The 71,505-nt window shown below is 46.2% G+C and overlaps 1 protein-coding gene, 1 long non-coding RNA gene and 1 gene segment (V, D, J or C); all 3 read right to left on the bottom strand.

Moving 5' to 3' along the window:
* Nucleotides 1-21,771: 21,771 nt before the first annotated feature.
* Nucleotides 21,772-24,726, bottom strand: LOC149916216 (T cell receptor delta constant-like). The segment is given in 4 exon segments: nucleotides 21,772-22,471; nucleotides 22,879-22,991; nucleotides 23,472-23,534; nucleotides 24,199-24,726. Coding segments are annotated over 4 exon segments (516 nt in total).
* Nucleotides 24,727-37,146: 12,420 nt separating this feature from the next.
* Nucleotides 37,147-48,844, bottom strand: LOC116232967 (uncharacterized). The gene is made up of 2 exons (XM_090148559.1): nucleotides 48,548-48,844; nucleotides 37,147-39,592 (listed from the first exon to the last, which is right to left on the bottom strand). The coding sequence occupies exons 1-2, from the start codon at nucleotides 48,618-48,620 to the stop codon at nucleotides 38,550-38,552; spliced, it is 1,116 nt and encodes a 371-aa protein (XP_090004685.1). The 5' UTR covers nucleotides 48,621-48,844; the 3' UTR covers nucleotides 37,147-38,549.
* A 6,971-nt stretch (nucleotides 48,845-55,815) lies between these two features.
* LOC149916215 (uncharacterized) lies at nucleotides 55,816-70,576 on the bottom strand. Of its 2 annotated transcripts, XR_016470227.1 has the most exons (7): nucleotides 69,436-70,574; nucleotides 68,898-69,040; nucleotides 67,343-67,467; nucleotides 63,978-64,020; nucleotides 61,469-61,688; nucleotides 56,854-56,983; nucleotides 55,819-56,357 (listed from the first exon to the last, which is right to left on the bottom strand). It is a non-coding gene; the product is annotated as an uncharacterized LOC149916215 (long non-coding RNA). The 2 variants fall into 2 exon arrangements; XR_016470228.1 differs by lacking the exon at nucleotides 56,854-56,983 and having other exon boundaries at nucleotides 55,816-56,357; nucleotides 69,436-70,576.
* Nucleotides 70,577-71,505: the final 929 nt, after the last annotated feature.

Here is a 71,505-nt window from a genome sequence, read left to right as displayed (position 1 = left end):
GTTCACCTCTGAAATGCCCTGCGTGCAGGCAATATGGAAGTAGCGCTATGAGACTTTTCTCCTTATGGGCAATCAGAGACATGCAGGAGCTTGTGGGATAAGTTCAGGCAGAACACCAAGACTGTACACTCCCCAAATGACACAGTAGACCCATATCTCCATGTTTGTTTTCAAACTCAGTGGCATGGAATGAGTGCTTTTAACTCAAGGGAAGTGTCCTGTAAGCAGCACTGAAGGCTTCGAGTGTTTCCAACACATGCTAATGACTTTTATGCCCAAAGAGATGGTAATGAAAACAAGGAAGAGTATTTTCTACAGTTAGGCACTTCTCTCTCAATTGGTTCCTGACTGGAATGTTCGCAGCCATCCTCCTCAGTGTCTTGAATGTGTTGTCCTGCTTCTTCTAACCAGGTAACAGAGCTCAGATTGTGAAGTGGAGAAGCTCCTGGCAATCACCAAATCTTGCTGTGGAAATGTGATCAAAGTAATGCTGGCATCCTACTCTGAACCTGAACCACACTAACACTGACCTGCTTTGCTCAGCACATTCACCTCATTGACCAAAGTCCTGCATGGCCTCCTTTTGAGGAGAGGCTCAGAGCAGGAGACAGTGCCGGAAGGCTCTTCTTAGAGGGCTTAGCATAGACCAGCCCACTCCATGCATTTCCAAGTTCAAAGTGACATAGCATCAGCCTCCCAGAGCACCTGTCTGTCATCACAGTGTGGAAGAGTTGGGAAAAACCCTGAACTGCAGGCACACATGAGTCACACAGCTGTGGAAACTGTGGAAACCACTGAGCAGTGTGCCCTCACTTTGGACTATCCATGCTTGTAACTCTTTCTTAAACTAGCAATGGACCTCCTGAGGTGCCTTGCACTCAGCCTCCCTCCATGAAGCTGCAGTTCTCACAAACAGTACCTTTTGAGACCCGCCTCTGCAGCATGGGCTGCACACACGGCTCTTGCCCACTGCCACTGGAGCTCAGTCACTCCACAGCACTCGGATGCATCTCTAGCCATTCCCCCTTCAACTCTCCAGACTCTTCAGGACAGGCACAGCCTTCCAACAGAGGACATTTCTCCCTGTGCATCATCAGAGATGTGCTGTAGACGGTGGTGTAAGTTCCTTCAAAACATCAGGATGGCATGATTGCAGATGGGAAAAGAGGCCCAGATGAACAGGGATGCGGCAGAGGCAGTGAAGACCACAAAGATACTGCTTAAACTCAACATGCGCTTACGGAAACTGTCTGTTACTTTGCAATATGCTAAAGTAATGGCAGTGAAGGCAGATTCATAATAAGGGAGAGTAGAACTGGGAGCGAGACACTCTTCTCTGTAGAGGTTGCTGGCTGGGATGTCTATACCACTGCCACATGTTTCCTGTCAACTCTTTAGCATCATTCCTTGGGAGCTTGATGATGTCCTCATGCTTTTTCCAAGCAGATGTGCTCCGCCACCGGCCGCAGTGGGATTCAGTGATGACGTATGCGAGAATTCACCTCTGAAATGGTCTGCGTGCAGGCAATCTGAAAGTAAGGCTATGAGACTTTTCTCCTTGTGGGCAATCAGAGACATGCAGGAGGTGGTGCAATATGTTCAGACAGAACGTGGAGATCGTACAGTCCCAAAGGAGAAATAAGACCCACGTGCCCATGGATGTTTTCAAGCTCAACGGCATGGAAAAAATGTTTGGAGCTAGAGGAAATGCTAGCTAGAGTGGGTTGCAACTAGGATGTCTGTAGCCATCCATGTTCCGTGGTGTTCCAAAGGTTTCTTGCCTCTTGCAGGCAGAGGATAGGCAGAGTTTGTACACTCCTCATTCTTGTATCTCTTTGTAACGACGGTGGGCCATGTGGTCATATTCAGTGTGATGGCGAGTAGAGGGGAGAGTCATGCTCTTCTCTTTCATGGGGCTCTTGACAGGAAGAATGTCCACAGCCATCTTCCTTGGTGACTTGCCCATGTTGTCCCACTTACTCCAAGCAGGAACTGATCTCAGTCTGGGTAGTGGAAAAGCTGTTGGCACTCACCAAATCTGGCTGTGGGAGTGAGATCAATGTAATGCCGGCGTCCTTCCCTAAAACTGACCCATACTCAAATTAACCTGCCTTTGCTCTGCGACACATTACTCTCATTGACCACAGTCCTGCATGGCCTCCTTTTGAAGAGAGGCTCAGGGCTGGGAGTCCACTCCATGCATTTCCAAGTTCAAAGTGACATAGCATCAGCATCCCAGAGCACCTGCCTGTCATCATGATGGGGAAGAGTTGGGAAAAACCCTGAACCGCAGGCACACATGAGTCACGCGGCTGTGGAAAGCAGTGGAAGAGGTGTCCTGGCCTCAGGCATGCCAGGAATAGCAGGCCTCCCAAGTGCCACTTTCCTCATCATGGACATTACTGAAGGGCTTTGAAGCATTCCTGAAACAAGTGGAATGTCTGTTGCCGCTTCCTTCGAAAGCACTGCCTTGTTGTGACTGGTGCAGATCCTATGTCACTTGGCTTGGCTTGGAGAGGAGGACTTTTGGGTATGATGCACTCCAACCCAGTGTATGATGAAAGCTCAGCCGGGTGAGGTTTCTCTGCTGGATCACCGGGAACAGCTGCTTGGCACTGCCCGGTCCAGGCCTGTGTGCGTCCCCTCTTCCTGACAGCACTACTTGATGACTGTGGAGAAGTAAATGTGAGCCGGTGTCAGAAATGGGGAAGAAAGCCAAACTGGAGAAGCAAGGAAAGGTGAAGATCATGTGGAGTGTGTTTAGTGTGCGTTCCCTGGGATGATCAGAGGCCTGGTACTCTGGCCCTGTGCGCATAGTGTGACATCGTGACGCAGAGCCTGAGAGACTGGGGTTTTCTTAGCTGCAAGGCAAAACTTTCTATCAGTGGGGATGAAAGAGCAGTCTTCCAGTGCCTAAAAAAGAGGACGGAGTTGGCAGGAGGAGGTCATCTTGCCTCGCTTGCATCCTGAAGAGCTGGACAGGCCACGGCAGCTACTCCAGGTACATCAGACCAGACAGAGGAAGTGTTTACAGCCCAAAGGTAGAGCTCTTGTGATGCATCTTGGACGTTCATGACAATCCTTCATGGGAGCAACCAAAGGAGCTCTCAGCAAGTAAGGGCTCTGCACATGTCAGCATCTTGTGGGATGTGGGACTCAAGGTACATGTGTAATCTACCCCAGAATCCCTTCCATTGACTCCGGAGCCCGGGGGAAATGAAAAGACAAAACTTGGCCTGCAAGGGTGTCAGGTGGCCTGTTCACGGGGAACCAGAATGCTTCCTTCTGTGCCGCTTTGGGCCCAGCAGGCTGGCAAGTGAGGGGTTTGCATCACAAAAGGCTGTTGGAAGGCTGTGCGTGTCTTGAAGAGTCTGGAGAGTGAAGGGGGAATGGCTAGAGATGTATCCGAGTGCTGTGGAGTGACTGAGCTCCAGTGGCAGTGGGCAAGAGGCATGTTTCAGCATGAACAGGCTACTGAAGTTGCCAATTCCCACTTCCTGAGCATGCATCTACTCTTTTAGATTCTAAGTTTGTCCTCAGTTTCCTCTGTTGTCCTTTTCTTCAGAATAGCTTTTTTTCTCAGGTATCTTCTTCAAAGACACCAGCATTAGTCACAGTTTCTCCCAATTCTCAAGACAGATTAACTGGCCAAATTCCAAGGCTAGCAGTTTCCAGGCTGGGAACTGCTACTAGTGTTACTGTTCAGCAGCCATTTGATATCAGTTTGTTGGCATAGTCTGATAATATGCATAACCACTCCCATCACAGAAAAGGACGCTGATATATTGGTGGAATGGTGAGCACAGCTGCTGTCAAAGCAGTTAACATGGATTTGGTTCCTGACCAACACAGAAAATCTCTTCTGCCAGGGTCCCTTGCATCTCCTGCAAGTCATCTGTCCTTGCCTCCCTTCAACCTTGCTGCATGGCCAGGCTCCTGGCTTTAGCAAGGCTAGCCATGTTAAATGAAGACTTACAAGGATGCTCAGAGACTTTCTTAAAGAAAGCTGAAACACTGAGTAGGTGCCCAAAGAAGTCTGGGTAACTGGTTCTTGGACTAACAAGCCAACTTCCTGAGATTTCTTCTACTCAAGCTCCTTCCATGAAGCCACAAGTCTCAGAAGCAGCTGCGCTCTACTCTTTCCTCTGCAGCATGGTCTGCACATAAGCCTCTTCTCCACTGGCACTGGAGCTCAGTCATTCCTCAGCACTTGCCACGTCCTCTGTTATCTCTCCCTGGCTCCAGCCCTGTTCCCATGCACTGATTCCTTGAGAGGGGTACAGTCTCAAGGGTTCATGTGGCAGAGCTCTCACTGCCAGCATGCTGGACCACAGGGTGGAAAGAATCACTCTTGTTCCCTTAGAAATAAGCCACACAATAGCACTACAGGCCAAGTGTTTGTCTTTTCATTTCCTCTGTGCTGTGTAGAGAAAATAAGGGATTCAGAGGAACAGTAGGTTTATGCCTTTAACCCCTGCACACTGGCATGTGCAAAGCTATCACTTGCTGACAATTTGATTCCTTCCATGAAGTATACATGTTCCTTTGTGAGCTCTGCTCTGCAGCCTACACACCCCACTTAATTCCCGGGGAAAGAGTGGAAAAAGCTCAGCTCAGGAAATGCCCTCACTCAAGCCAAGAGGGACAAGGAAGGGCCAATGAAGTGATCCTGTGGCCAAACCACTGACACTTTTCATTCTTAAACTCACATTCTGCATTATTTGATATTGCTTTTGCAGCCAGCAAATGGCTTGCCTAAACTGATCCTCTTTTTTTAGACTCATCTGAATACTTCCCACAAAATCTCCTTCTCTTGGAGAAAAAGTACTGCAAATGGTGTTTTCAGGAAGAAGGGACAGACAGACATAGGCTGGGAAATGTTCAGATATCAGGGTGTCTTAAAAAGACTAGAGGAGAGATGACAAGGGGGCTCACGGGCTTCCAGTGTCTGATGCATGGTTTGGTGAGTGGTTACCAGTAGTTTCTGGTTGGAGACACTCAAAGGAAGATGAGACTGAAGGCATACAGTACCAGGAAACTAAAAATCTCAATGAGAGTATGCCCCGCTCCAATTTATAGGAGGGAGAGGAGGTTCTTTTAATATCTGTATACCCAGCGTGAGATTAAGAACTGTTCAAATTTTGGTCTGACCAATTTATTACAGATCTTAATTAGGGAGATGGGGAAGGGGAGGACAGGCGCTACTATGAATTAGTGTAAGGGGGAAGGGAAGGAGAGCAATAGAAAAGATAGGAAAGAAGAAGCAAGGAGTCTTTATAGGAAACAAGAGGGAGATAGTCACCACCATGGATTGGATCCAGCATGGATTGATCTTCAGTAGTGTTGGGTTGTCGGACATTGTTGTTCTGTTGAGGACGATGACGATGACAACGGTGACCATGGCAATGATGGCCCCTTTTCAATGGTTCCAAAGTGGTTGAGTCAGCTCTCTTTGGAGTGACAGCTCAAATCCAGAGTGGTTGAGTCAGCTCTCCTTGAAGTGGCAGCTTCTGGTTCTGGGATCTCAGCAAAAACTCCTTTGTTTCCAGGCCTTGCCAGCAAATATGAAGGAGCAGAGATGTCCACCTGCAGTCTGTTTTTCACAGGACACAATGGTATAATTCCCCAATTTTCCCATACCAAGCTGGAGCTATTTAGTCACAGGCCAGATCTTCCACTAGTAAACACTCCTGAGCACCCTCTTCTGGAGGCAAGCAGCTCTGGAGAAAGGGGCTTTCAAATGTCTACAAAGTGATGTCAGTTGTCACACAGTAGCACCCATCACTTGCCTCCTCAGCAAATCAATCAGAGTCTTATCACAAGAAAAACCTCAGGAAGCAAGCTTTGAGCCAAAAAATAAAGAAGGATTCTCACAGAGTGTTTTTTGTTTTGTTTTGGTTTGGTTTGGTTTGGTTTTTTTCCTCAGTGACACATGGATTCTCCATCTACAGCTTTGGTCATATGGGCAGAGCTCCAAGCAACCAACCCCTATCTTGGCAGTCAGCCCTGCTCTGTGCTGGAGGCTGAATTACATTCCTGCACTCTGCCTTCCAATCTCTGGTTTACTTTGTTGTGTTTTATGGTTTGGGTTTGTGAGATTTTTCTGTTTGCTTGTTTACTTGTTTGTGGGTTTTGTTTTGTTTTGCTTTGCAGTTATTACCGTTTTAAGTAAAAGCCTGTGATTTCCTGTGAAAATCAGAATTAGACTTTGAGATCAAATGTCCCTGTGTGTGTTTTTGGTTGGTGATGGTTATTCACTACAGACAAACCAGTTGTGTAAAGGTTTGCTGCTCATGAGACACTCCCACTCTGTTCCAGTGAAGACATGGAGTTCAGTATAGGATCATTTCAGAAATGCCTGTGCTCATGGCTTTTTTGTTAGACAGGATGGTTTGAATGCACACATCCCCATGGTCCATATGATGATACCCAAAGATATCCATTCTCCCATTCTGAGCTCTGTTGTTTCATCTAGGTGTGAAAACCCACACCTGGTTCTAAGTGTGATCTCCGTGAGCCAAAGGGTCTGACTGTGCTCCATGGCAACACAAAGAGCTGGATATGTGCACTGAACACCACTGGTTCTGCATTTCACTTGTGTGGCAGTGACTGGGAAGCTCTTCTGGGAAGAAATGATGGAATGAAGAGGAAAAGTCAGCTCCAACAGAACTTTCCCGGCCAGTCCTGGAGGGTGGCTTCATTCCGAATTCTGCTATTTAATTCCCTTCACACCCAAGACCTTACCCCATGCCCACAACCCTAGGAATTGCTCAACACTACTAGTTTCATCCTCACTGCCACTTCCTGGTGTCCAACTTGTGGCTCTAGGAAAGTCAGATGGGAGAGCCATTGCATGTTGCGGAGTCCAGCACAACATTCCATTCTCAAATTGAAGTGTTTCTATTTGGTGGATACATGCTTCTTACCTCACAAAAGAAGTCAATAGCTGAACTAGTCAGGTGGAAAAATAAAAGTAAAAAGTTAAGGGCAGGACTGATCTGAGAGCTCCTTGCGCTAGGCAAGATCTAGAATGGATGATGTGTGCCACACAGACACCTCATCTAAGTGAGCCTGCAACACACACACAGGGTTGAGTGGATCATCTGCAAAAGTCATTTCCAATCCAGCATGTGTAAGGTAGGCTTTGCACCAGCCACACAAAGACATTGCCTTGAAAGACAGCTGTTGTGATTTGGTGAATTTTGTTGTCAGTATTCCACATCAGAACATCGTGTAGACCATTGGGAGTTAACGAGTTAATGTTCTGGTTCCATTTACTGTCTTTTGTGGACTCTTTGAGTATCCTGATGGGAGGGGAGGGGGCGGCATCCCCGGAGGAGCTGGTGGGCAGAGGCAGTGGGGTGGAGCTCCAGACAGGACCGGTGCATCTGCCTCTCTCCCTCTGGCCCCGGCTCAGCTGTCTCAGCTCACCGCAGAGAAAAGCACGTGCTTTCCCTCGCATTATTGTGGTTTGACTGGCATTTTGGATCCTTTTGTCTCTCTCGTTTTCTTTAATTTACTTAAATTCAGTAAATTACTGTTCCTCCTCAGATCGTTGCCATTGTATTTTCTCTTGGTTAAAACTATCTATCTGCTAGCTCTCTGCCCTTCCCCCTCTCCAGGAGCGCATGCGGTCCGGGGCCGGCCGGCTCGCAGCAAACCATTCATTCCCCTTCCTTTTTTTCTTCTTCCCGGGGCCTGTGTCCCCTGTCAACCCCGTGACAACAGCAGAAAAAGAATGTGTAGAAGCACCAGGAAAGATGAAAAGCACTTTAGAAATGGCCTTGATGAGGAAAGGAGCACTTTGGGAGGAATGACACTAGGAGCCTGAGGCCAGGACACCTTTTCCACCGCTTTCCACAGCTGTGTGACTCATGTGTGCCTGCAGTTCAGGGTTTTTCCCAACTCTTCCACACTGTGATGACAGACAGGTGCTCTGGGAGGCTGATGCTATGTCACTTTGAACTTGGAAATGCATGGAGTGGGCTGGTCTATGCTAAGCCCTCTAAGAAGAGCCTTCCGGCACTGTCTCCTGCTCTGAGCCTCTCCTCAAAAGGAGGCCATGCAGGACTTTGGTCAATGAGGTGAATGTGCTGAGCAAAGCAGGTCAGTGTTAGTGTGGTTCAGGTTCAGAGTAGGATGCCAGCATTACTTTGATCACATTTCCACAGCAAGATTTGGTGATTGCCAGGAGCTTCTCCACTTCACAATCTGAGCTCTGTTACCTGGTTAGAAGAAGCAGGACAACACATTCAAGACACTGAGGAGGATGGCTGCGAACATTCCAGTCAGGAACCAATTGAGAGAGAAGTGCCTAACTGTAGAAAATACTCTTCCTTGTTTTCATTACCATCTCTTTGGGCATAAAAGTCATTAGCATGTGTTGGAAACACTCGAAGCCTTCAGTGCTGCTTACAGGACACTTCCCTTGAGTTAAAAGCACTCATTCCATGCCACTGAGTTTGAAAACAAACATGGAGATATGGGTCTACTGTGTCATTTGGGGAGTGTACAGTCTTGGTGTTCTGCCTGAACTTATCCCACAAGCTCCTGCATGTCTCTGATTGCCCATAAGGAGAAAAGTCTCATAGCGCTACTTCCATATTGCCTGCACGCAGGGCATTTCAGAGGTGAACACATCATCACAGAATTTTACTGAAACAGTTGGCCATGCACTTCTTGTTGGTAAAAGCATGAGGACATTCTCCAAGGAATGCTTCAGAAATGACAGGGAACATGTGACATGGCTATAGACATTCCCAGTCAGCAATCTTGTGAGAGAAGCATTTCACTCTCAGCTCTGCTCTTCCTTGTAATATATCTGCCTTTATTGCCTTCTCTTTTGTAAAAAAACAAGTGAAAAGACAATGCATTTTGTGTAAGTGCATTCTGAGTACAGGCAATGCCATCCTAGTCTTCACTGCAGCCTGCATCCCTGCCTCATCCCTGTTCATCTGGGCCTCTTTTCCCATCTGCAATCATGCCATCCTGATGTTTTGATGGAACTTACACCACCGTCTACAGCACATCTCTGATGACGCACAGGGAGAAATGTCTCACAGATTTAGCCTGAGAGCTGGCACTGGAAGCACTTGAGAGCTAACCACTGGTGTCCTTCATGGCTGACGTTCACTGTGACTGGTGGCCATGCTCACCAGGAACGGAGTAATGCTACAAATGACATTTCTATGATGGAAATCCAATTGAAACCCTGGAAACCTAAATGGAGAATTCCAACTCAAGTAATTGGCCTTCGGACACAGGAATACAGATGAACTATTCTGATGGTTTGTGCAGTATGAATCTGCAGCAAAACACTTTAGATGAAAGAAGCGAGGTATTAATTACTAGCAAGGTCTTTGCAGTCACCAACCGCTAGCTGTTTTGATGCTTCGTGACCATGGAATGTTTCTGTCCTCACGTACCTCAGGAACACAGCATAAAAGCCCATGCTGCAGCAGGCTCAGCATCGTCTTTGCTTCCCTCCTTTTTCCTCCAGAACGAGGTAAGCCTCCCTTCACTCAGACTCTCCCTGTGGGCTTGACTGCTGTCATGCTAGCTCCTCAGTTTGGTACTGGTATATGGCATGGCAATCCAAATGTTTCAGGACTGTGGACTCTTTTCCTGAGGAAGAGTGGCGGATGTGTAGAGGTGGGAAGAAGTGGGATCTTTCAATGAAGGTCACATTAAGGGGGCCAGTGCAAGGATGTATGAGTATTCCAGAGTCATTGCCTGCAGCAGGTGGCACTGAGCAAATAGCCAAGTGCATCCTGGGCTATCTTCGTTGCCTTGATTTTCATTTTTTTCAGAGGGGGTATGATCAGTCTTTCCTCTCTTGACTATCCTTTCCAAAAACTGGGTGAGACATCATGTGTGGTGTAACTTAGAGGACACAGTGAGGATGGCAGGAGGAGTGAGGGATATTGTGCATTTTTTTTTTAACTGGAGATCGCTGTGACATCTTTTCATCTCAGCCTCCTTGTACTGTAACAATCACAGCAATATTTTCTAGGCTACTGCACCACGAAACACAGCAGCTTGTCCTGGTGCAACAAGCACCCCAAGTAAATCACAGATTTGCTGCCAGTCTTTCCAATGGAGCCCGCACATGAAATGGCACAGCTATTATCTGTGTTAGCACAATCTGCTGCGCTCTCTTTCAGAGCATGGAACTGAAAAGAGAGCCGGAGTGAAGCAAGGGCTGTGGGTGAGAGAGCAGCAGAAAACAAAGACTGACTGATTTTTGGGGCCGTGTTCCCTCCCTGCTCTGTGTTTCAGCTTTGCCTCCCTCATCGAGAGATGTCGTGCTGCAGACCCTGCGTCCCGTCCCCCTGCGGTGCCTCTGGCCCAACCCCACTGGCAAGCAGCTGCAGTGAGCCATGTGTCGCCCGCTGCGCTGACTCGACTGTGGCCATCCAGGCCTCCCCCGTGGTGGTGACCCTGCCGGGCCCCATCCTCACCTCCTTCCCTCAGAGCACAGCCGTGGGATCCTCTCTGTCAGCTGCTGTTGGCAGCTCCCTCAGCTCCGCGGGCGTTCCCATCTCTTCTGGGGGCTCTCTTGGCCTGGGGGGCTCCGGGCTGTGTCTGCGTCGCCCGCCCAGCACTTTCATCTGCTGAAGCCAATGGATCATCCCATTTGGAGAACGCATCCCAGATACGGATGGATCGTTGCCTCTACCTCTCTGTAGACTGCAAACAATTTTCTTCCCATCTGTATTGTGACACTCTGTTTCCTTCTCATTAAAAGCTTTGTGTGGCATAGCTGGAGACTTGTCTGCTTTATTTTCTTCCGGCCTCCATTACCCATTCATGCAGCAAAGAAAAGCAGTGCCCATTGCCATCAGCTTACCTCTTATCTTTGGAAACTGAGGAGGGAGTCCCTGCCCTCTCCCATGGCAGCGAGTCCATCCCCAGGTAAGGAAAAGACACGGAACTGAAAGAAGGCACTGAGGAGCCTCCTCCTTCTTTACCGCACACCGGTAAGTACATTGGGCAGAATAAAAGAGTTGCCAGAATCCATCATCTCCACCACATGAAATTTTCGCCTTCCTCTTCTTCTCCAGAAGCGGAGAATACAGCATACACAACCCTCGTTGTCTCACACTGAGGGCAACTTTCGGATAGACCATCTCTCTGTGTGCAAGGGCTGGGAACAGCTCAGCCAGCAAAGCCCCAGCGCCTCAGGGAAGATCCGTGGGAACCCAGTGCTGTCAGATGCCCTCCTTTAAGCGTTAACGGTGAGGACCATCTGTTCACAAGTTGGTGCTTTCTGCAGCCCTCGCTGAAGCTACGCTAAAAATACACCCCAGGGTTGAGACAAAAACATGGAGGTCCATCACTGACGACTGTTATGAGGAGAACAGACTCAGATTAATGTAATCTGTTGCCTATTATTAAAAGCAGACTAACGTATCCAGAAATGAAAGGAAACAAAAAACAACATCCCTCTTCTCCCACCTGTCCTCTTCTTCATCATCCCACAATGCGCTGCAGAGGAACGGGGTATGTGGAGGTCACATCTGTCTATAATGCAATCTTCAGTCTGCAATTTTTCAAGAACTGCTCCAGGATGTGTCCATACAACAGGGTGCTCTCCTTTAGGAAATGAATGCAGCAGAAAGTGTGTCCCGTGGGTGGCAGCTCCTGCAGGGTCCAGTGCTCATCCACGAGCTTCTCTCTCCAAGGGCTGCAGTTCTGGCCCAGAGTCTGCTCCCGTGCAGGCTCTGCACGGCCTGCAGCCTCCTTCAGTCCAGATCCATCTGCTCCACCGTCATCTCCTCCCTGGCCATTACAGCGCTAAACAAAGACTTAATGGGCTGCTTGAGGACCACGAGAAATTCACAAAGACAGCACAAAGCAAGATTCCAAAGAAGTTTAGGAATCTGCATGCCTGCATTATCAAACTGCGGTTTCAACAAGGCCACACACTGAGCAGTGTGCCCTCACTTTGGACTAGCCATGCGTGTAACTCTTTCTTAAACTAGCAATGGACCTCCTGAGGTGCCTTGCACTCAGCCTCCCTCCATGAAGCTGCAGTTCTCACAAACAGTACCGTTTGTGACCCGCCTCTGCAGCGTGGGCTGCACACACGCCTCTTGCCCACTGCCACTGGAGCTCAGTCACTCCACAGCACTCGGATACATCTCTAGCCATTCCCCCTTCACTCTCCAGACTCTTCAAGACACGCACAGCCTTCCAACAGCCTTTTGTGATGCAAACCCCTCACTTGCCAGCCTGCTGGGCCCAAAGCGGCACAGAAGGAAGCATTCTGGTTCCCCGTGAACAGGCCACCTGACACCCATGCAGGCCAAGTTTTGTCTTTTCATTTCCCCCGGGCTCCGGAGTCAATGGAAGGGATTCCGGGGTAGATTACACGTGTACCTTGAGTCCCACATCCCACAAGATGCTGACATGTGCAGAGCCCTTACTTGCTGAGAGCTCCTTTGGTTGCTCCCATGAAGGATTGTCATGAACGTCCAAGATGCATCACAAGAGCTCTACCTTTTGGGCTGTAAACACTTCCTCTGTCTGGTCTGATGTTCCTGGAGTAGCTGCCGTGGCCTGTCCAGCTCTTCAGGATGCAAACGAGGCAAGATGACCTCCTCCTGCCAACTCCGTCCTCTTTTTTAGGCACTGGAAGACTGCTCTTTCATCCCCACAGATAGAAAGTTTTGCCTTGCAGCTAAGAAAACCCTGGTCTCTCAGGCTCTGCATCACGATGTCACACTATGCGCACAGGGCCAGAGTACCAGGCCTCTGATCATCCCAGGGAACGCACACTAAACACGCTCCACATGATCTTCACCTTTCCTTGCTTCTCCAGTTTGGCTTTCTTCCCCATTTCTGACACCGGCTCGCATTTACTTCTCCACAGTCATCAAGTAGTGCTGTCAGGAAGAGGGGACGCACACAGGCCTGGACCGGGCAGTGCCAAGCAGCTGTTCCCGGTGATCCAGCAGAGAAACCTCACCCGGGTGAGCTTTCATCATACACTGGGTTGGAGTGCATCATACCCAAAAGTCCTCCTCTCCAAGCCAAGCCAAGTGACATAGGATCTGCACTAGTCACAAAAAGGTAGTCTTTCAATGGAAGCAGTGCTGGACTTTCTAAAATACCTCTTGTTTCAGGAATGCTTCAAAGCCCTTCAGTAATGTCTTTAATGAGGAAAGCAACACTCTGGGAGGAATGACTTGTGGAGGTTCCTAGAAATTCCTGGCATGCTTGACACCAGGACATCATTTCCAATACCTTCTATAGCTGTGTGACTCATGTGTGCCTGCAGTTCAGGGGTGTTCCCATCTTTTCAACATCATGATGACAGACAGGTGCTCTGGGAGGCTGATGCTATGTTACTTTGTGCTTTGAAATGCAAGAGGTGGACTGTTCCATCCCTGCCTCTGCCCCTGATTTACCTTCCTGCCCTGAGACTCTTCTCAGAGAGAAGAGGGATGCAGGACTTTGGGGAGTGAGGTGGAAGTGCTGATCAAACCTGGTCAATTAGAGCACCTATCAATTTCATGGAAGGATGACAATTACACTGATCATTTTTGGCAGGCCCTTATCTGGGATCCAGAGGGTTGTTCAGTGATGTCTTGTAGTATCTAGAAGCACAGCTGGGGCATTTCTCACAGGTGTTTGCATTGGAGGACTGAGATGACTGCCAGAAGCTACATGGAGAGTGAAGGGAGGGCTGCTGCAGGCACTAGGAGGAGCAGGACACAGCTCTCTGTCTGTGAGCACAGCTTTGACACTGATGAGTAGAGTTGCTGGTCAAGCAGCTGCGTTATTCTTCCCTTCCTCCTAGAGAGCACAGCTCAAATCAGCAGTGCTTCCCCTTCAGTCTCTCCACTCCGATTTTACCAACTCTGTTGGGAGATGTCTCATGGGGTCTGGCCATAGATCAAGGCCATATATTAGGTGGAATGAGTGAGTGGCCTAATGCCCTAACGCAACTGGTGTTTGTGGGGGAAGCTGGGTGGATTTGGAGTAGGACATGCTGCGAAATGAAGATACAAGGCACTGCTTTGAGTTTGGTAGAAGAAATGTTAGGTTGTGATATTTGTAATCAAACCCCATCCAACTGCTTGGAAAGCAGCTATACTTACCACTATACTACCTATTGACCTGTGATTATAATCTCCTACTCATACAGGTTACCAACTCTGCAGCCTCCTCCTTATATTTCCTCAATACGTTTTTGCTGCTCAGCCTCTATCTGGCAATCACTTCCCACATTTGCTCCCATGTTGCATTAGGGGTACGAGTCTGATGGTGTGCCTAGTTGTGAAGAACACTCATTGAATAATAAAGTTCAGAAAGGATGCCTTTGCTTTCTAAACTCCTCAGAGAGGAGTCTTGTCTCTGTGTGTCGTTGAGGCCAATATTTAGTAGAGAGGTGAGGCTGCTTTTCCAGCTTTACTGAAGCATCCGGTTGTGAGGCATAGAAATTAGATATGAGGGGCATTTTTTACACCCACTCAGAAATTAAAATTCTGTTGTCAATGACAAGAAATTGCTCTGGACCAACAATTTCAACCAATACAAATTTTTTCCCTCCCTAGCAACCATATCTCCTTTTTTTTTTTTTTTTTTTTTTTTTTCTGCTTTTTTCATGGACAGTTAGCAATCTCAGGAAGAACAAGTTGAGATTTCTTTCTGTTCTGACAGGACAGTTGCATTTTTTTTTCTGCTGACCATCTAGAGGAACAGTTTCTCAGGGCATCCTCAGAGTCAACAGCCTAGGTAGAATAAACTGCAAGCTCCATGGATGCTCTCTTGCTGCCATCTTTTGGATAATTAGGGCATCCTCGTTTCAACCTCTGCCAACTGAGTGAGGAAACCCAAGTCAAATCAATTCTGCTGGCTTTTTGCTGTGGCACACCCTGAAAGGAAACATCCATCCATTTCATTGTTGAGTAAAAAGAAACACGGAAGAAAAGGGGAAAGAGTAGGCAAAATGGGCAGGGGATGGTTATTGTCCATCTGAAGGTTCATGCTTCCCATGTATGCCATTACTGGCATTCGATTACAGGGAAATCTTCTGTATCTGACTTCTGAGCTTGACTTGAATCTCTTAAGGGCCGTGAAAGGTTTCTACAAGTACATTGAGAGTGAAAGAAAAGAGATAACTAAAAAGAGTTATGACTAGCAATAAGAACAGAGATATCACAGACAAAACAGATTCAGTATAAGGGAGACTGAGATAAGTTATTACTAACTACTAACAGAATAGAAGAATGAAAAAATAAGGAAATTAAAAACACTGCCCACCATGCACTCCCTTCTAGCTCCTCCTCTCAAGTAGCATAGGTGAATGGTGGCTTGGGGTGGCAGTCAGTCAATAATGTTTTATCCGTGCTGTTTCTTCATTATCACTTTCTTTGTCTGTTCCATTGTGGGCCCACTCTCATAAAATATAGTCCTTTCCAAACTGATACACTGTAAGCTTCCTACAGACTGCAGTTCTTAAATATCTGCTCCAGTATGGGTCCACGCCACACCATTCTTCAGGAATGGACTATTCCAGCATGGGTTTCACACGAGTGGCAACTCCTAGCAGATCATCTACTCCACCAAGGTTTCCTCTTCATGGGTTGCAGTTCTGTCCCAGAATCTGCTTCTGCCTGCGATCTCCATGGGCTGCAGCCTCCTTGAATCCAGATGCATGTGCTCTACCATGGGGTCCTCCACGGCCTGCAGTACAGATATCTGTGATGGCACATCACGAACTGCAGGGACACAGTCTGCTCCACCAGGTCCTCTCCACAGGCTACAGGAACACCTCTTATCCAGCACTTGAAACACTTAGTCCTTTCTCCTTCTTCACTGACCTTGGTTTCTACAGCATTGTTTCACATTTTCTCACTCCTTTTTCCTAGCTGCTATTGCTATGCATTTTCTTCTATTTCTTAAGTATGGTATCATAGAAGACTAACTAGTATTTCTCATTAGCATAGATTTGGCCAGCAGCAGGTCCAGCAGGTCAATCCAGATGGAACTGGCTCTTACCTAACACAGGGCAGCTTCGGGACTCTTCTCATAGTGGGCACACATGCAATCCCCCTCCTACAGAAATCTTGCTAGGTATATTAGGTATAAACCTAATAAACTGCTGCAAGAGTGTTTACCAGTAGCAAAAAACAGTGTGTATTATCAGCATGGTTTTACTGCATTTGGCTGGGATCGGGCCAGTGATGGAGTTAATAATACACTGATGATTTGCCTGTTGCTGAATAGTGCCTGCACTGCATCACATCTTTTTCCAACAATGGCTTCCCCTCCCCACTAGCAGGTAGGTTGGGTGTGGGCAAGAAATTCAGAGGAATACAGCTGGGACAAATGACCAGTTTTGGCCAAGGGGATATTCAGTGCCAATGGAAGAGTATTAGAGATCATCCAAGACTGTCCCAATTGTGCAAGAAAGTTCAACTTGTGTTACCTCCAGCAAGCCACTTTGGGTCCTCCTGCTGGCTCTCACCTCTGCTGAACCTCATTCCTTGTCCTCTCTCCTGGTTTCTTCTTTTTGGAAGACTCTGGAGGAGTGATTCTCTCTCCTCTTTCACTCATGACACTACACTTTTCCTTCTGCAATATGGATTACATTTCCCACAGACATAAACACACATTACAGAGACCTATTCACCATTCTTCTTTTCTTCATCACCTTTGGCACAGGTCAACACAGCCCAAATCCTACATTTAAGAGCCACTTTTTGCCTGTTGCTCTACATCTTGCCTTGCCATTCTGCATGACTCAGAAGAGAATTCTCATAGGATTAAATTTTCCCAGCCACCAGTACATTTGTCATTCCCTAAGTTGTATCCCCATCCCGCAAAAGACCACATTATGCAGCAAGTTTGAACACTTCCTCACAGCCCTTGCTGGTGGAGGCTGAGATGTCCTCAGACACTATGCCGATCTTAGCCACACCTTTGGTTCTGAAGTGTTACCTTCCACATCTTCAGGTGTTCCAGGGAGAAAACTGTTGCACAGGAAAGCTGTAGCTCCACCCCCCTCTCTTCTTTATCTCTTCATTCCCAGAGACTAGGAGGGAAGCTGCTTTTTGCAGCTGTCCTCTTCCTCTTCAGCTGCATTTTCAACTACAGCCACAGGAAAGAAAGTGATGAAGCTAAGGAGGGCAGACAGCGTAGGCACAGCCTCCTGGTTCATTTCCAACAGGCAGTAAGCTGGTCTTCCTGTTATGTCCTTGTCCCAGATCTGCCTTGCTGCACCTAGAACACATCACCTTCTGTCCTACCCATTACCACTCTGGTACCTGCATTCTACTTCACCAAATATAAAAGAAGGGAGGCAGTGTCACAGAATGGTTGAGCTCAGAAGGGACCTCTGGAGATCGTCTTAGTCCAGCTGCTTTGCTCAATCAGGGTCCTCTAGAAGATATTACCCAGGATTGTGTCCAAATGGCTTTTTAAGATCTCCAGGCAAAGAAAGACATCAAATTCTTTGGATAACCTTTTTACAGTGTTCTGTTGCCCTCACAGTAATTTTTTTTTCTCATGGTCAGATGTAACTCCCTGAGTTACAGTTTGTTCCTGTTGCCTCTTGTCCTCTTGCCTGCCACCACTAAGGAGAGTTTGTCTATCCTCTAGGTATGCTCCCTTCAGATACTTATACTCATTAATCAGATCCCCCTAATCTTTCTCTTCTCCAAGCTGAACAGGCCCAACTCTTTCAGTCTTTCCTCATATGAGAGATGCTCCAGTGCAGCGTCTGATGCACGGACTCAGATGTGAACGATCAAAATCATTTATTACAAGTTCTCACATCACTTATATACCTTCACACGTTTTCTAGCTTTCCCACCCACCCCTACAACTTTCCCATCCACCTTTACATGCCAGCAGAGCATTCTACAAACACTCCTCAGCCATTCATGCAGGCGCTTCTCCAGTCAGAGCTGTCAGACGTCCTTTCTTTTTCTAGAGGTGTCCTTGCTTCTCATGCTGTTCATCTTTCTCTACATCTTAATGCTTCCTTGGCCACAAGCGCATAGTGCTGGTAGATGGCAAGTCATCCACCAGCACACCTGGATTGCTCTCCACGGAGCTACTTTCCAGCAGGTCTGCCCCAGAGCCTGTACCAACTTGTTGTGGTTTGGCAATTTTTTGTTGTCAGTATTCCACATCAGAACATCGTGTGGACCAGTGGGATTTAATGAGTTAATGTTCTGGTTCCATTTACTGCCTTTTGTGGACTCTTTGAGTATCCTGATGGGAGGGGAGTGGGCAGCATCCCTGGAGGGCAGAGGCAGTGGGGTGGAGCTCCGGAGGACCCCAGCCCTGGCTCAGCTGTCTTAGCTTGCCACAGTGAAAAGCATGTGCTTTCCCTCGTACTATCGTGATTTGACTTGCATTTTGGATACTTTTGTCTCTCCAGATGATTTAGGTAAATTACCGTTCCTCCTCAGATCATTGCCATTGTGTTTTCTCTTGGTTAAAACTATCTATCTGCTAGCTCTCTGCCCTTCCCCCTCTCCTGGAGCACTGCAAAACCTTTGTTTTGTTTTCTTTTCTTTTCTTTTTCCTGGGGCCTGTGTCCCCCTGTCATGGACTTATATCTAGGGATAAAGTACTCAGCACTGGTGAGGCCGCACCTTGAATACTGTGTTCAGTTTTGCGCCCCTCACTACAAGAAAGACATTGAGGCCCAGGAGCATGTCCAGAGAAGGGCAATGAAACTGGTGAGGGGTCTGGAGCACAAGTCTTATGAGGAGTGGCTGAAGGAGCTGGGATTGTTTAGTCTGGGGAAGAGAAGACCTTGTTGTACTCTACAACTTCCTAAAGGGAGGTTGTGATGATGAAGAAGGGTTTGGCCTCTTCTCCCATGCAACGAACAGGACCCGGGGAAATGGCCGCAAGTTGTACCAGAGGAGGTTTAGGTTAGACACAAGGAAGAACTTTTTATCTCAGAGAGTGGTCAGGCACTGGAATGGCTGCCCAGGGAGGTGGTGGAGTCCCTGGCAGTGTTCAAGAAGCATCTGGATGAGAAGATACAAGATATGGGTTAGTGCTTGTGGTAGCAATGGTAATGAGAAGACGGTTGGACCAGATGATCTTCCAGGTTGTTTCCAACCTTGTGATTCTATGATTCTATTGATAACCTTGTGACACAACTTACACTGGGAAGGGAATGTGGGAGAGGTGGGAGCAGAGCTCTTTCACCTTGGCAAGAGAGCTGCAGAGGATATCAGTGTAGTCTGAAGCTGTGACTGGAGAAGGGTGTTCCTAATATGCCCAGACCTTATAGGCCTGCAAAAGTCATGTCTGTGGTACCATGGCTATTGTGCTTCAAGCGTGGGATGGCATTGTTCCATTAGTTTGTTCCAAATGGAACACTGGAAAAGGCTGCCAAGAGAGATAGTGAAGATCTCTCTCCTTGGAGGTCTTCAAAAGATGCAGGGAAATGATCCAGGACAACCTGCTTTAGATATCCCTGTTTGAGCAGGTTACAGAACTACATCACTTCCAGAGATCCTTTCCAACTTTAACTATTCTGTGATTCTGTGATTCTGTGATTCTATGATTCTGTGAAATGTGGGCATTATCCAATGCCCTAACCCTTTTGCTGTGTTTTCCCTCCCTCCTGTTCTCACACTCAATTTTCCCTGGCACATTCTCCTTTTCCAGGCTGAACAGTCCCAGCTCTCTCAGCCTATCCTCGCAGGGAGCTGTTCCACCCCTGGAATCATTTTTGTGGCCTTCTTCTGGACGCTTTCCAACAGGTCTATGTCTCTCTTGTACTGAGGACTCCACATCTGGATGGAATAGTCCAGGTGAGGACTCACTAGTGGAGAGTAGAGGGGCAGGATCCCCTCCCCCACTCTTCTGATGCAGCCCAGGATATAGTTGGCTTCCTGTCCTGCAAAGGCACATTGCTGGCTCATATCCAGCTGCAGTCCACGAGGTTCTTTTAAGCAGGACTCTGTTCAATCCTTTTGTATTGATAGTGGAGGTTGCCACAACCAAAGTGTAGACCTTGTGCTTGGCTTTGCTGAACCTCATGGGGTTCACCTGGGCCCACTGTTCAGCCTGTCTAGGGCCCTCTGGTTGGCATCCCATCCTTCTGATGTGTCAAGTCTGCCACACAGGTTGGTGTCATCAGCAAACTTGCTAAGGGTGCAGTTGATCCCACTGTCAATGTCATTAATGAAGATATTAAAGATCAGTCCCAGTACAATGATATCTGTGTGTTTATAGCAAAAAGTTGGAAAGGTGACAGTAATTAATTGAGATGTATAGAAAAGTTTGAGACCTGAGCGTGATGCAAATGGTATGGACTGCTGTCTGACACTCTTAAAGGCAACTTTTCTGGGCAGGTGCTTCTAGCTGTATCATTCAGCCTGCAGCCTTATCAGTGAACAGGGTTGGGTGAGAATAGCCACAGAAGTAAAAAGGATCACTCCTCACAGGAATGTTGCAGGGCAGCTCACTGCTTCAGCAGGAGCTATGCCACATGGCTCATTCTGGTCCAGCAGCTATCCCACTAGTAGGTGGATGTTAAAGAACTGCTGAGGAAAGCACCTTGTCTGGGGAGAGAAGGAGACTGTGGTGCTGGGCTCTGCCTTAGTTGCTCACCAGCCAGAGAGGAAAGGAAGAAATGCAGTAGAAATTAAGTGCTGTAAAAGCAATCTAGTCTAATGCATGACTGAGTCACTAAGATTGCACAAGGGAGGCATGTCCTGCTTAAGTGGGCCAGGAGGGAGGTTGTTCTGAGGTACATTTGTGGTCTAGCTGGCTCCACGTGTCCTTCTGGTCCTTGAGATGCATAGGAAACAGAGTCATGACAACTGGTTCTCCACACTTCACTGCATGCTTCTGGGACCTAACCCATAGTTCTGCAGGACATGAAGACATTATAGAAAGGTCACATCCTGGGCAAGACTGAGAGTGTGAAGGACCACTCTTAGCAAGATTAATTACACAGATTTTGCCATCATTAATTTCTGGGGCTGTTTTGAAACCAGCAGTTTTGAAACCAGATACTCAGTTGTTATCTGAAAAACACTGCATATCCTTCCCCCTCAGGAAGTGGTTAAGATGTTTTTAAAAGAAAAAGGATTTTTTTTCTTGAATAGTGTGATTTAGTCATACATTTTAACCACAGTATCCTCCTTCAAGCAGGCAAAAACTTGAAGCTTGAAAGAAAAGTCAACAGAGGGATGTCTGTGTTGTGTTGTATTTTTACTTTTTTTTTGACTGTTAGTTTATCTGTCATACCAACCCACAGTATTTCCTATTGGCCCCTTCCCAGCATCGGTGAGTGGAAAATTGGTATCCTGTTTTTGTACATTCTGAAGTCTGTACTTTCATTGCTTATTGTCATATTGACTCCTGTCTTAACTATTTTCTCTTCAGATCCATTTCTCTTTTTTGTTACAATCCATAATTTTGAGCTGTGAAATTTGAAACAGGCATGAATAATTGAAATTAATTTAAACCCAGTAGAGTCAGATTTCTTACTCCTCCTGAAGTCTCTCAGATGTTGCAAGCAGTATCTATCTAACTGTGTGGGGAAACAAAAACAAAAACAAAAACAAAAACAAAAACAAAAACAAAGATGAATTTAATCTAAGGGAAGTGTATCTTATGATAGATGATTTTCTAATTCTCAGTGGTCGCAGGAAAAGACAGTTGAATATCAATTATATATCAATTAAATACTATCAACTAAATATCAATTTCCACCTGATTTAAAAAGTAAAAAAACTGTGGAAACACTTCAATGTAATAAAACTTTATTTTGACCTTTATTAAGGAAACCTAAAATGCAGGGTCTTCATATTTAACGAAGAGAAAAATGTTCTGAAGTAGAGAAAAAAATGAAAGTCCTACTATAAATCTGACTAGAGTGAGTTCTTTCACGTCCAGTAGAGATCAATAGAGTTTATGTACTCTAGAAAATTACCACTAGTTAAGTCTTTAAAAATTAGTCCATACAATATTTCCTCAATGCTTACGGATCCCTAAGCAGTATGGCATTGATTCTGTAGACAGTAATGCAATATGACTAGAGATATTATTTTTAAAGCATAGTAAGTAAGTAAGCTCAGTTTTAACACTTTCAAAACTAGGATATTTGGATACTTAAATGCAGTGGGCAAAGTAAGAGATGTGAGAAAATAAAGTATTCATGCTTAGCATAAGGATGAAGGAAAATTCATATGGGAATAAGAAATAACAAATTGTTGTTTTGACAATTAATGGAACCAAAAAAAAGCAAGAGTTCAGCAGTATTAACAGTCTAAGATAGCTTTCAGATGATGTTAACTGAAGAACACCTTGTTGAAGTGATGGGACTTAATCAAATCTACAGGAACTGGGAATGGGGGGTTGCTTCCTTGTTTCTTCAGATGGTTATTATCAGCAAAGTTGAACCATAGAGTTTAAGTTATACTTCAATCTATTATCTCCTTCTCTTCTTCAGCCCACTGCTGGCTCACTTATCGAGTACCTGAAAGAGAAATATTTGTGTAATGAGATTCGTTAATTTGGAATGGATGGGATAATCTTTTTGGTCATTTTGGATACCTGTTCTTCACAATTCTCCCTCCCTTGTTTTCCTTCCCATTTTTGTTGTGTTTGAGGATTACTCCCTTACAGTCCATGCTGATCTGGACTTTTCTCCAGAATTCGTGCTCTACCACTGATAGAATCTGAGATACTCGGGACTAGCTTGATCTATTAGCTGCTTGATAAGCAGCCAATTAATCAGTAACTGGAAACATCGAATAGTTCAGTGGAAGATGGAAAAGCAAATATAACTTGTTGTGGGTTTACAAAAGGATGCAAAGCCAACTGGTCTGCACTTTCTTTACCTGACTCCTATGCTCCCAAGGACAGAATGATCGTATTTCCTACCTCAGAATATGAACAGATACTCATGAGCATGTTGAAGGCGATGCATTTTGCCAGCAGGACCCTCAAACCCAAAACAACCATGAACAGCATGTTCATTTTCTCCATTTTGTCATCTTGAAAAAAAAAAAAAAAGAAAAAAAAAGAAAAAAAAAAAAAAAAGATGGAAGCAATTGCGGATTGAGGTCTTACATTACCCAAATAAATAAATAAATGAAAATTCACACATCATAGATGAAAGGGGGAAACATGAACACAGGGAAAGATGGCAAAGGAATGTATTCAGAGACAAGTGGAGGAGATGCCTGCCTGGTAAAGAGTTTAATCCCCATTGTTGATTTATCCCCATTGAAATTTGTCATCTATCAACCTGTTAACTTGAAATGGCATGTTATTCCTCAGTAAAGTAATCTGACATTTTTGCACCAGAAGAAGCATTTTTTTCATGTCTCTTTATGGAATCCACAACGAGTGAAACTTCTTGCTTAACCAGTATCTACAATTCAGACATTTCTGTACCATTTTCATATGTTACTACTGAATCCCCAGTAAAGTTGACACTCCCATTGACAATATTACTGTTTGAAGTAACTAACCTTTTTTAAAGGTGTCTGTAAAGTTGCAAGCATTCTCTGCTGCCAGTTCTTCATCTTTCCCTTCTGTTGAATGATTGAGAGACACTATAAACTGTTTCTAAACCAGATGAACAAGAATTACTCAAAGCACACCTATACCATTTCCCAGCAGTAGAATTAGAGTACCAGACGAAAGGCAGGTCATTAATTCTGAAATTAATATGAAGAGAAATACTAGCTGTTTACATGTGATTGCTAGAAAAATCTGCAAGATTGTTGAGAATTTTGTCTCCTTTTTGAAATGCACTTTACACACAAATGCACATAAGAAAAATAAAAAATAAAAATAAACTAAAGATTTAGAGCAAAAAATCAAACTTCTTACTTCTTTTTGTTTTCATAAGTTATTTCAGACTTTCTACTGTTATACATATACTCATGACTTGAACTATTTTGCCGTAGATAAAAGTAGACACCCAGATTTGGTTTTGGCTTCTGCTTGGTGTTTTTTGTTGTTGCTCTTGTTGTTTGGTTAGTTGTTTTTCCTCTGTGTTTTGAGACGAAAACTCTAGGTGCTTATAAAGCTGAATTAAGATAATTTACACTAGGTTCTTCTGAATATCTGATTTCCACCTAACTAAGCACCTAAACATCTTTCTGACTGTACTTAACTTGTTGCTGCTAAGTTCTCAAAGAACAAGAAAGTGTTTTGGAAGAGTCACCTAACAGAATCAGTTTGCGTTTGTACCTGTCAGGATTGTGCTCGCTACAGTCTTGTTCCCCTTGTGCACAGCTTTGCAGGTTCCTTCTGTGTCTGGTTTTATGCCAACTACTTTCAAGGTACTGTACATCCCCTCTGATGTGAGAATAGGTTCCTTCAGATCATAAGCAATGACACCCTTGGGCCCATCGAGATTGATGCTCTTGTACAACGTTCTTGCCAAACAAGCTACGTTCGATACATTGCCATATTGTTTGCATTCCTTTGATTTAAGTGCAATGACTTCTGGTGTAGAATCTTCTTGTCTTTCTGAAAAAGAAACATAATTCTGTGATAACTGTATCTTCTGCATATTCTCCTGAGAGCTAACTCATCTGCAGTTCAGACACAGTTCAGTTATGTTTGTCCCCTGACAGCTGAGTGTCTTCTGTGCTTATAGTTTTCTTCTATTTCCCAAGGAACAGATAAAAGACAGAAAAGGAGCTTAATTGTAGGATTTTGATTGATGGTTTTAATCACTTGAGCTGCAGAGAAATTACCAAGTTATGAGATCATTTCATGGCATAACGCGGAGCTATCCCAAAGAACAAAACTCCATCGCCTAATAGAGTAGTTTAGTGCCATTTCACGTAACCCATTTACTCTGTCTTCGCTCTGTCTGTTCCTTCAAAAGATACAAGTCTCCAGGAAATCCATAATGCATTCTTTCAGCTAAGCATATATGCTTTCAGTTAAGCCTATCTCAACCATTACTACGAAAATCTACCAGAAAAACAAGATTTCTCTGGAGTGCTTAAACCCACTCTGGAAAAGATTTCCTTACCTATTTACGTATATTGCCTATCCTGGAAGTTCAGCTGCTGTGACTTGGAGCTGATTCATGTCTCTTTCCTGCGTGAGCTGGTTTAAGCTGAGGTAATAAGTGCTTCGTTTGCACCTACGCTACAGCTCCTACAGTATCACAGCCTATATCTGGATATGGAATCTTTCGTAAGACCCCACCTAGAATATTGCATAAAACTCTGAGGCTCCCAACGTAAATAGGACCTATTGGAGCAAGTCCAGAGAAGGACCATAAGAATGATCGGGAGGCAGGAGCAATTCTCCTATGAAGAGAGGCTAAGACAGTTGAGGTTATTGTAGAAAAGAAGTCCCTGGGGAGATGTAATAGCAGCCTGCCAGCACCTAACGGAAAGCTGGAGAGGGACTCTAGGTCAGGTAGTGTAGCGATAGGTTAAGGAGTAATGGCTTAGAAGTAAAAAAAACTCTGCAGATTTAACTTAGATATTAGGAAGAATTTTTTCATGATAACAATGGTAAAGTACTGGAACAGGTTGCTCAGAGACATTGTGGATGCCCTATGCTGGAAGGTGTTCATGACCAGGTTGGATGGGGCCACTGAGCAACCTGATTCAGTGGGAGCTGACCATGCCCATGTCAGGGTTGTTGGAAATAGATAATCTTTAAAGTCTCTACCAACACAAGCAGTTCAGTGATTCTATGATCCTACATTTCTATGGACCCTGTTGATCTGGGCCTTGACTTAAGAACTGACCTGAATTCATATTCAGGTCACCCAAGCCTAACCTACTATTCAGTAGGGACAGTGGGACAAGTTCTGGCTGGAGGTCTTCTGGCTATACTATCATTCTTAGCTCTCATCTATTAGAGACCAGCTAACCCACGGTTCCCTGGCAGCTCAAATGTTTAAGCTCTGAGGGCTGCAGCATCTCTATGGAACCTGCTATGTAGATGGGCTGAGGAGCTGGGGGTATTAAGCTTGGGGAAGAGAAGGCTGCGAGGAGACCTCATTGTGGCCTTCCAGCACTTGAGGGGAGTTCACAAACAGGAGGAGGACCAACTTTTTACGCGGTCTGATAGTGATAGGATGAGGGGAAATGGCTTTAAACTAAAAGAGGGGAAATTTAGTTTAGATGTTAGAAATGTTTTACACAGAGGGTGGTGAAGCCCCGATCCTGGAGGTGCTAGAGACCAGACCTCCACAGGGTTATAAAATGCCATTGGGCAATTATTTCAGTATCTGGAAACCATGGGGAACATTGAAACAAGGTATGTGAATCAGGACAGGGCAGAGGGAAGTGGAGGGTGGTGGTACACAACTGAATGTTTTAGGACAATAGAAATTAACCCAATAAATTCATCTATTGTCCTAATTTTGACATTCCCACATAAAGGCTGGGGAAGAGGAATATCCTTACAAAGACTTCCTTTTGGAGAGTGGCATTCCAAATATGCAGTGTTTTCTCACATTTCAAGCAGCTATTGCTGTATGTCCTGCCTTTTCATAGGACCTTTTTTCTCCTGAGGGACTTTACATCTCCCTTATCCTTTCCATGCACCTTAGTTTTACACAAATGAAAGAAAACAACTTTTACCTCATACTAAATCTAGGACAGAATACCATCCCCGCTGGGTATAATTAATGCAGTGTTAAACTAAGTAGTGCAGCTACTGAAGGGCAAGGAGTGCTGGGGTCGGAGATCTGTGGAGCAATGCTGATGCACACAGGTAAGAAACCAATATTGTTGCTCCTAAAAAGATTTGTCAGATGAATTCAGGACCCAAATACCTTGGTTGGAAAGTACGTGTTCGAGAGATTCTGAGAAGCAGAAAACTCAAACCACAATATCTCATTATGTCTTTGTCCACCCCAAAATGAAGAATTAGTAGTAAAAACAAGCAGAACTTACTTGATTTAACTGAGAAAGTGATCCCATTTCCAAATACGAGCTTGTCTGTTGCCACGATGTTTCTTCAAAGTCAAAAAACCACCTTTCTCACCACATGTCTAAGGTGTATTAAATCAGAGAATGAAATTACAGCTACTCCAACGGATCTGTGAATGAAATGCCATGAAATCTCTACAAAACGGTGAGGGAAGAAAACAATGTTTTTGTAGTAGAGTGATTTCAAACAACTTGATGCATGCCAAATCTTTTAAAACCATTTTCTCTTCTCTTTTGCTTGCTCAAGAAGCTGTATACTTCCAAAATAAAAGCTCACAGGAACTGTGCAGTTTTCTCCTTCAGTACTTTCAATTCTTTCTTTCTTTGAGATGTTTGCTTCCTTTTCCAGCCTCAGGTTTTTGCATTAAGTCCTAGAGTGTTTGTACCACTGTGCTACACCAAGTTCTCCACACAGTGAAATAATTCATTACAAAAAGTGCCTCTTCCTTCCCTTTTACTTCACAGTAATTCAGATGAGACAGACAGTCATACACCATATCTGGTCCATGTATCACATATACCACACAAAGAAATAACAACCTGCAGCAGGGTCAAAAGGGGGGATTTGAACCTGATTGGGACCTGCAGGATGATGTGTCCCTGGGAACACTCACAGATTTCAGCCTAATGAAAAACCAAAAGGTGTGTAAGTATGATTCTACAATTAGCAAAACTATACGGGGTTTCAGAAGTGTTTGTTTGTATGCTCACCTTGGAGTATTTATTTATTTATTCACTTTATTTTTCACTTATTTCACTTTTATATTTGGTTTTGGCAACAAAGAAGAGGAATGTTCTCATTCTGGGCTTTTAGAATGGTTATCTTTCTCGATGGCCCAGGGCTAAGTGTGATTTAGTACCTTAGGAAGCCATGTATTTGCTAAGAGTTCTTTATTTGGCAGTTATATTGTGCTATGGGAGGAGATATTAAATAAGTATTTTGCTGTGGATGGTACGAAGCAAATTAATCAAATTGTGCATGATGGTCAGATTCTGCATCCTTCCAACCACCTGCCTCTGGAGAGTTGTGTGAAACATAATGTTCAGGGAAAAATAAACTTCATGTATATATATTCCTCAGTGTGTAGATGTGGTGAGATTCTCTCTTCCACAGGTACAGCTCAAAACAATAAAACAAAAGAATGCTAATGTAATAGGTAAACAAACTGTATTAAAAATAAATAAGTCTGTGATTTATTGTGTGGTGGCTTTTAAAGATATCAATGAACTGCTCACAAGTGGTCAACTGTGCTGACCCCCTCAGTTGCTTATGACTCTTACATTTGTGTGTGCTGCAAGGAAGGACTGGCATCCAGGCAGGGGTGCTGGGTGTACAGAGATGCCATAGTGTTCTTGAAGGATTTGTGCAGGAGTGCTGGTTGGACAGAGTTGGAAGGGACCTGCAAGGGTCATTAAGTCCAGCTCCAGGCTCTTTCTCTAATGGCTACAAATGGGGCACAATAACTAACTTAGATGGAAACCCTGCTGGCTGACTTGGAGCTAATAATTCAGTGTTCAAAATGAAATGAGCCCCAAATCCATATTTGAGTACAAAGAAAAAGAGACATGGCATGCAGTGATTGTCCCATAGCTTGAAACATTATCAGACTCAAATTTGTTCGTTGAGACTGTGAAGAAGTGAAATATGTTACACCGTCAGGCTCTCCAAGAAGTCAGTTTGTGTTTGGAGGTGCAGTTCCCTTCAATCACTATGATACCTAGACCACACAGTAATGAACAGTCATACAAAAACCTTTGTTTTCATTTCAGTACCAGCTGACATCCCTTCTTTGATGCCTTTTGAATGCTGCATTTTGTCTTTCTCTCTGTTCATTTGTTGCTGGATAGCCAAACAACAGAGGAATTGCCATAAATTAAAAATAACAATGTCAGTATCACTTTTATGGTAGATAAAATTATCACAGAATCACAGAATCACAGAATGGCCAGGGTTGGAAGGGACCTCAAGGATCATGAATCTCCAAACCCCCTGCCACATGCAGGGCCACCAACCTTCCCATTTAATGCTAGACCAGACTGCCCAGGGCCCCATCCAATCTGGCCTTGAACACTTCCAGAGACGGGGCATCCACAACCTCTCTGGGCAGCCTGTTCCAGCACCTCACCACTCTCTCTGTAAAGAATTTCCCCCTGACGTCCAACCTAAATCTCCGCTCCTTCATCTTAAAACCATTTCCCCTTGTCCTGCAGTTATCAACCCTTTCAAAGAGTTGATTCCCCTCCTGTTTGTAGGCTCCCTTTAGGTATTAAAAGGCTGCAATGAGGTCACCCCACAGCCTTCTTTCCTCCAGGCTGAACAAGCCCAGATCCCTCAGCCTGTCCTCACAGGGGAGGTGCTCCAGCCCCCTGATCATCTTCGTGGCCCTCCTCCGTCTCCAACAGCTCCCTGTCTTTTTTGTACTGGGGGCTCCACACTTGGACGCAGTATTCCAGATGGGGCCTCACAAGAGCAGAGTAGAGGGGAACAATCATCTCCCTGTCCCTGATGCCACCCCTCTTTTGATGGAGCCCAGGATACCATTTGCCTTCCGAGTCGCAAGGGCACACTGCTGGCTCATATTAAGTTTTTCATCTATCAAGACCCCCAGATTCTTCTCCACAGGGCTGCTCTCAAGGACCACTCCTTCCAGTCTGTAGGGATGCCTGGGATTCCTCCGGCCCAAGTGCAAAACTCTGCACTTTGCTGTGTTGAACCTCATCAGGTTTACCCGGACCCAACTTTCTAGTCTCTTTAGGACCCTCTGAATGGCATCCTTTCCTTCAACTGTGTCGACTGCACCACTCAGCTTGGTGTCGTCAGCAAACTTGCTGAGGGTGCACTTGATTCCGTCATCAATGACATTGATAAAGATGTTAAAGAGCACCGAAGACAGACCCCTGGGGGACGCCACTCGTTACCGGCCTCCACCTGGACATAGAGCCATTGATGACCACCCTCTGTCTGTGGCCTTTCAACCAGTTTCTTATCCATTGAGTGGTCCACCCATCTAATCCACATCCCTCCAATTTGGAGATAAGGATGTGGTGGGGGACTATGTCAAAGGCCTTGCTCAAGGTAAATGACATCGCTCGCCTTACCCTTGTCCACCAATGCCGTCACTCCATCATAAAAGGCCACCAGATTGGTAAAGCATGACCTTTGTCTGGTGAAGCTGTGCTGGCTGTCACGGATCACACGCCCATTCCTCATGTGATCAAGCATGTCATCCAGGAGCACCTGTTCCATGATCTTCCCAGGCACAGAGGTGAGACTCACCGGCCTGTATTTCCCGGGGTCCTCCTTGCTCCCTTTCTTATAAATGGCAGTGACGTGACCCTTCTCCAGTCATCCAGGACCTCACCTGACAGCCATGACTTTTCAAATATGATGGAGAGCGGCTTGGCAACCACCTCAGCCAGCTCCTTCAGAACCCTGGGATGCACGCCATCGGGTCCCATAGACTTGTACACATTCAGTCTCATGAGGCGCTCTCAGACCTGCTCTGTCCTCACAGCGGGGAGGATTTACCACACCAGTCCCCACCCAGAGGTTTAAGGATGCAGGGCTCATCGCTGTGAGAAGTACTGGAATCCTGGCCGCCAGTGAAGTTTGAGGCAAAGAACTCAGTACCTCAGCCTGCTCTTCGTCCGTTGAAGCCAGTTCTCCTTTTACATTTACCAAAGGAGGTAAACTCGCTTTGGCCTGTCTCTTCTGGCCAATGTACCTGTAGAAAGTCTTCCTGTTGTTTTTCACATCCCTCGCCAAGTTCAGTTCTGCTGGCGCCTTGGCTTTCCTGATCCCACATCTGCAAGTCCAGATGGCATCCCTGTATTCTTCCCAGGTGGTACGCCCTTGTTTCCAGAGCTTATATGCACCTTTCTTCACCCTCTGCATGCCCAGCAGGTCCTTATCGAGCCACGCCGGCTTCCTGCCTCCACTACCCTCTTTCTTGTTCAGAGGACGGAGAGTTCTTGCGCTCTCAGGAAGGCATCCTTGAAGAGTAACCAGCTCTCCTCAGCATTTTTGTTTTTAAAGACAGCATCCCAGGGGATCTCAGCCAACAGTCCATTGAACAGCTTAAAGTTCGCTCTTCCAAAGTTCAGGGTCCTGACGCCACTCTTCACCAGGCCCACATCCCTTGAGATCACATACTCAACCAGGGCACAGTCACTGCAGCCCAGGATGCCTCCAACCTTAACACCATTAATCATTTCCTCCACATTGGTGAGCAGCAGGTCCAGCAGTGCTTCACCTCTGGTCGGTCTGTCCAACACCTGGACCAGAAAATTATCATCTACACATTCCAGGAGCCTCCTAGACCTCTTGCAACTTGCCGTGTGGTCTTTCCAAGAGATATCCGGATGGTTGAAGTCCCCCATCAGGACAAGAGCTGCGAGCACGAAGCCTCCCATGTCTGAAGCAAGAAAGCCTCGTCAACAGTCTCCCCTTGATCAGGTGGCCTGTAGTATACTCCTATCACTAGCTGGCCTTTGTTAAACCCATCCCTAATTCTAACCCACAGACTCTCAACCTGATCATGACTGTTTCTCAGAGGAAGCTCCTTACAGTCTATCCACTCTTTGACATAGAGTTCAACTTCCCCACCCTTCCTACCTAGCCTATCTCTTCTAAAGAGCTGATAGCCCTCAATGGTGGTATTCCAGTTATGGGAATCATCCCACCACGTTTCCGTGATAGCAACAAGGTCATAACTTTCTAAGCACATCATGGTTTCCAACTCATCCTGCTTATTTCCCAGGCTGTGTGCATTGGTATAAAGGCACTTCAGCTGGGCTTTCCATCTCACCGCCTTTATAGAGGATCTAGGTTCCCCTAGAACAGCAGCATCCCCAACACCCCCCTGCCCCAGTCCATCCCTTTGTACTTCACTGTCATAGTCCATCAGGTTTGGTACGAGTCCTTGAATGACCTGCTCAACTCCAGCAGCCCTGATTTTGCCCCCTTCTCACTTCATACCTAGTTTAAATACCTGTCAGTGAGTCCTGCTAGTTCCTCAGCTAAGATCCTCTTCCCCCTCAGAGACAGGCCACTTCCGTTCAGCCAAGTAAGTTTCCCTGTGGTCAAAAAACCCAAAATTCCTGGATTTGCACCAACTTTTAAGCCATTTATTTTTGAGGTGGGTTTTTTGGTACCTCTCAGTATCCTGCCCTACCACTGAAGGTATAGAAGAAAACACCACCTGCATGCCCACTCCCTTGACTACCCGCCCCAGTCCCCTGAAGTCTTTCTCTGAGACTTTTCTCAGCAACTTTGTCATTGCCAGCCTGGACTATAACATTGTGGAATGGTTGGTGGCCCTGCGTGTGGCAGGGGGGTTGGAGATTCATGATCCTTGAGGTCCCTTCCAACCCTGGCAATTCTGTGTGATTCTGTGATTCTGTGACTATCAATAATGGGTAATAATCGGAAGGGTGAATCAGACCAGGAAGTCTCCTAGAAATGTCTCTGATCCGTGCCCCAGGGAGACAGCATGCCTCCCTATGGGTAGGGTCAGGCCGACATATAGGGCCTTTTGTTCCTCTCAGCTGGGAGTCTCCCACAGCAACCACCCTTCTGTCCTTCCAGGTGGAGGCAGTCTTGAGGCGCGGGGTTGACTGCTTTTCCTGAGGCAACCTCCCTCCACACCCCCACTCACCTCTCCTTCGAGTTCCAGGGCTTCAAACCTATTACGCAGAGGCACCTGGGGAGCCAAGGATGGTCAGGATAGGGGACGCCCACTTTGTCGAGCCAGTACGTGTTTCTACTCCTCCCCCTTTCTCGAATTTCACAAACAGGGAAGGTCTGGTGGGAGATGTGGAGATTGGAGGCTGTCTTGGACAGAGTGACCACAAAATGATAGATTTCTCGATTCATGGTGGAGCCTGGAGGGGGAATAGTAAAAATGCTACCTTGGACTTCAGGAAGGTGGACTTTGAATTGTTCAAGAGACTAATCGGGGGAGTCCCCTGGCATTCAGTCTTAGCGAGTAAAGGGGTCCAAGAGAGCTGGTTGCTCTTCAAGAAGGAAGTCTTAAGGGCGCAGGAGCAGGCAGTCCCCCTGAGCTGCAGAATGAGCCGGCGGGGAAGAAGACAAGCATGGATGAATAGGGAGCTATTCTTGAGGCTCCGGGAGAAAAAGAGAAATTACCACCTGTGGAAAGAGGGACAGTCAACTCAGAATGAATACAAGGAAGTCGTTAGGATGTGTAGAGGTGAAATCAGAAAGGCAAAAGCCCAGCTTGAATTTAACCTGGCTGCTGGGGTGAAAAGGAATAAGAAACTCTTTTATAAATACATTAACAGTAAGAAGGAGGACAAAGGAGAATATCCACTCTTTGCTGGATGAGGGTGGGAATGTGACCACTTAGGATAAGGAAAAAGCGGAGGTTCTGAATGTCTTCTTTACGTCTGTCTTTAAAAGTCAGACCAGATATCCTCAGGGCACTCCTCTCTCCGACCTGGTAGTCTCGGCTGGGGAGCACACTAACCCCCCTGTGATTCCAGAAGAAACAGTCAGAGACCTACTACTCCAACTGGACTGCCACAAGTCCATGGGGCCAGATGAGATCCACCCGAGAGTGCTGAGGGAACTGGCGGAGGTGAGAGCCAAGCCGGTTTCCATCATCTATCAGCACTCCTTGTTGACTGGTGAGGTCCCAGAAGACTGGAGGCTTGCCAGTGTGACTCCCATTTATGAGCAAGGTCGTAAGGAGGATCCAGGGAACTACAGGCCTGTTAGCCTGACCTCGGTGCCAGGGAAGGTTATGGAGCAGATTGTCTTGAGGGAGATCATGAGGCATGTGCGGGATGACCGGGGGACCAGGCCTAGCCAGCATGGATTCATGAAGGGCAGGTCCTGTTTGACCAACCTGATCTCCTTCTATGATCTAGTGACCCATCTGGTGGATGAGAGAAAGGCTGTTGATGTGGTCTACCTAGACGTCAGCAAAGCCTTTGACACTGTCTCCCACAGTATTCTCCTGCAGAAGCTGGCAGCCAAAGGCTTGGATGGGTACACTCTTGGCTGGGTAAGGAGCTGGCTGGAGGGCCGGGCTCAGAGAGTGGTAGTGAATGGAGTTAAATCCAGCTGGCGACTGGTCATGAGTGGTGTTCCCCAGGGGTCGGTGCTGGGGCCTGTCCTCTTCAATATCTTTATTGATGACCTGGATGAGGGCATCAAGTGCACCCTCAGTAAATTCACAGATGACACCAAGTTGGCTGGAAGTATGGATCTGCCTGGGAGTAGCAAGGCCATACAGAGGGATCTGGACAGGCTGGAGAGCTGGGCTGAAGCCAATGGGATGAGGTTTAACAAGACTAAATGCCGGGTCCTGCACTTCGGCTACAACAACCCCAGGCGGCGCTACAGGCTTGGGGTGGAGTGGCTGGAGGACTGGACCTGGGGGTATTGATTGATGCTCAGCTGAACATGAGTCAACAGTGTGCCCAGGTGGCCAAGAAGGCCAATGGCATCCTGGCTTGCATCAGAAACAGTGTCGCCAGCAGGAGCAGAGAGGTGATTTTTCCCCTGTACTCAGCACTAGTGAGGCCGCACCTCGAGTACTGTGTCCAGTTTTGAACCCCTCACTGCAAGAAAGACATTGAGGCCCTGGAACGTGTTCAGAGAAGGGCAACAAAGCTGGTGAGGGGTCTGGAACACAGGCCATATGAGGAAAGGCTGAAAGAATTGGGAATGTTCAGCCTGGAGAAGAGGAGGCTCAGGGGAGACCTCATTGCTCTCTATAACTTCCTGAAGGGAGGTTGTAGTGAGCTGGGGGTCAGCCTCTTCTCTCGTGTCATTAGTGATAGGACCAGAGAGAATGGTTTCAAGCTACGGCAGGGGAGATTCAAGCTGGACATTAGGAAGTATTACTTTTCAGAAAGACTGGTCAGGCACTGGAATGGACTGCCCAGGGACCCTGGGGGTGTTCAAGGAAAGACTGGATGTGGTGTTGAGGGACATGGTTTAGTGGGAACTATTGGTAATAGGTGAACAGTTGGACTGGATGATCTTTTAGGTCTTTTCCAAACTTGGTGATTCTATGATTCTATGATTCTATGAATTGTTCAAAAGAGAAGAAGAGGACAGGAGGCTCACTGCAACACTGTCAGCCCACCGGTTCCCCTCACCCATGTGCCGTTTCCCCTCTCCCACCTGTTTACGAGGCAGCGGGGGGTGACATGCTCCACATGGTGCTTCAGCTACGCGCCAAGATCTCAGGGCCGATACGGACTGGCACCACCAATCAATCTCCTTCTCACACTTGTGTATGGTCTTCAGCCTCTCTACCTCCTCTTTCAGGTCGACCACAAGGCTAAGTCATGTAGTTGGTCACATCTTATACAACTACCACTGCCATCGCACAGCACTGCAAAGGCCAGGCTCTGGCACTCGTGATAGCCAGTGACCTGAGTACTAGCATCTCGTGTTGGGGCCTCAGTCTGAGTCTCCACACTTGTCTTAGCATCAGCTATCCTTTCAAGCATGCACAGGACATCAGTCTGGGTCTCCATGCTCTATTTGGCTGCAGTCTTTTTTCTGCATGACCATGGGACTTCCGCCTGGGTCTCCACAATTTTTGTGGCGTTAGCCTTCCTCCAGGGTGCAGCCATTGCCAACCAGCAGGCACACCAACACTACTAGCCTTAATGAGGTGTACGTGATCAGGACCATCCTGCTGCTGGTAGTGCTGGCTCTGCCCCTCACCCTGTTGCCAGGTCATTAACAGGAGCCCCCGCACTTATCACTTACCCCAGCAATAACAACTGTCCTTGCTGGGGAGTCCCGTGTAGGAGTGGCTTACTTTTTCTCCTCGACAAATCAGCCTAGGTGTTTCTCACACACCTTCTCTGGTGGGCAGCTATTTCCTCTACTACCAGTGTCAGAACATTCATACACCCATATTTTATATCATTTCTGTTCTACAGCATCACATTAGTTACTTTGCAGGGTGGTTTATTATGCCTGCCCAAAGCTCATGGAAGCATGATACAAGAGCACTGAATGTCTAAATATCTACAGCTAACAAATTCTGTTAGGCTTACTTAACTGTGTTGCTTAAGTGTGTTTGCTTTGCATTTTCTTATGATCTCAAAATATCTGTGCTGTTTGGATTTCATCATTATCTAAAGTATTCAGTCTTTGAGTATGCTGGATAATGGAGGATTGTGTGAATACTTGTATTGATCAACAGCATACAAAATTTGATTGGGAAAAACATAGGCAGTATGTTCCCAGAAGCTGGTTGTCTCTGGGCTATGGCTATGACATGTCTTTGTAAAGAATGCTGATTGTTTTATTTTTATATGTATTTTAATATGTAAAATACGTGTCCATACTTATGACATATATGTAGATATATGACTATATGACATATATGTAATCAACATACATGCATCCAGGTAGTGCTATGCCTGTTACGCTCATGGAAGTGTGATTGTGCCAGTTTAATGTTTGAATTTTCAAGACTCAATCATAACTCTACATTTGTAATAGAGTGAGAATTTGTGAAAACAACGGTTCTTGAGAGAATTGTTTTTTATTTGAAAGTGGACTTGTGAAGTTTCAAGCTTTCCCCAACCCTTTCTCTTTAATTATTTAGCTGTAGGGAAAATTGAACCAGATAATAGACTGCTTGTATTTGTTCTCAGGATAGTTCACTGATATTTTTTATATTAGCTCTCTATAGAACTAACCTAACTTTTATACTACAGATAATGATTTTGTTCTTTAAATGAGAGTTGCTTATTGAGTAAGGTCAATAAAGTAGGAGTGAATGCAAGAGTCGTCACCTTTTGGATGTTTGGTTCTTGGTTCTTTAAAAAATAGCACATGGCTCTTCAAAATTCAGCAGTGTTTGAATACTACTGAATACAATGGATTTGTTTTTTTACATAAAAAGAAGTCTTAAGACTGTGAAGAGAAGATATTGTGCAACCTATACTTTGATAGGGATATGGGATGAGAGTTTGGATTTTGAGAGAATTTTTTTTAGGTCAGCTTTTGTAAGTGTTTTTAAAGGAAAAAAAAAAAATTATATATGCATATGTTCCATATGTACAATGTTATTACACTAATTCAGTATACCCTAAAGCTACTTATGATAGTGTTGTTACTAGGTTATTCAAGGCTGAGATTTCTAAAACAAAATCCTCTCAGTTTGGTGTTTGAAATTTCATGAGCTCTGGTTTCTGGCTACGCTACTAAGTTGGACTGCTTTAAAAAAGAATAATAATAATATAACCTTTTCAAACTGAGAAATTGTGTACTTGAGCTGGTGGTAAAGACTGGACAGTGGGATTTGAGAGTACTTGGACATGTATTTGTAGTGCTTCTGGAACAATATCTGCATACCAAGTTGTGCCCTGTAGTAACTGAGCATGATGGAATTAATTTCTGATAAATGTAATAACTGTAGCTTAGCTCTGAAATATAAGTAGTGTTGCCTATCGTAGGCGTGGCGACCTGGTTCGGGAACGGCACGGCGACCAATCCCAGGTCGCTCGGTCCATCGGCTCACTGACACCAATGTGGTGGACGGCAAATGGCGTTTATTGGCGGGAAAAACAGCCTTATATAACCTGGGCACTGAACGCTATTGGCTATCGGGAGGGGGACCCTGTCTTCCCGTACAATGCGATATCTTCCGGGTGCCAGACCCTCACTACCACATATCCCCCCTCCCTATGCACAATTTAATTAGATAAAATATAACAATATATAACAATCTTCAATAGAAAACTCAAATAGAACAATCTTCAATAGAAAACTCGAATAGAAAACATAAGGTGCTCTGAACAAGAACATTCTTATAACAGTTGTTGGTGCTCTACCAACATGATGTTAATCGGAAGAAAAAGGGGGATGGGCTGTGGCCTCAGGTGCACTCCCCATGGATGTGCCAGGTGAGCTGGATGTCCTCGGGCATGATGGTGCCTCGAAGAGCCCCACCAGGTAGGCCTCGCTCACCTACGGCTGGGCTCTGGAAGTGCAGGTCGATCTTGAAGTCCTGTGTGATCTCGCACACCAGGCGCTGGAAGGGCAGCTTGCGGATCAGCAGCTCCATGGATTTCCAGTAGCGGCGGATCTTGTGCAGCACCTCCGTGCCGGGCTGGTCACGCCGCCTGTGGCCGGCGCGCTCTTGTGGGCCGCCTTGGTGGCAACCGGGCCTTTCGCTTCCGCAGGCAGGGTCGAGGAGTCGACTGCTGCCTGGAGGCAATTTACAAATTGTGTAAAGCTCTCACTTTCATTTTGTCTTATGGTGGACCATGGCAATGGCTTAACAATAACTTTAGAGGCTGTGCAAATAGCATCCCTGGCCACACAAGTAGTTGTCATAACTTCATCGGCCTGGAGGCCCAGGGCCTGTGCTTGGGGGGTTGTTTTATGTCAAATGGGAGCATATCATCTCCCCCAAAAACACCATCTATAAGGGTGGAGACCATAGCTGAGTTAAGCCCTTTATCCGCAATTGCCTTAACAACTGCTTGTATATCCCTAGGGTTTATCGGCGAGTGGACCCTCTGTCCCTCATCCATCACCCGGACTGGGAACACTAGTGTGGCCGATGGGGCCCAGTCAGCACATGCAATCTTTATTTTTATCCAGTCTGTAAGAGGGATTTCTCCCCCTCACAGTTTCTCTTTAATTTGGATGGGACTATTTCGGCTCTTAACTCTGTTCGTATTCATTCCCTCCTCCTCTAAGTCAATTGCGAACCACTCGTCGCAGCTAGTGTCTGATCCGGAGTCAGAGCCTGACTGATCGGCCACTTCCGGTTTCTCATACCTTTTTGTTAGGCTCCGGCCCCGCCCGCCTCCCTTGCGGGCAGGCCGTTCCCTCCCTCTTGGTTCGTCCCGCCCTCTGCCCAGCGGGATGTTCGCCCCACAGTGGCTTTTCTTCAGACGGCCGCTCTGATTGGCTTTCCACCCTTCACTCACGCTCCCCTCACCTTCCCGGTCGCTCCCACCGCCTTTATCTAACACCTCCTCGATGTTCCCACCAAGGGCGTCCTCCCCCCGCCCTCCCTCTTCTGGCTCGGCACCATCTTGGGGCGCATAGGGGGGCGGTCGAGCCCAAATTTCCTCGGGCTCCGATTTCTCCGCGGCAGCCCTGGCCTCCTCGATTAACCCACCCCAGAAGGATTTAGCACGTTTCTGTCCCTCCGTGGGCGGGTCGGGGTTCGATTGAGAGGACACATCATCGTCAGAGGGGTGCAAAGTCCGCGTGGCCACCCCGACTCCCAGTCCCGGGGTGGCCGACAAACGGCTCTCTGCCGCCCTCCAGCTCTCCCGCTCCTGCATGGCCCTGCGCAGGGCCCGCGCGACTCTCCCCCACGACTCTAGGCTTCTCCCACAGCCCGAGGACATCGTCTCCTCAGTTAACGCTTTAGTGCGCTTATCCCACACTTCGGGGTGGAGAATATCCACCGGCTGGTCAATGACCCCAATTCGCAAAAGCCTCGCAATAGCGAGAGTAAAATCTTTGGGCTTACAATCGATACCCCACTGCTTATCTAACTGCGATACGACCTTCACAAGGACTTCCATCCTCCTTGTTGGTCCGGGAGCGTCCTCCCCGCTGGGCTGGTCCTGCCGCTCCGGCCGCCGTTCACCCGTCCAGGCAACAATCCCGGGTTTCGGCACCACTTGTTGCCTATCGTAGGCGTGGCGACCTGGTTTGGGAACGGCACGGCGACCAATCCCAGGTCGCTCGGTCCATCGGCTCGCTGACACCAATGTGGTGGACGGCAAATGGCGTTTATTGGCGGGAAAAACAGCCTTATATAACCTGGGCACTGAACGCTATTGGCTATCAGGAGGGGGACCCTGTCTTCCCGTACAACGCGATATCTTCCGGGCGCCAGACCCACACTACCACAAGTAGTAATGTACTGTCCTGTATAAGAAGTGCTGTGATTACCTTGCCCCCACAGTATGTGTCAGAGTGAAGCTATTTTTACAACATGAAGTATAAAATATCAGAGGAGAGAACCTGAAAAAGTTCAAGCACTTACGCACTTCATAGTGATTGTGACGAAAGTATATGAAAGAGAAAAAGAGATATGATAGATATGCTTCTCCCACTGAAACATTGTCCTGACTTTGTGAAATTGCATTAGATTGTCAAAACCCTTTTCACTCAAAGAAATAGATTATTGGTATGTTTTTAATAAACTTCTAGAGATTGACAGTAGGATATTTTCTTAACCCCAGAGACCAGCTGTATCCAAACACATTATCTGTCAGTTAAATTTTGTCTTACATATCAGGACTACTCTAGAAAGGAACAGGGAAATCCACCTGATCAGTACATGGCTAACAGGCTAGTGCCATCAGTGGAATTTTGTTTCTCTGTCATGGGGTGGTTTATATAGCACCAGGCCTACTGGCAACAGGTGGGGTTCACCTTTCTCAAACGGAAAAAGAATTGTAGGCCAGGGGTTGGTGGGGCTCATTGGCAAGGCTTTAAATGAGGAGGAGATAAAACCAGGCTCACTAGAGATGAGCCTAGGGGCAGCATTCCAGGGTCAGGGGTGGGACCAACAGCCCAGCTGAAGTGCATGTAAACCAGTGCATGCAACCTGGGCAACAAACAGGAGGAACTAGAACCTCTGTGCAGCAGGAAAACCATGACTTGATCACTGTCACTGGAACATGGTGGGATCATTCCCATGACTGGAGTGCTGCAATGGAGGGCCAAAAGCACTTTAGGAGGAATAGACAAGGGAGGAGTGGTGGGGTGCAGAAGCTCCACGCTAGGGAGTACTTTGATGTTGTTGAGTGGGAGTGATATAGTCAAGTCCTTATGGGTATGGATTGAGGGAAAGCCAAGACTGAAATCTTGGTGGGAGTCTGTTATAGACAGATATCCAAGCAGGATAAACAGACAGACAAAGAATTCCATAAGCAGCTGGCAGAAGTCACACAATTGCTAGCCCTTGTTCTCAAAGGGGACTTCAACTTGCCAGCTAGAAATGGAATATAACAGCGAGGAAAAAGTCTAGGAGGTTCCTGGAATATGCAGGAGATAACTTCCTGTCATATCTGGTAAGGTGCCCTACTAAACCTGCTGATTACAAACAGAGAATTGGTGGGAGTTATGGTTGCTGAAAGCCATCTTAGGCATAGCAACCACTAAGTGACAGAATTCTCTATTCTTGTTGAAGTTAGGAAGAGGGACAGCTACCTCCAACTTCAGGAGGGCAGACTTTGGACTTTTAAGGATACTGCTTGGGACAGTCTTTTGGGAGTCAGTCCTGAAAGGATCCAGGAAAGATGGGCATTCCTCAAGAAGGATATCTTAAAGGTGCAGGAGCAGACCATTTCTGTGTGCTGCAGGATGAGCCATTAGGAAAGAAGACTGGTCTGGCAGAAGAAGGAGCTTTCCCTGAGACTCCAGGAAGAAAAAAAAAGGTTCACCACCTTTGGAAGGAGGGGCAGACAGCTCAGGAAGAGTAGAAGGATATTACTAGGATATGCAGAAAGCAAATTAGATCTTAATCAGGCCACAATAGTAAATGTTAACAAAAGATGCATTAATGTAAGTCCATGCGACCAGATGGGATTCACCCAAGGGTACTGAAGGAGCAGGCAGAAGCGATTGCCAAGCCAGTTTCCATCATCCATTATCTATCAGCAGTCCTGGTTAACCTGGAAGATCCCAGATGAGTGGAGACTTGTGACTGTCATGCTCATCTACAAGAACAGTTGATTGGAGGGTCTTGGAAACTGCAAACATGTCAGCCTGACCTCAGTACTAAGGAAGGTCATGGACCAGATCACCTTGAGAGAGATCACAAAGCATGTGTGGGACAGAGGATCAGGTCTAGCCAGCATGAGTTCACAAAAGGCAGGTCTTTTTTAGTCTTTCTTCACCTCATCACCTTTTCTGGACGGCAGTTCACCTACTGGATGAGGAAAAGGCTGTGGATGTAATCTACCTAGACTTTAGCAAAGTTTTTGACTCTGTCTCCCACAGTATTCTCCTGGAGAAGATGGCAGCCCGTGACTTGGACAGCTGGACTCTTTACTGAGTTAAAAACTGGCTGGATGACCAGACCCAGAAAGCCATGGTGAATGGAGTTAAGTCCATTTGGCTATTGGTCACCAGTGATGTTCATCATATTGGGACTGGCCCTATTTCTTATGTTTAATGATGATCTGAACAAGGGGATTGAGTGCTCCCTCAGTAAGTTTGCAGATGACACCAAGATGAGAGAGGAAGCGTGGTGGCAGGAAGGCCCTACAGAGGGATCTAGATAGGCAGGATCAATGGGCTAAGGCCAATTGTATGAGCTTCAACAAGTTGAAGTTCTGAGTCCTTCATGTTAGTCACGATAACCCTATGCATTGCTACAGGCTTGGGGCAGAGTAGCTAGAAAGCTGACTGGCAGAAAAAGATCTGGGGGTGTGTATGGAAACTGCTGAATCATGGCCTGAACCTCTGATTGACCACTTGAGGCAAGCCATGAGTCAGCCCTGGGAGCACAGGTGAAGGCAATTTAGCTGTGCTGCTGGAAGGGGTGAAGCCTGGCTGCACCTTTTCTAGACCCATTAAAGAGCTGACTGCCAGTGGGGAAGGATTTCTTTCTGGAGATTGTTCCTTTGGAGTTTTCCAGGGAGCCCAGGACAAGGGTAACATTATGTTATAAAATTATAATATTATATAATATTAACACAGCATATTCATTGATTATACAGCTGGTAGTCAACAGCCAGCTAAACGTGAGCCATCAGTGTTCCTAGGTGACTGAGAAGGCCAATGGCACACTGACTTGTATTAAAATAGTGCAGCCAGCAGGACTTGGGAGGTGATCATCTGTCTGTATTTGGCACTGATGGAGCTGCACCTTGAGTTCAGTTTTGGAACCCTCACTACAAGGAAGACCTGGAGAGGCCCTAGAGAGTGTTCAAAGAAGGGTTATGAAGCTGGTGAGGGGTCTGGAGCACAAGTCTTACAAGGAGTGGCTGAGGGAGATGTGATTGTTTAGTTGCAAGAAGTGGCTCAGAAGAGACCTTGTTGCTCTCTGCAACCATGACAGGAGGTTGTAGTGAGGTGGATGTTGCCCTCTTCTCCTGGGTGACTAATGATGGCCTCAGGCTGTGCGAGGGGAGCTTCAGGTTGGATATTATGAAAAATCTATTCTCAAAAAGAGTGGCAAGGTATTGGAACAGGTCAAGGGAGGTGGTACTGTCCAAGAAATGTGTGATGTTGCACTGAGGGACATGGTTTAGCAGTCGTGGTGGTGATGAAGTGATGGTTATACTTGGTGATCTTCAAAGTCTTTTCCAACAAGTTTGAGATCACCTGATGTGACTGAATGTGTACAAGGCCATGGGGCCTGATGACACACATCTCAGTGTCCTGAAGGAACTGAATGATGTGGTTGCCAATCTACTCTCATTTAAAATGTCATGACTGCCAGGTGAAATTCTTTGCAACAGGAAAGAAAAGGAGACATTGCTCCTATTTATAAGAAGGGTAGAAAAGATGATCCATTAAATAACAAATTGATGAGTCTCACATCAGTGCCTGGGAAGATCATCTAACAGATCTCCCTGGATGCTCTCTTAAGGCACGTGCAAGATTATGAGGTGGTCTGAGATAGCCAGCATGGCTTCAGCAAGAACAAATTGTGCTTCACCAGTCTGGTGGCCTTCTATGATGGAGTGAAAGAATCAGAGGACAAAAGAAGAGCAACTGATGTCATCTACCTTGACTTGTGCGAGGCCTTTGATATGGACTCACACCACATTTGTATTTTTGAACTGGGGAAGATATGGATTTGAAATGTAAACTGTTCGGTGGATAAGGAATTGGTGGAATGGTTGCGGCCGGAGTGTTGTGGTCAGTGGCTCTAATAATATTCAAGGAGGCCTAGTGAGGCTCCATCTGAAGTATGGCACCCAGGTCTGGGGCTCCTAGCACAGAAAGGACATAGAACTATTGGAATGGGTCCTGAGGAGTGCCACAAAGATTATCAGAGGGTTTGAAAATCTCTCCTATGAAGAAAGGATGAGAGAGTTGGGCTTGTTCAGTAAGGAGAAGGCTCAAGGGAGACACCGTTGTAGCCTTCCAGTACCTCCCAGTTTTGTGTCATCAGGATACTTGCTGAGCTCTGCCTACACCCAGATCATTAACAGAGATCAACAGGACTGGACCCAGTATTTGTCCCTGTGATACACTGCCATTGACTGACATACAAATAGATTTTGTGCCATTGGTCACCACGCTCTGGACCTGGCTCTTCAGCCTGTTTTCATTCTCCTTTGTTGCCTGCTCATCCGTTCCTTACTTCAAGAACCAGACTCAGGAGAAATTCAGCGGGATTTAAAGACAATCACTGTCAGGTCTTGAAGTTAAAGGTGAGGAGTGCTGTGGGTCCCAGATCTGAGAACTCCTGAAACCCATAAGAGAGCCCAAGCTTGTGCTATGTAACAGGCAGTCTTGCTGTAGCAGGGTGTGAGATGGCCCATCCAGAGATTCTGCCCAGCACTGAGCAGGAGTTTATGTATAGTTTTGTCCATGCTGCAGAGGATGAGTTGTTCCACACAGCTAAAAGAGTGCAGAACTGAGGTATGGTGCTGACATTTGTCACTGCCCAGCTGAGCGTGAAGTAAGGCTTGATACCCAACTCACCTGAAGAGTTTCAACACAGCAAAGTGCAGAGTTTTGCACTTGGGCTGGAGGAATCCGAGGCATCTGTACAGACTGGAAGGAGCGGTCCTTGAGAGCAGCCCTGCAGAGAAGGACCTGGGGGTTCTGATGGATGAAAAGCTTATTTTGAGCCAGCTGTGTGCTCTTGCAGCTTGGAAAGCAAATGGTATCCTGGGCTCCATCAGAAGAGGGGTGGCCAGCAGGGACAGGGAGGTGATTGTTGAGGAAGGGAAGATTTATGTTGGCTATTAGGGTGAAGTTCTTTACAATGAGAGTGGTGAGGTGCTGGAACAGCTGCCCAGAGAGGCTGTGGATGCCCCATCCATCCCTGGAGGTGTTCAAGGCCAGGTTGGATGGCGCCCTGGTCAGCCTGGGCTGTTATTAAATGTGGAGGTTGGTGGCCCTGCATGGGAGGCAGGTAGGTTGGAGATTCATGATCCTTGTAGTCCCTTCCAACCCTGGCCATTCTTTTATTCCCTATATCTCTCATTTCTCCTTGCTGTGCAGGGCAGGGTGACTCTTTTTCTCTCACCATATTGCCTAACCTCTTGCTAGTTTTCTTTTCACTTTGCAAGAACCAGAATGAAAAAAAGCAAATCTCTCCTGTCCTTCCTCCTCTCCTCTATCACCTCCATGCTATCAGTGGCACCTCCCTCTCTCCTGATGGTCTCTTGCTCAAAGGCTCCTCTAACAACAAAAGCCTTGTGAGACCAACAGGCTTTCCCACTGTGCAAAGAGTGCATCTGTGTTTGTAAGGCCATGCATGCAGCTGCAGGGATTCCTTACTTTTGGCTTTGTAATGATGGTAACTGGCCTTGAAAGGACAGGTCATTGTATACGAAACCAGTTTTAGATCAGTTTCTGCTGTGTCTTGTAGATATTCCCAGACACCTGACAAAGTCTGCACCTCACAATGTCTTGGTGTCACAAAAAAAAAAAAATTCCTCTTCAGAGGTGTTGTAGGTAAGTAGGAGGTTTCCAGAAAACATATTTGAGCATTAGAAGGAAAATCTAGTCCTGCCATAGTGGTTTTCATGCAGAGGCACTGGGTGGGCCCTGGGCACTGTCCGGATGTCTGTCTCTCTGTAGAAAGGGAAAATTGACACAAATAGTTGTATTATGAGCACTCTGATGCCTGAAGGACATCTCACGCTCTTGCATTCCCCCATCTGTCAGAAGTCAATGGAGGAACAGACGCCATTCATGACTTCCCTGGAGTGAATGCCAACACAGATAAGAAATCTCTCGTGCCTGGCTGAGCTGTGCCCCAGAGCTGGCAGAGGCCATTGAAAGCAGACTGGCAGAGGACCCACCAAAGAAGACTAAGCAATGCTGGTGTGTATTACTGCTGGAGGTTTTTAACCTGCAGACTGACTCTGCTCAGGCCCAATTTTCAGTTTCTAGCATGTAACAAAGCAAACATCCACCCTTGCTATTCCGTGCTTAGAGATATGAGAGTGACCTACCTCCCTAGCAAGGGTGCAATCCCTCTTCAGAGGAAAAGGATAGTCAGGCATTGTGAGGCAATTTGTGCTGCACACAGGAAGAATCATGTGCTGCAGCCCCTATGGCAATCCCACAACATCCCCGCCTTGAGAGAGGCCCTGAGGTGGGGAGCTGATTGTGGCACACACTTTTTACTCTCTTGGGATTGAAGGAAAAGCAGGGTGAAGGTGAGGATGACAGTATTTTATGAATTAGGTGAAAAGTCTATGCTGTGTAAAAGTCTTGGATTGAGCTGCCCATGGAGTTACATATCTATGAAGTTTAATTTCGAACTTCTTTTACAATGTCAAACTTTACTTCAAATTCAGTCACACATGGATTGATTGGTAGTTCCAAGATCTTTTAGACCTTATCCTTATTTCAGAGTTTGTACAGGTAACTGCCTCCTTGAGAAGTCCTATCACCACAGCAGTCTTCTCACTTTTTGTGTTATCACTCCCTCCCCCAGCTTTATGGTGTGCTGTCTTGCACAGAAGTAGGTGGCTCTATCTGTGGCACTAAGGGTGTGCAGCTGCAGGGAAACCTTGTTTTTGGCTTTATCTGCAGAGATAGTGACACGATCTTGGAAGGATGGGGCATAGCCTGTGTTATTCCCAAAGGGATAGATCCAGCCTAGAAATTGCAACTCCCCTCCTGGAGACAGACGGACACAGTTCCAGTCATAGTAAGGGCTGTCCAGACGTGCTCCTTTTACAGTGCAGGTGAGAAGGAGTGATCCAGAAACTGTCCCTTCCTTGGGACCTGATGTCACCATTTCTATTTGGGGAAGGGTGCCTGAAAAGACATGGAGAAAGTATGGTTTGATTTTTTTTTTTTTTTTTTTTTTTTTTTTATAAATTCATGAAATAATACCGAAGTTGCAGAGTGCAAAAAAAGAGGTCTTTACCTCCAGGACTTCTCCCTGGGAGCAGTGGTTTGCTCAGACATTCCAGAACCTTTTTCTTTGCACCATCCAAAAACTGTTCAGGAAGGAGACCCGCTAGAGTCTGGGCAATGGCTGATAAACATGATCTATCTATAAACATTAATACAGAGACCTGGCAGAAGGAGTGTATAGAGTTCCCAACCCCTCCCAAACATTCAATCACCAGCAACATCTGGACTCACATCATAAGCATAGGGAACAGGACGGGGAGCAGGCACATGGGGAATTGGTTTGCCAGTTGCACACGAATCTCAAAGGATCAAGAAGCATGGGGCTCTTGCTGCATCCCCAGAAAATGGCTTTCCCCTAGAAAATCCCAAGGTTGCTCAGAGCGGGATCCTACATGGCTCGCTGGGGCAGTTATTGGCATTGTCTTCCCTTAATCCATGCTTAGAAAAATCTCAGAACCCCCCCCCTCTTCTGTGCTGCAGCAGCATTCCATCACCTGGAAAAGGGGGATTATATCCATGCAAGTATTCATCAAAAGTTGTGGAATTTAGACTTTGGCAGTGGCAGGTCAGGTGAGCAGAAAAAACCTGGGCCTGCTTGCTCCTGGGCTCCCATTTCTTTTACCTTCCATTTCTTTCACCTCCCGTCAGAGCTGAGCAGGACAAGCTAAGTAGCACCATTCTCTATGCAATTCATTCTCTATGCAATCATTTCACTGCTTTGAGGACAGAGAAAAGGGAAATTAACCCACAAGGGACGCAGAGAAGAAAAGAGCTCAGTTCTTGCCTACCATAAGGGAGTCTGTGGCCCCTCCGGCACCCCCCAGTGCCACTGAGAACACCAGCCCTGGATGCAATCCCTCTCCACCCTTCTCAAGCCCTGAGTGTTCATTCTTCAAAGACACATGAAAAGAGTAACAGGGGATAGGTGCAGTGGCCCCTTACAGAAATACAGAATCACAGAATTGCCAGAGTTGGAAGGGACCTCAAGGATCATGAATCTCCAAACCCCCTGCCACACGCAGGGCCACCAACCTTCCCACCTAATGCTAGACCAGACTGCCCAGGGCCCCATCCAATCTGGCCTTGAACACCTCCAGGGACGGGGCATCCACAACCTCCCTGGGCAGCCTGTTCCAGTACCTCACCACTCTCTCTGTAAAGAATTTCCCCCTGATGTCCAACCTACTTTCGTACGTCCTTACTACTTTTACATGTTGTGTTCCCCATTCAGGGTTGCTTGTCACAACTGATAGAATGTCCATCAGGCCAGGGCATGGGATCTAGTAGAGGAAAGGAAGGGGTGCTGAGTCGCCACAATCCCTTGAAAAGTAGTTCTGAAAGGATGCGTATCCTGGACAATGGATGTGCCCTCGTGAGCTGTACAGTTGGAAGAGAAGTGCAGCTAGGATACTTCACCCCTTCCTGTTGCACAGGTGAATTGCCTTTGGCTGTGCTCCCACAGCTCACCCAGTCCTTGCCTCAGGTGATCAATCAGTGGTTTAGGCCGTGACTAAACAGCTCCCATACATGAGGGAAGTGCACAAAACCCATTTCCCTGTTTTTATCCCAGGAAAATTGGGGCTCTCACCTTTGGGGGCTGCAGCAAAGACGATGACCAGCAGCCAGAGTAGCATTGCAGGCTTCTCCAGAGGAAATGTCATGGTGCAGGATGAGGCAGGGAAGCAGTGCTGCGAGGGACTCAGACCTTCCTCTCCTTGAAGCAGAAGAGAAACACCCAATGTCCTCCAATGCTGAAGGCTCAGATTTCCTTCTAATCCAAGACAGATTTGCAGCCTCTTCTGAACGGCCGCTTTGCAGTTGCAGTTACTTTATATACTGAAGAGTTTTTTATGCTTGTGACTGGTGTCTTGGGTGAAGAGAGGAAGCCACATTTCCTTTTGAACATTTTTTAGTCTGCACAGGAAACTCATGGACCTCTGTTAACTTCCGGGGGCCACTTCAAAGCATTTCTCCGAACTATCTTTGTAAGCAGTTATTGCCCTTTAAATAGGTAAGTGGGAACGGCCTGATAGTGTGGAGAGTGTTTTTTTTCCCTGGGAGTGAGATGTGATCAAATCCTTCCTCTCCCATCAAAGACAAAAAGCTGTTACCATACCTCAGGGCCACAAGCACCAATGCATGGTGAAAAGAAAAGGCTTTGTAAGGGGCAAGAAGATGGGACACAGCTGTTAGAACAGCCAGTACAGCTGTGTGGGGTGTGAGCAGGTAGAGAACCTGCTCTGCCTTGTGGCAAAGCTACAGAATGAAATACATATATTATAAAGTGCAATGGGGAGCAAACAGAAGGAGCAGGGAAATCACAATTCACCCATGCACAGACGGGTTATTTCAAAGGAAAAAAACACAAAGCACAAAACAGTCTGCATCCCATCAGAATGGGGAAAAATCTTGTCAGACTGGAGGCAAGAACATAAAGGAAATGAGTGGATGTAGGCAAATCTGTGCTCAAAGCTGCAAACAAAAACCCTCCTTGCTTGCTTCACCCCCCCAGTTGCCTCTGTACATCAGGTATGAGGTCCTGGATGGGGAAAGCTCAACTGTGGGTGATAAAAGCCCACTCAATCTAGATAAACTAACAAAACCAAACTAGGAAAATACTTAATTACTTCATTCATTACTGAAACATATCCAGCTCCACCTGGGGGAGGATGAAGAAAGTGTGGAGAGCTTATGGGTGAGATTTAAGGGGCGGGCAGGTATGGTGACATCTCTGTGGCGGTCACAGGTCAGCAGAGCGGGAGGATGAAGTCAATGAGGCTTTCTACAAGCAGCTGGATGTAGCCTCACAATCCTGATCTCTCATGGGGGACTTTAATCATCCAGATATCTGTTAGGTGAGCAACATAGCCAGGCACTCGTGGTCCAGACGGTTCCTGCAATGTGCTGAAGGTTATTTTCTGATGCAGGTTGTGGAGAAGCTGACAGGGTGATGGGTGCTTCTGGACTTTGTTCTTTCCAACATGGATGGACTTGTTAGGGACGTGAAGGTTGGGGGCAGCGTGGGATGCAGTGACCATAAGATGGTGAAATTCAAGACTTTGAGAGGAAGAAGTAAGGCAAAAAGTAGGATTGCTGTGCTGGACTTTCGGAGAGCCATCTTCAACCTTTTCCGGGACCTAATTGGAGGTATCTCGTGGGCTAGAGTGCTAGAAGGGGGCCCATGAGAGCTGAGCAACATTTAAACAGCACTTCTCCCAAGCTCAAGATCGATGCATCCTGAAGAGTAGGAAATGGGGGTAGGGAGGCAGGAGACCTGCATGGGTGAACAAGGAGTTCATGAATAAGATCAAAGGGAAGACGAAGGTCTATGAAATGTGGAAAAGGGCCTGTTTTCTTGGGAGGAGCCTAGGAGTGTTGTCAGGGCCTCAGCAATGCAACGAGGAAGGCTAAAACACACCTGGAGTTAAATCTGGCAAAGGAGACAAAGGATAATAAAAAGGATTTTTTAAGTATGTTAACAGTAAAAGGAAGAGTAGGTATAATGCAGGTCCCCTGCTGAACGAAGGGAGAGTTCTTGTAACAGGGATGCTGAGAAGGCGGAGATGATAAATGCCTTCTTTGCTTTGGTCTTCACTGCCAAGTCTGCCCCTTGGGACTCCTGGATCCTGGAGGGAAGAGAGAAAGAGCTTCCCTCTGGGTGAGGAGGGGATGGTCCAGGAGCGTGTGGGTGGGATCAATGTGCACAAGTCCATGGGCCCTGGTGGGATGCATCCACAGATGCTGAGGGAACTGGCAGAGGTGATTGCCAAACTGCTTTCTATCATCTTTGACAGGTCTTGGAGGAGAGGTGCCAGAAGACTGGAGGACAGGCAGATTCACTACAGTCTTCAGAAAGGGCAAGAATGAGGATCTGGGAAACAACAGGGCTCTGTCTCTGGAAATGTTTTGGAACAGCTTGTTCTGGATGCCATCTCCAAGCAATTGGAAGAGAAGAAAGTTATCAGGTATAGTCAGGTGGATTCCCCATGGATTCACCAAGGGGAAATAATGGTCGACCAACCTTGTAGCCTTCTATGATGGATCACCAGCTTTACAGATGAGGGAAGCAGTGGATGTCATCTACCTTGACTTCAGCAAGGCTTTTTATACCATCTCCCACAACATCATGATAACAAAGCTGAGAAAGTGGGGATAAATGAGTGGACAGCAAGCTGGGTTGAGAACTGGCTGACTAGCAGAGCTCAGAGTGTTGTGATCAGCAACACAGAGTCTGGCTGGAGACCTGTGAGTAGCGGTGTTCCCCAGGGGTTGCTGCTGGGTCTGGTCTTGTTCAGTATCTTCATTGACAACCTTGATGGGGATAGGTGTCACTAAGTACGAAGCTGGGAGGATTGTCTGACACACCTGAAAGCTGTGCTGCCATTCAGCAAGACCTGGACAGGCTGGAGAGCTGGGCAGCAATAAAGCAGATGAGGTTTAACAAAAGCAAGGACCTGCTGGAGAGGAGCTCTGTGGAGATGGACCTGGGGGTTCTGCTGGATGACAAGTTGTCCATGAGTCAGCAGTGTGCCCTGCTGGCCAAAAAGGCCAATGGGATCCTGGGGTGCATTAAAAGGAGTGTGGACAGCAGGTTGAGGGAGGTGATCCTCCCCTCTACTGTGCCCTGGTCAGGCCTCACCTGAAGTATTGTATCCAGTTCTGGGAGTCTGAAACAAAACAGGGATCTCCTGAAGAGAGTCCAGAAGATAAAGGGGCTGGAGCATCTCCTCTATGAGGAAAGGCTGAGTGACCTGGGTCTGTTCAGCCTTAAGAAAAAAAGAGTGAGAAGGGATCTTATTAATGTTTATAAATATCTTAAGTGTAGGAGACAAAGGGACTTGGCCAACCTCTTTTCAGCAGTGTGTGGGGACAGGACAAGGGGAAATGGCCTTAAACTGAAGCATAGGAACTTCATCAATATGAGAGTGTCCCAGAACACTGGGACAGGCTGCCCAAGGAGAAGTCTGCCTCTCTTGGAGATATTCAGGGCATGTTTGGATGCCTACTTGTGCAGCCTGCTCTAGGGAGCCTGCAGGGGGGTTGGACTTGATGATCTCTGGTGGTCCCTTCCAACCCCTACAATTCTGTGATTTCCCCCAGCATCAAGGCTACATCACTGAAGAAGAGGCAGATGTTGGTTGCAGGTAATTCCTCCCTACAGGGAACTGAATGCCCAATATGCTGAGCAGACCCTCAGTGGGATTGGACGAGGAGCAGGGGAGCAGAAAATCTTGGGTGGGCACTGCCAAACACAGTTGGTGCGTCTCTGTGTTGTTTTGCCTTTCTGGGTGGAACCCAGAGCATCCCGGTTTGTTTCTGCTCCTGTTACATTTCTACTGCAGCAAGAGCATAAGGCTCTGCAGCCCCGGACGTCTGATACAGGCACCTCTCACTTACTGCTTCCTGATGAAATGCGGTTGATGTGACCCTGGTCTGTTTGCACTCTCCACAAGGGATGCGCCGTGTTGAACACACCAGCTGCTTCCAGCCACATCTGGAGGCAGGATACTGATTTTCAATCAATTTTGAGTGAGTTTATGTGGGAGAGACTGAGAGGTGAGGACTCTGGCATTTTCTAGCAGGACATGGTGCAGACCAGCTGCCCTCTGCCAAGTCCTGCTTGCACCTGTGGCTCCAGGAGCAATTGACTTGAAGCAGCATAGTTCTTAAAGAATTTTATTGATGATCAGCATCTGTGTCTTAAACATGTCACTGTACTGACCAGAGCAGATTTAGAGGAAATTTTAGTTGTGTTCTGAATGTTTCAGCTACCAGGTAAATGGCTACAGGGACTGAGGATGTGATAGAAAGCATTTATCTGCTCGTGTACTTACATCTAGTCCAGAGAACGTGAGAGTTGGGTTGATGTGGCAAAGCACTGACCACTGGGGATGATGCACAGTTAAAGTCACAGAAGTTGCTGTCAGAGGAATGATGCTGTGCTGCCTTTGCTGCCCCCTGGAGAAATACCGTGACGAACACACCCCTTCATTTTGCACTGATTCCTGCCGTGTTGCACCCAAAGCATCACTCTGCTTTGTCAGAAGCAGCGGCAGTTGGGGTTGGTGAGCCTGCAGTGCCACCTTCTGACCACGGCTCTGCTTTGGGGTTGTTCTTCTTGTGAAACTTTGTCTTAGATGATTGTGACTATCTGATCACCACTACAACAGATAACAACAGATAACATTGAACAAATACACTTTTTTTTTTTAATGGACAGTCTTGGATAAAATGTAGTAAAACATAACAAGATGTTCTAATCCCCTAAGTCACAGCGAGAGAATGATATGTTGTGTCAGCATCCTTGTCCCCACACTCAGCAGGGGCTGCTTGTGTCTGTCCCTACCTGGCAGAGCCAGGGCGTGAGAGTGTGCAGAGCAAAGAAAGGACTCTTCTCTTGGAATGGAGGAACTGACTCAGAGCTCCTGGTGCTGCACAGTGTGTGTGACTGGCTGCCTGGTTTTAAGTTGTCCTTCACAATGCTCAGCTTCTCAGCGATGCCAGCACACTGATCCATGGTTTGCCACCGACATTGCTAATGCCTTCTTTCCCATTCCTTTGGCCTCAGAACGCAGGCCACAGCTTGCTTTCACCTGGAGGGGCTTTGTGTGCACCTGGAACCATTTGCCCAGGGATGGGAACACAGACCGACCATTTGCCATGGGTTGATCCAAGCTGCACTAGAAGAGGGCGGTGCTCCTGAGCACTTACACTGCACTGATGACATTGTGGTTTGGGCAACACAGCAAGGAAAGTTTTTGAGAAAGGAGAGCAAATAATTCAGATCCTTCTACGTGCTGGTTTTGCTGTTATGTGAAGCAAAGTGAAGGGAGCTGCCCAGGAGATTCAGTTCCTAGGAGTAAAATGGCAAGATGAGCGTTGTCACATCTCTATGGATGTGGTCAACAAAATCACTGCCGTGTCTCTGCCCACTGGTGAGAAAGAGACACAGTCTTTTCTGGACTTAGAGGGCTTTTGAGAATGCATGCTCCAAACTACAGCCTCATTGTAAGCCCCCTCTATCAGACGATGAAGAAGAATGAGGCTTTGAGCAGATCAAATAGGAGATGGCCTGTGCCGTGGCCCTGGGACTCATACGGATTGAACAAGGTGTAAAGAACATCCTCTGCACTGTGCTGGAGAGAAAGGCCCCACCTGGAGTCTGTGGCAAAAAGCCTCAGGAGAGACCCGAGGCTGACCCCTGGCATTCTGGGGTGGACTTCTTGTTACCCTTGTAGGCGTTGGTGCTGTGATCTCATTGAGGGCCTCCCTTGGACTCAGGGGTGCTTCCCCTGGATCTGGAGTCACTCCTCTGGACCTCTGTCCTGCTCTTCTCTTACAGGGACTGCTTCCTCTACTTCACCTCCTCCTCTTTCTTCTGTTCTGAGTGGAGATTCCTTTCATGTTCCATCCTCCTACAGGGGCAGCTGACATTGATTCTGCTGCCTCCTGTGTTGGTCAGGTCGGTCAGTTCCGATGCTCTCACCCTCCAGCTCGGCTCAGAGTCTGTCTCATTCGATTATGAGGATATTTAGTTCAGATTCAAGCATGGCTTGATGAAACTGAGTTCTGTTCAGTTCGGAGACTGAATTATGCATGTTGGAAGGCATCTGGCTCAGTTCAGAGTACGTCCTGTTCAGACTGCAGGACGTCCCTGTCACATTGCAGGGTGTCTGGTTCAGACCAGAGGGCTCTCTCTGGGCCTGGAGGCTGTCCTGTTGTAACTGAAGGTTGTCAGTTTGGACTGCAGGGAGTCTCTCTCTGTTTGGAGAGCATCTCAATCAGCCTGGAGGTTTTTTCTCTCAACCAGGAGACTCTCGCTCACCCGGAGATTCTCCCTCTCTGTTCAGAGTCTCTCCTGGAAACTTTCCTTCTCGGCTGTAGACACTCTCCCATTTCATGCCGTCTCCCTCAGACTCTCTTTCAGCTCTCAGACTCTTTCAGAACAGACTCTCTCAATGTCACGAATTCTCCCTCTCTGGGTCAGTACTGAATAATGTCCGATGAGCATTAGCCCCAAATCATTTGTGCCTCCTCAGACCTGCCTGAGCCGCCACATCCCTGCCTCAAACATCAGTTCAGGCTCTCAGGGTGTTTCAGGTGCTGAGAAGTGAGGTTCCATGGCACCGGAGATGTCCGTCTCTATAGGGTCTCTCCCCAGCCTCTGCACTCTCTCTGCCACTTAGTGTTCCCTGGTTCTGGGCAAGGCTTCCTCACAACATTGTAAATGCAGATGCTGAGTGAAATAAGTAAAATAGTGAGCAGTACATGCAGGGAGATTTACAACGTGGTCAGATGAGCATTCAGAAATGTGTAAAGAATCCAAAGGAGGGACTGGGAGCCTGCTAAAACCCCGAGTTCCATGATAACTGAACTGTAACTGTGTATGTACTGTGTATCACTGTTCCGTGATAACTTAACTGATAAACCTGGCCCTGAACACCTCCAGGGATGGGGCATCCACAACCTCTCTGGGCAGCCTGTTCCAGTACCTGTTTCTGGTTAATTGTTCTCCAGGGCATTTCTTCCCACTCCCAACACTTCAGCTTCAATACATGTCAGATCATGACACACAGAAGAGTTGGATATATGTATCTTATTGTAATTTTGCCTGGAAGTGATAGACAGACAATAAACAGGGAATGGCCAATGTGTGTATTTGTTCTGAAACTGACTAGGCTTAGAAGAAAACACTTAAGAGGATCACCTGATGCAGTTGTTGTGATCTGCAGTTCAATGACCTTGGCAGTCTCCTTCCCTCATGTGTTATTTCCAGGTCTCTGAAAACAACATTTTGATAGCTATCAACTGTCTTCTCTCTGAGTATGCTATTATATACTGCTGTTATTTTTGTTTGTTTTTTTCCCCTAAGCTTCAATAATACTAGTTTTGTGCCAAAAAGCCTTCACAAGCAGAAAACTGTCAACTGCACTCCTTGCTGAGCTCCAGAAATAATCTCTTCATACCTAACATTTTGCTTTTATTGGAGCATAGCTTATTTAGTGTAAGAAGTTCTCTGAAGTGAGCAGATCCAAGACTTCACAGCCTTTTATTAAACATAGTGTTCTCAAAAAACCTTATGTGTAAGTACATCTAATTATTTTTGCTCATCACCAGACCAGAGAAATAACTACAAGAAACTCATAATTTATTTTTCTTCTTTTTTTTTTTTATTTTTTTCTTATTTTTATCCTTGATAGTTCTATTTTGCAGTAATTCCTCCAGTGTAATTCACAGCCCTCCTTCACCACACAAAAAATGTGATCTTTGGATATTTAGGGAATAATCATAGTCTCAATATATGCATGAAGAATGTCATATTACTTGCGGCTAGGTCCTGGAGGCAACGACTCCCTTTGGCTGTCTTGTCTCAAAGATGCCTTGTCTTCTTTTGCATCCTGGAAAAAAAATATTCTTTACTGATTGTACCACTATATTGCTACTTACACACACACACACACACACACAAAAAAAAAAAAACAAAAAAAAAAAAACAACTAACCAACCAACCAACCAAACAAACAAACAAAAAAACAACAGATAAGGGAAGTGTTTAAACCTGATGGGTATCATTTTATTTGGCAGTCTTCTCATCCCAGCAGCTGAACAACCAGAAAATGAGATTTGCGACTGGACTGCAAGGCTGCCTACTACAGCCTGAAAGTTTTACTACTGATTTTTATAGGGCTTTGTAACATATATAAATCAGCCAGATAGAATGGCGTGCAGTCCTTAATCCATTCTCTGTATATTTGTAGACGTGTCTAATGTGTGAAGGATTATCTTTTATGTATTTAATGATCCTTCATAGTAAAAAGATTTAACTGCACATACCAGGTGTTGATTTCCCCATCTGTACTTGACCCTGGTCTGATTCGCCCTTCCGATTATTACCCGTTATTGATAATCCAGGCTGGCAGTGACGAAGTTGCAGAGAGGAGTCTCAGAGCTATCAAGAAAGACTTCAGGGGACTGGGGCAGGTAGTCGAGGGAGCGGGTGTGCAGGTGGTGTTTTCTTCCATACCTTCAGTAGCAGGGCAGGATACCGAGAGATACCAAAAAACACACCTCATAAATAAATGGCTCAAAAGTTGGTGCAAATCCAGGGATTTTGGGTTTTTCGACCATGGGGAAACTTACTCAGCACCTGGCATGATGGCAGCAAATGAAAGTAGTCTGTCTCTGAGGGGGAGGAGGATCTTAGCTGAGGAACTAGCAGGACTCATTGACAGGTCTTTAAACTAGGTATGAAGGGGGAAGGGAGCAAAATCAGGGATGTTGAGCTTGAGCGGGTCATTCCAGGGCTCGTACCGAACCTGCTGGGCAACGACAGTCAAGTACGAAGGGATGGACTGGGGCAGGGGGGTGTTGGGGATGCTGCTGTTCTAGGGGAACCTAGACCATCTATAAAGGCGGTGCGACGGAAAGCCGAGCTGAAGTGCCTTTATACTAATGCACGCAGCCTGGGAAACAAGCAGGATGAGTTGGAAACCGTGATGTGCTTAGAAAATTACGACCTTGTTGCTATCACGGAAACGTGGTGGGATGATTCCCATAACTGGAATACCACCATTGAGGGCTATCGGCTCTTTAGAAGAGATAGGCTAGGTAGGAAGGGTGGGGGAGTAGCCCTCTATGTCAAAGAGTGGATAGACTGTGAGGAGCTTCCTCTGAGAAACAGTCATGATCAGGTTGAGAGCCTGTGGGTTAGAATTAGGAATGGGTCTAACAAAGGCCAGCTGGTGATAGGAGTATACTACAGGCCACCTGATCAAGGGGAGACTGTTGACGAGGCTTTCTTGCTTCAGACATGGGAGGCTTCGTGCTCGCAGCTCTTGTCCTGATGGGGGACTTCAACCATCCGGATATCTCTTGGAAAGACCACACGGCAAGTTGCAAGAGGTCTAGGAGGCTCCTGGAATGTGTTGATGATAACTTTCTGGTCCAGGTGTTGGACAGACCGACCAGAGGTGAAGCGCTGCTGGACCTGCTGCTCACCAATGTGGAGGATATAATTAATGGTGTTAAGGTCGGAGGCAGCCTGGGTTGCAGTGACCACGCTCTGGTTGAGTTTGTGATCTCGAGAACTGTGGGCCTGGTGAAGAGTGGCATCAGGACCCTGAACTTTGGGAGAGCAAACTTTAAGCTGTTCAATGGACTGTTGGCCGAGATCCCCTGGGATGCTCTCTTTAAAAACAAAAATGCTGAAGAGAGCTGGTTACTCTTCAAGGATGCCTTCCTAAGAGCGCAAGAACTCTCTGTCCCACTGAACAAGAAAGTGGGCAGAGGAGGGAGGATGCCGGCGTGGCTCAGTAAGGACCTGCTGAGAGAGCTGAGGGCGAAGAAAGGTGTGTACAAACTCTGGAAACAAGGGCATGCCACCTGGGAAGAATACAGGGATGTTGTCCGGACTTGCAGATGTGGGATCAGGAAAGCCAAGGCGCAGGTAGAACTGAACTTGGCGAGGGACGTGAAAAACAACAGGAAGACTTTCTATAGGTACACTAGCCAGAAGAGACAGGCCAAAGCGAGTGTACCTCCTTTGGTAAACGTAAAAGGAGAACTGGTTTCAATGGACGAAGAGAAGGCCGAGGTACTGAATGAGTTCTTTGCCTCGGTCTTCACTGGCAGCCAGGACTCCAGTACTCCTTCCGTCCCTGAGCCCTGCATCCCTACACCTCTGGGTGGGGACTGGGGTGGTAAATCCCCCCCTGCTGTGAGGACAGAGCAGGTCCGAGACCGCCTCATGAGATTGAATGTGTACAAGTCTATGGGGCCGGATGGCATGCATCCCAGGGTTCTGAAGGAGCTGGCTGAGGTGGTTGCCGAACCGCTCTCCATCATATTTGAGAAGTCGTGGCTGTCTGGTGTGGTCCCAGATGACTGGAGGAAGGGTCACGTCACTCCCATTTACAAGAAAGGGAGCAAGGAGGACCCCGGGAACTACAGGCCGGTGAGTCTCACCTCTGTGCCTGGGAAGATCATGGAACAGATCATCCTGGATGACATGCTTGATCACGTGAGGAAAGGGCGTGTGATCCGTGACAGCCAGCACGGCTTCACCAGAGGAAGGTCATGCTTGACCAATCTGGTGGCCTTTTATGATGGAGTGACGGCATCGGTGGACAAGGGAAAGGCGACCGATGTCATTTACCTGGACTTGAGCAAGGCCTTTGACATGGTCCCCCACCACATCCTTCTCTCCAAACTGGAGGGATGTGGATTTGATGGGTGGACCACTCGATGGATAAGAAACTGGTTGAAAGGCCGCAGACAGAGGGTGGTCATCAATGGCTCTATGTCCAGGTGGAGGCTGGTAACGAGTGGCGTCCCCCAGGGATCTGTCTTGGGACCGGTGCTCTTTAACATCTTTATCAATGACATTGATGACGGAATCGAGTGCACCCTCAGCAAGTTTGCTGACGACACCAAGCTGAGTGGTGTGGTTGACACAGTTGAAGGACGGGATGCCATTCAGAGGGTCCTAAAGAGGCTAGAAAGGTGAGCCCGGGTGAACCTGATGAGGTTCAACACGGCAAAGTGCAGAGTTTTGCACTTGGGCCAGAGGAATCCCAAGCATCCCTACAGACTGGAAGGAGAGGTCCTTGAGAGCAGCCCTGTGGAGAAGGACTTGGGGGTCTTGGTAGACGAAAAACTTAACATGAGCCAGCAGTGTGCCCTTGCGGCTCGGAAGGCAAATGGGATCCTGGGCTCCATCAGAAGAGGGGTGGCCAGCAGGGACAGAGAGGTGATTGTTCCCCTCTACTCTGCTCTTGTGAGGCCCCATCTGGAATACTGCGTCCAAGTGTGGAGCCCCCAGTACAAGAAAGACAGGGAGCTGTTGGAGAGGGTCCAGAGGAGGGCCACGAAGATGATCAGGGGACTGGAGCACCTCCCCTATGAGGACAGGCTGAAGGAGCTGGGCTTGTTCAGCCTGGAGAAGAGAAGGCTGCAGGGTGACCTCATTGCAGCCTTTCAGTACCTAAAGGGAGCCTACAAAGAGGAGGGGAATCAACTCTTTGAAAGGGTGAGTGACAGCAGGACAAGGGGAAATGGTTTTAAGCTGAGGGAAGGGAGATATAGGTTGGATGTCGGGGGAAATTCTTTACGGAGAGAGTGGTGAGGTACTGGAACAGGCTGTCCAGGGAGGTTGTGGATGCCCCGTCCCTGGAGGTGTTCAAAGCCAGATTGGATGGGGCCCTGGGCAGTCTGGTCTAGCATTAGGTGGAATGGTTGGTGGCCCTGCACGTGGCAGGGGGGTTGGAGATTCATGATCCTTGAGGTCCCTTCCAACCCTGGCAATTCTGTGATTCTGTGATAGCATGGCCCAGAGCAGCGTGAGCGTGGTGCAGACAGTAGGCCATGCCTCCATCAGCTTCAGTCCAGTGGAGCTGCCTACAGAGCAAGGTAGCAAACTCAAGGCCCAGCACATTTTGAGCATTCAAAAAGAAAAGCTGATGGCATGCAGTCCCTTGGAAGGCAGCTTTAAAAAAGAAAGCATTTTGCATTCCACAAAAAAGGCAACTTAGCTGCACTCTGTAAAAATGCTTCAATCCAAGAACTGCACAGCTGCACAGCTTTGATATTACAAAGAAAAGTTATTCACCAAAGCAACTTGTCTGCATTCTCTAAACATTAGATGATTATAAAGAAAAAGCTACTTGCTTGCATTGATGGATTTCCCATTTATTATTCTCAACAATTTAAGAGGCAGCGTGCATAATATTTTCAAGAAGAGATTTGACACAAAGTGGAAAAATTAAGGCTGTGGAAGGGAGAATACATGCATTCTTTAAACGCTTTCAGATTTTTTTTCCCATGCAGGCCATTTGGTAGGCAGTATTAAGAACTATACACAAGTCTTATTACTAAACTTTATCTTTGCCTTTATCGTCTAAAACAATTACTGCAGCCTAGTTTTCCATTCAGCCTCAGCATTTATCAATTGTGACAATGAGATCACCAAAACACATGGTAGTGTATGTACGTGGAGGAGTTAACCTAAAAACACCTGTCATTGTCTTAAAGTTTTGTAGTTTCTAAATTATAAGGTAGACTAAAAAACGTATTTGTTTTCATGCAATCAATGTTTGAAGGGCTGCTGTTTCAAATAATTTAACCAGGACTGTAGAAACAAGTTACTAGTCTTTCAAGCCCCAGTATTATCTACTTGAGACGGTTCTGTAAGTCCTTCAGCAGATTTGTTCACAAGTCTCCTTAAAATTAACTGAATGCAACAGTAGCACTCACTCATGTTCTTTTGGCACCAGCTCCAACATATTTAGCAGTATCGCTACAATCATCACTTATCAGTCATGGAAACAAGAAATTACTTATAAGAGGAACGATGATATTGAATGCAAGCTGTTAAAATAGAAGTTATATATCCAAGAATTTACTATGAAAAAAATTGTAGTTAAAAACATGCATCGGAAAACGTTACATTCATTTTAAGACTGTACAGAGAATCCACAGCTTTGAAGTGGATGTCTGGCCCTAGAATACGCACCAGCTACTGATGTGGGTCTGCAGGGCATGGGTGGAGGTGGTCTAGAAGGGCTGGGAGGTCAAGAAGGTTTGCAGCTTCCATTTGTGGAGAATCACTGCCATTAACAGTCTTGTTTTCATTTGAAGCAGCATCTTCAGAGCTTTCAAGGACATTTGAGTTAGTGCTTTGTAGGAAAAGACAGAAAGGAGAACTATACTAATGGTGTGGATGACAACAAGTTCTATAAAAGAAAGGAGAATGTAATAATTATGGCTAGATAAGATTTTTACATTACTTTTCAAGCACTTAACTTGAAATAGCTGTCTTCATTCACTCTGTACTGTTCAGTCACATCTATTAATCTGATACATTTGTACCCCACTGAGCAGAGTTAAACGCATCTACACCCCTTAAGGCCAACAGCATTTAGCTCATCCAATGGATTGGCAGGTCAAATACAGAGGCCATAAGCAACAAAAACACAGGTTTCATTTCAGACCAATGCCTTTAAAATTACATTCTTATAAACACTCAGTAGGAAGTAGGTAGGCCTACTTAAACCACAAGGCATAAGAGATCAAGTACAATCACCTATGTCTGACCTCAATAGCAATGTCAAATGTACCTTTGCCCTATACTAGGTGTGCTACATGTGACAATTTATAACATACTACAACAACCCTCAAGTAAATGACCATAGCGTACAAATCATTGGGGATGTGAAGTCTGCAAGAACTATAGCCTCGCTTTCCGTTGGTCCTAGAAGGTACACTGCTTCTGTTCAAATTTTACTGCCAAAAGTAAAACCTTTCATTTTTTGTGTACTTAGATCAGGCATTTTAAGACAATAGTGCATATGAAATGTAATTATACACACAGCAGTAAGTGCTGCTAGGTATGTTCCACAGCACTTAGGTGATCCTTAAAATGGATCCTTCAGGAACACCAAAAGCCCTATTAGGTGGTACTAAAACCACACAAGCTCTTATTACTATTATTGGGCATTCCATACCCAAGCAGGGAAGCACTTTTCTGAGCAAAAAAAAGAAACTATATAAAACTTCTATAGGAAGACTCTAGACTACTCAACTAAGTGAGATACAAGTTCTGCTGCTTTCTTACAGATCAACTTAGCTATTCCAGATCTCATCTGAGAATGCTGCACATTGTACAAATACTTAAAATACTCATAGTACTGGAAACTAATTAAAGTGGCTTGGTGCTCACTGCAGGTTAAATGTGGTCACTTTTATCCCACTACATTGTATGGGACATAATCCCAAATCAATCTTAAAACGCTGTAGCTGTTATCTTTCGGTATCTTCTTAACAAAGCAAAATACAGTTCTGATACCACCGTGCTGTAAAACAGAAATGTAAAAAGCATGCACCGTGGTGTTTATGCACCAGTGGGACTTCTTTAAAGATTATATTTATTTTTATGCAATCTGATTTATCACTGGGAAATTAAATCTCAAATAAATCTTTTTATTTTGGGATTTTTATTTTTATCCTTGTCTCAAGAATGGAAACTGCACTCAGCACACATTAGGAGGAGAAATACTCTGTACTTTGGAGTGAGACAACTGGTTTTCAGACCAGCTCTAAACTGCAGCTTGCTAGCTTTCATTGAGAAAAATAACACCTACTGCTGCTATGCTCCCTGAAATAGTTCCTCACAGTAGGGACAGTCAAGTTAAGAGATTCAACCACGTGTCCTCAAAACAAAACAGAACAGAATTTGCCCATGATACTGAAAATCTGCACTCAGCTCAAGCATTTTCACAAGAGCTATAAATCCAAGAATAACGTATTGAAGAGACTCACAAGTTTTGAACTAGGAATGTAGATAGATGTATGAGAGCCACTGCAACATCATGCTTATTCCAGTCCTCTTTAAGGCAGAAATTTACAAAGCAAGCTGCTGTGGCAGCCAAAACTTACTGGTCTCATCAACATTAGCAGTCTTAACACAAGGTGCTGTCCTCATAACAGAGACAGTAGGATACATATGCACCTCACAACAACACACTTAATTGCTCAGTGAAGATTAATTGAATCTATATCTTTCTATGCAACCTTTCCAGCTATGGCTCAGTACCTGTGAGTAATTGTAAAACGTGCCAACCGTATGTGCTGATGGACTCAGCCAAACCAAAGCATCTGTTCTGATGCCCAAGACTGACAGCCCATGCAGTTTTACAACATTTTAAATGAAGCAGATCAAGAAAAATCTGAAAATAGTAAGTTTCTGAATGCAAAGCCAACGCTCTCACATTATATCGAGCTAGTACAAAGCAGTTTTGCTTAAATTCTGGAAAAAGGTTCCTATTGCTAGTTATGTTAAATAAAGTTGCAATTAACTTGCTTTTAAAGACAATTAAACATTTGAATGTACAATAGTATAATTTTTTTTAAGGATGTGCTCAGAACTTAACAAATTATTCAGTCATTGTGTTTGTAAACCATACAGTCCCTCATTCAGAAACGCAAACGTTAAGTGCAAAAAAAACAAGGGAAAAAAGTCTTACTGAGCATCATTTCTTGCTTTGGAGCTGTCACTCTGCGTAGGACCTTAAATACCAGAAATAAAAGGACAGCAGCAGTATGAGCAACATTTGGAATCACTTCCAAGCACAAAAAACAGAAGTCTTTAAAGCCCAGATTTCTCTCAAATGCGTAGGCTGTACACTTACATGCCACCGATCTACTGGCTTATTTCAAGACTGTACACATTTCACACCTATGTAAGTGTATGCATTTTCTTAAAGCACTGCTGCAACAAATTGCAAAAGCAATAATATTTTCACCTTATGGAAGATGTAACACTACTTTATCCAACTACACGAATACTGCCAAAGGCACACAGTTCAGTAACTCTCTTCTGTCTCTCTTAGCAGTATCAAGCAGTCATTTTTCCAGTGGAGCTCACTTTTCATATTCTCGACGCTGTTCTTAGGGCAGGCAGAGCAGGTAGGACAACAAGTTCCTCTGAAATCCTCTCTCTGGCTGGCTAGCAAATCCCTGCAGCTGTTTGCTTGAGAACTGGTCTCTCTGACCTGGACCATTCCCTTTCTCTATGCACAATGCAGCACAAAGGCATTGGAGCAGGTCCAAATTTGTCTACTCTCCAGAAAGTATTATAGCAATTCAACTTAGATTTGCAAACGTTTTTCAACTGCTTATTCAGCTACCTTGCAAATATTTGCCTTTTGTGCCAGCACTTGCAACATGCAACACTGAAACACTCACATCTATAATACAAATACTTCATTTCACTGAACTGAACAAATGCCATTAACAAGGAAATCAATTATTAGCTATGATGGGAACTAACTACAGCTGTAAGCCAAAAAGCGGGATGTAAACACTTACCATGACCTGCTGTTCAAGGAAGTTATTCTAATTCCAGAAACAGAAACTTAACTTCAAAGGCTAGTCAGGCAACTATGCATGGCCAGTCAGTGCCCTTACACTGTAGAACATGTTACACTGAATCTTTTCAAGATCTCTCTTTTCTCATCTGCTTCAGACACCTCATCGCCTTGGAACCCTCTGCTGAACTGCTTTCAAATGCTTGCCCTGTACTCTGGAGCACAAAACTGTATTCAGTTTGGAATAGTGGCTATCTGCATGACTTTTCCTACTTGCTAGCATTTTTTTTCTCAGTAGGATAATTTAAGGAAATGGTTTCCAATTGTTCTTTTACTTCTTTCAAGTACTGCACTTGAGGGAAATTTGTTACTTTCACCTCAGCCCTGCTCTACAAGCCTCACACTATTTGGGCTTTCTTTAGAAAAAGCAAAACAAACAACAAAATCACACTCCATCAGAGCACGCGATCAATCTTTTAAACACAATTACATGTTTTGGATGCAATCAGAAACTGACTTCGTTTAGTCCTTAAAAAAACAAAAACACCTTTTTGGCACAAGCCAACCAATTGTCCAGCTGGTTTCTACCACAGAAAGCCTGGAGAAATCACCTCCCATCCAGTTCTAGTCTGCACACTGCATCACCTTCGGAAACGCATCTTTATCTGTCTCAACCAAAGGAACTGGAATGCCTTACTTTTATTTTAATGTAATTACACATTTTACACTTACTGAAGATTTTCAATTAAAAATTAGCCTTGTTATCTGAGACTGAAGATACCAATTAAACAGAAAAAAAGAGTGGATCTCCCTCTCCAGCAAAAATCTGTGTAAGCATTTCATTTAGATATCTTACGAAAATTAAATATAAAGCTGTTTCCTAGCCAGAATGCTTATTATGAGACTACATTTATCCATTTTACATTGCTTTTTTTGCTTAGAGGCTTATGAAAATTGAGGGAAGCTAAAGGCTTTTGTTAAAGTAAGACACAATGGTAGGTCGTAATTGCTAGATAAAGTAAGCAAAGTTCAGAAAATGAAGGTGCTCATCTTATTTACATTATGGTAATGCTGAGAATCTTTGCTGATTATGACTCCACCTCAAATAAAAGCACATAAAAGCTCTGGTCTCTAGAAACACCAAGTTAAATAAACCACTCATTACCATTACTAAAACACTGTGTTCAAGCATTCAGTAAAAAAAAAAAAAACAAAAAATCTTTGTATACCAGATATTATATAGATTGTACATTTAAGTTGAAAGTCACTTATTTCTTGTACTTGAGGCATCACCATTAGTCAGGAGCTCAGGATCTACCTGCATCCCATCTACACAGACAGACAAATCTCCTACCACTTCTGCTGGCTCTCTGTCACCAGGAAGATGCAATGTTACCACTACCCAATCAACTGAAAAAGTGCAAGAAAAAAGTCAGGGTTTACCTTAATACATAATGAAAGAGATCACAGTAATCAAGAAAAAATACACCACTTCTGCTTGCACTCTGCATAATTTCTTACACCTTGCGTGGTACAGCTAATCACTCAGGTGTCAGCAAACTTGTTATTTCTACAAAGTAGAGAGAACTAGAGCACAACTTTTGGCTGCCTAAAGAAAGGTATATCTTTATAGGAGAAATGCAGTTTCTGGTTTCTGCCCACGCTTCTTAAGCAATTAATATACCTGTCCTTGACAAGCTACAGATAGAAGATGCAATTCTCTTCATTCTTCATTCAGAACAGCTATCAAGTCTATCTTGGGAGTAAAACATAGCACATTTATCTTGTGACATGTAGTTTTGCATTTTGAATGTGAAGATTCTGTATCACATCCCTAAGTCAGGGGTACTTTTTGGGTACATCCCAGTGTTTTGTTGAAATGCAATTGTAAACAGACATGTCTGAATCAATATCCAGTAACATACAACATGACACCAATTGTTATACAGAGCAGTGGAGTTATAATTTTCAGCTACAATCACAACAGGACAGTGACTGTCAGGAGAAAAGCGTATTACATTGCTACCAACATGCTGCACTTTGAGTGCTCACATCTGAAAGTCAGGAAGCAAAAGTCAGAACAAGTATGAGAGCACATCAGTGCAGTATGTTGTAGCAACACAAGTTTGATAATGGATGTGATGGTCCACTTGGAAGCTCCATAGGTGCACATACTGCCTGAAAGTTAACTGTTCTAAGACACATTAAATGGTACAACCTACACCTGTGTAACACTACTTAGAACATTAAACAAAATTCACTCATTTTCTCATCTAGCACCAGAAATTTATCAGTTTTTAGGCTATGTAAAAGGAACCACTCTTTCATTGCACTTTCACTCCTGCACATAAAAGCAAAGTGAAAAACATCAGGCTTCCAATGACACCATGACAGGGTGTGCATAAGGAAATAAAGATTATAACAAAAAATTGTGAGGATGCTCAGAAATACCATCTGTAGCAACAAAAGGAACACTTAATGTCCACGACAGAGTGACACACTGCACTCAAACTTGTACTTACGTTTCACACTGTTTCATTTCAAAGTCTCATGAATATCCAGGGCAGCACTTCCCAGGAGGACATCAGACTTCAACGCTTGATGGCTCAAAACTAGAAAGTTTAACTTACTTAGAGGAGTGACAATTCTGAAAAAAAGATGTTGAGCACTAGCGTAAAGGGTTTGGGGTGAACTGAGCAATGTACATCAACTGTCACTTGAAAATTATTTAAAAAAGCAGAGTACAAACTGTGGCTGATAAGGTCATAGAACCATGATGTAGAATCTCTGCCCAGCACACAGGCAGCTCTATTTGTCTGCTGGTAGCAGAGACCGTTAATGTCTGCTCCTAGAAAAGTCACCAGCAGGGCCACATTCTGAAGCTGACAGCACACTACCTGTGCTGTGAGACCCTCCACTACCAAACTGCCAGCAGTTACAGAATGGGAAAGCCCCTTACTCAAGTAGAAACATACGCCAACACAATTATCCTTTTTAGAGAGCAGTTACTTACTGTCTCCCTTCCATCTCCAAAACAAGCTTAATCAAACCATGCTAACTGCTCTATTTCTAAATTTGGCTTGGCATTTTGCAGGAAGATGACAGCTCAGATGGTGGATGTGAGCAGGAAAGCCCTGCAGAATATAGGAGCTCTCACAGTGAAAAGAAAAGTCTGAAAGCCTACAGAGACTTTTCTTTTTCCTTCCTAGAAGTATTCTGACAACAGCAGAAAGAAGAGCACCACGAAACTGCTGATGACATTATAGTTAAAATAAACTCACAACACTTTTTCCTTGAAGGTCACCTCTAGAGGTAAAACATTCACGTGCCTCTCACGTCCCCCTGAGTTTTCAGAAAGCCTTATGACAGAAATAAATTTATCTCAGTATGAGTAGCTGACACTGTACAAACACGTTTGTTTTTTTCTTTTTTTTCTTTTTGGTGTGTGTGCGAGAACTTCAGAATGACTTGTAATATTGATAATCTTCTGTAAGGAACATTCAAACACTTAGGTATTTTTAATTATTTCAATTGTGGGAAATGCATTGCAAATGACTCTTTGTTTTCTCAGTAGGTCAAACACATCTATTGTTTTTCAGTATAGACATTCATGGCCAAACAATCCCTGCAGGATAAGCAGCTCCACTTAATATACTGCTTCTGTGTTTATTCCAGCATTCCATGTGGCATTCTTAAAAGAAAACCAGGTGTTTTGAAAGCTGCAGATTTTTTTTTTTTTTTTTTTTATATCAGTGCTTTATATCTCCTATCATCTCACAACACAAACACTGGCAGAAGCAAACACCAACTCTGTTTCTTCTTGAAACTAATGCTAGCTTTGTATTTTGTAGGTATAAATGCAACAGCAATTTTGTACTCGTGACTGAAGTGGGAAGTGATTATACACAGCCAACTAACAGTGCTACAGCACACTGCCACACAAAGCTACACTTTTCAGCCATGAAAAACTAACCCTAATTGTGACAATCAAAACATGAATGGGACTGTCAGCTTCATCAGATTACCTTCACTTTCCTATGACTTACACAATTATAGCTGAGTTCTTACACTACATACCTTGATACATTTCCATTGTCCAAATGCTCCTTGAGCTCCGGCAGCTTGCTGCCATCACCACCGCCCTGCAGAGCCGCTCCACTGCCCTTTCTTCTTTCACAAGGCATCACCATTTGCTTCTAATGCAGCTCAAGGATGGGATCCTATTGGGAACATAAAAACACACCAAGGCCTTCCCAACTGCAAAAACTGCCAGCTACTGCCACACACACACTGTGAAATCCCTGATGCTGCTGATTCAGAAGACCAGGTGAGAGAAGCATTTGCGTGGGACGGATGGGCTGCGACTGGATTGAGTCCTGCCTTTGAATTGGGATGCTGGACACAGCCTCGCTGTGCACCAAAAGACTTAGAACAGCGCCAACAAAGCAGGCAGAAACACAATGTGCTCCTGACTGCTCGCTGTTTTAATATCTCCCTTGTCCTCCCTCCCTCCCACCAATCTATCAAAGCAGCTGTTCCCAAGCAACAAACAGAATCACACTAAACTTCAGCCCACACTCGTCCCGCTCACTGACATCCAGAGCAAGTGACAAACCTTCAGCCATGCCCACTCCTCCCCCACTCAAACAGAGCACCAAGGTGTGTGGATCCATTCCTTGCCTGAGCTTTGCTCGGCACAAATTCCAGAGGGGTTTTTCCTCCAGTCCTCATTCAGACTCCTGAAACACCAATGCACAAAAACACATCAGAAAAGGCAACGGATCCATACCAAAACACAAAATCCCCTGCTCGTATCCCACAAGTCACCCTTCCTTTGCTCACTGCGCTTCTGCTTCAGTCGGGAGCACGACCAATCCCAGCCATCAGACAGCACCCACAGCTCTCACAGAGGCTGCCACCAGCCACCTGGGCCGCTTTCACCACCTGCCTCTGCCACAAGCTCACACATGGCACAGAACACTGCCCCTGCCTTCCACACAAACACCACTCCTGCTCACATCACTGCAGCTCAACTAAATCAACAAGAAAGTCCCCAAAGACTCCAACAAGGCTCCCAAACCCGCTCACTTCTTAAGCCTCAGGCAAACCAGCCGGCTGCGCTTCAGCCTTGCAGGACCAAAGCACGCCGGGGAGCCGCAGAGCCGCACCGCAGAAGCCGTGGGGTGGGGGTGGGCTCAGGCTCAGCCTCCAGCCAGGCTTTTCCGGCTGGCTGACACCACAGCCAGACGAGGCCGTCGCCATCCTTGCCGCAGTATCAGGCCTCGCCATCCACAGCCTCCTGCTGGCGCACTCCGGGCCGTAAGCAAAACTCCACCGAGCGAGGCCAAAAGCCAAACTCGCCGTCCGGACGGAGCCCTGCGCTTCTCCGCCGCCATCTCCAAGGCCCGCCACCACGCAAACGACGCTCAGCGAGAGCAAGCGAGACTCCGGCTTCCCCGCCACGTCCAAAGGAAAAGCGACAGCACCGGATCGCAGCGCGACAGCTCCCATCGCACGACGGAGCACGGCGCTGCCACCACCCTTCCCAAAGCAGCAGCGGCGCCGCCCGGGAGCCTCTCCGCTCGCCCCGGGCTGCGCTCCGGCACCCGCAGCCCTCGCGAGGCCGCGCAGCCCGCAAAGCCGCGAGCCGGGACCCGCCTCTGGCTTTCGGCAGCGCCGCGAGCTCCTCCCCGACAGACCCTCGATTCCCCCACACCGAGGCCTGACCCCCTTTCCAGCACAGAGCCCCCTCCTCCCAACCCCGCTCACCGCCCTCGCGCGGCCATGCCGCGCTGCCCCGAAAGTGCTTTCCGCTGGCAGGAAGCACTTCCTGCCCCGGCCCTAGCAACCGCCTGCAGCGTCACGTTGCTAAGGGCGGCTCCGGGGCGGCCGGGGCCTGGCGGTGGGGTCGGCGGCTGCCGGATTCCTCTCGGATGGTGCCGGAGGCATGCGACTTTTCTGCTTCCCCTCCCCTCCCCTCTCCTTCCTCTTCACAGTTCCCTTTTCCTTTCCTTTCTTCCTTCCTTCCCCTCCATTCCCCTCTCCTTCTCTCCCCTCCCTTCCCTTTTCTTTCTCTCCACACTCTCTATCTAGAGTACTTTTTGGAAGATATGGGTACAGTGAAGGCAGTAAAAAAGAAAAGGAAAAAAAAAAAAGAGTTATTAAATAGCAACAAAACCTGAAAACATCCTTTCATTTGGCTAGAGATTGTTTTGGAAGCACACACCTGCCTGTCATTGCTAACCAAGCAACCACCTCCCAGCCTTTGCTTCACAAGGAATCACCTGCCTGCCTGCCATTGCTTTGCAAGAACACATCTGCCTGCCTTTGCTAAGCAAGCACGTCTCCTTGCCTTTGCTTCACAGGCATGCACCTGCCTGCCTTTTCTAAGCAAGCATGCATGCATCTACCTGCCTTTGCCTCACAAACGTACCCCTACCTGCCTTTGCTTCACAAGCACCTGCCCTCCTTTGCTTTGGAAGGGTGCTCATGCTTCCCTTTGCTTTGCACGCACACACCCGCCTTTGCTTTGCACGCACCTGCCTGCCTTTGCTTCTCAAGCACCTTCCATTCCAGGGCCTACAAAGACGTCTGTTCTCTTTTCATTACCAGTGCCTCTGTACACACTGAAAACCAGGAGGAAGAGTCCATGATAGAAAGTCAGAGAGATTTCTGGAACACAAGG

The sequence above is a fragment of the Phasianus colchicus genome, chromosome 12, assembly GCF_987193195.1.
Source record: "Phasianus colchicus chromosome 12, bPhaCol1.hap1.1, whole genome shotgun sequence".
Taxonomy (NCBI): domain Eukaryota; kingdom Metazoa; phylum Chordata; class Aves; order Galliformes; family Phasianidae; genus Phasianus; species Phasianus colchicus.
The sequence above is the reverse complement of the archived record's forward strand: the minus strand, read 5'-3'. Positions and strand labels throughout refer to the sequence as shown.

Bases quoted from the DNA above. Each gene is read 5' to 3' on its own strand.
- LOC116232967 (XM_090148559.1), bottom strand. From the start codon at position 48,620: ATGACATTTCCTCTGGAGAAGCCTGCAATGCTACTCTGGCTGCTGGTC. The intron at 39,593-48,547 runs GTGAGAGCCCCA...TTCCCAAACCAG, and splicing joins CTTTGCTGCAGCCCCCAAAG to GTCGCCACGCCTACGATAGG.